This window comes from Pelodiscus sinensis, chromosome 17, assembly GCF_049634645.1.
Source record: "Pelodiscus sinensis isolate JC-2024 chromosome 17, ASM4963464v1, whole genome shotgun sequence".
Taxonomy (NCBI): domain Eukaryota; kingdom Metazoa; phylum Chordata; order Testudines; family Trionychidae; genus Pelodiscus; species Pelodiscus sinensis.
The window spans coordinates 3,294,217-3,366,136 of NC_134727.1; the positions used below are offsets into that span (position 1 = coordinate 3,294,217).

Consider the following 71,920-nt stretch of genomic DNA (forward strand, 5'->3'; position numbering starts at 1 on the left):
TACTCTTTACATTTCAGTCACTTATCTTCATTCATGAAAATCTAAAGGAGTTTGAATCTTAGCATTAATGCATATGTATTACCTTCAAAGAACAATAATAAATTCACAAGCAGAAGTGCTTAGAACCATTTCATTAAGCGGCCTTTTAATTTATTGTGTTGCAGTGTGCATGCATTAGGAAGGAAAGAATCATAATGAAATACTAAATCACACAAAACTTAAGCAGAATTAAAAACATTTGCTAAAAGTTATGAGCTAATTAGATACCAAGAGTACACTGGACACAACTGCTGTAAACATGTTGCTTAACATGCCAAACAAGAACAAGATTACTGTTTCCTAGGTTTGTTTATTGATAAATCACTTTAGTAACCTGAATCCACAAATAAGCAGTATATAATCAGAAAGACTACAGATAACACAGATTATACATGCAAATTCCTGATCACATGTCACATGTGCAGGTACATTAATAGCACAGTTCTAGGATTGACAAACCAGTTTTAAAATGCAAGTATGAAAAATTACATGTGAAGAATATAAAGATACTTTTTTACATTTCAGGACTCAAATGCTGCTTTTGCTTGTATCAGATGTACGAAAGCTACAGGATTCAAGTAGCAAGCAGTAAGAGCTCAAGAAAATAATACTGGTCAGAGAAGAATAGGATTTTACATTTCACTAAAAGTATGCTGAATAATAGAACAGGGAAAAATCTATCAAGAACCTAGAAAAGAATCACAAAATATTAAAGCTGACTACATACTAATTTTATCTAGAGAACAGCAAATGACATTAAAAGAAACTGCATCCAACATTTAAAAAAAATGCAACCTTTACATTTAAAGACTTTCCCAAATGAAATGCAACGACAGTCTCACACTCCAAATTAAATATATGCTAGGCTCAGACTGAAATACGGAATGTTCTAGATGAAAGTAATAAAAATACAATACCACGTTTTATTTTTTATTGAAGAATGAAATCAAAATTGCAGGATAACTTTTTGAAGCCTGAAAACTGATTTATATAAAGTTTGCTTTTTGTACATGAGCTTTCATAATGGTGCAATAGTTTCTATAGAAGTTTGAAATATCCATCTAAAGAAAACTTTCCTCTGTTGCCATTCCCATATTTTCCATCAACAAAAAATTTCTATTAGCTTCCTTTTTGTTATAACATTTAACACATGAACAGAGCTAGATGCCTACTATATTTCACTAAAACAAAAAAGTATAGTATTTGCCATCTACTATTTGTACTGCATTTAAAAAAGGTCAACATTAAAAACAAAAACCACTTTTCTTCAATTGAGTTTCTTACACTTAAGCTTCTTTCTTTTGCCTGTGATCTTCTGCCATTTTATCCAGAATTTTCTGTAGTAACAAAAAATAATTATTTACAATAAAGCCAATCTGGTTAGGGATGAATTACATAAACTAAATAAGTCCCTTCTAAGTATAAAATAAGCCTGCCCCTGGGCAAAATATGCTTGTTGCTTTTCCTACTGTATTAGGTACATGGCAATTTTTACCGCAGCGGATCAGTTAAAGCTCCTTCAAAAGTACTGCATTTTCCAGCAGCATATAGCTCCGAACAAGTACATTTACTTTCTACCTATGTCACAAGGGATGTGAATGACTAGTCGACCAGTCACTTCCCCCGACCCCTTGCTGCCTCTATCAGATCGAAGCAGCAAGGGGAGGAGGGTACAGAGGGAGTGCTTCAAAGCAGCAGTGCCATGTGGAGCCCAAATCCCCCGCTAACTCCAGGATCCATGAGGCACTGCTGCTTTGAAACTCCGTGGAGAGCATGGGGCCAGTGGGGGACTGCTTGAGTCCACCCGCTAACCCCATGCTCCCCGCAGCACCTCCGCCTTTGTAGCAAAGATGGAGGTGCCCTTGATGAATCGAATAGTCTGTAATTGACTGTTGCAAAGTGTATTGACTATTTGATTAGCCAATTAATTTAAATTTAACATCTCCATATGTCACCAATCAAATAAGAGTCTTCATGAACATTTACCCAGTTCATACACTAATATCTACCTGAATTAATCTAATCTGGGAATTGGGAGCAAGAAAAAAAAAAATGTTTCCATGCCCTGTTCTGACAGATTCACATGTGGCCCTGGGAGAATGACTTATCCTGGGTCTTATCCATCTGTAAAGTGGGGAGAGTACATACTTTACCTACCTCACAGGGTTGCTGTGGGAATTAGTGCTTTGTGGAGCACTCTGAACAGATAAAGCACCATACCATGGATAAGTTTTATCATCTTTATCCAGCTTCATCAATAGGAAAATAATGAAACTAGGTGTATGGTCCAAGGTAGAGAACAGGCATTACACTTACGCAAGCACTGCTTTCTTTTCAATACTTTATTACTAAGAAAAAATCAAGCTCAAATGAAGAGAAAGGTGACTAACGGTGTATGACAACAAAAAGCTAATTAAATGGTAAATTTAATTGGGATAAAAATCTGAGTATCAAAACCACTGGATTTGTTTTTCTCTTATACAAGTACCAATACTTCAGTCTCTCATTAGTAAGTACTCAAACTGTATAAAGCTATGGATGAGATGATTTTCTACCATAAGATACTACTGCATGCTTCATGGATTCTCTCCATTACTTCTCCTTTGCAGAGGCTTCATAATAGAGGCCAAGTCTACACTACAGACTTTGAGTGATGTAGTTATACCAATCTAACCCCCTGTGTAGACAGTGCTAGGTCAAGGCAGAGCACCTCCTGCCAACATTTTTTGGAGAGATCGTAACTATGCTGATGGGAGCAGTACAAGCGTCTTCATGTACAGCGCTGCAGGGACATCGGTGTGGCTGTGCAACTATAGCACGATACATGAAGACATACCCATAAGTTGCCTTTCTGTTCCCTCTACCACTTGCCCTCTTTCAGTTCCTGAACCAGTGTGAGGCATTCCCATTCCCACAGATGCAACCACTCCCATTGGTTACTCCCAGACATGTGCCTGCTTCCTTCCTATGGAAGGGAGGGAACGAATACCTAGCTTGGCAATGAACTGAAGTGAAATCAACTAAATACAGATGCATGGAATAATTAACATTAAGTTTTATTATGTTTTAATAATGGTGGTAATTGCTGCTTGTTATCAGAATGCCCCAGCCCACACACTGAAAATGCACAATATGATAGGGTACAGAAGCAGCACTGATGACAGAATAAACATATGTTGCACTACTGCCCATTCATTCCATCAAGAACTCCAATATAAACCCATAAAATCAAAAGTTGTATATAAAAAGTCAAAATATGCATCAGTCAAGGTTCTGGTGACTACATAAAAAAAAGCACTCAAATTTTGGTCATGCGCCATCTTCAAAAAACTGCAAGGACAAGATTAACTCATCTTTAATTCCTTCTTCAAAACTATTCTACAGCTTATGTCTAATATAATCAAAAGGATTCACAAAGAACCATAGGGTTCCATACATGATTTGGTCACTATGCATTCAAATTCCAACAGTCAACCTTGGGAGAGGAGGATTAATTTGAAACTAAAATTATTGTGATATGAAGCAACAACTCTTTAGCATGTTTGAATACTCCAGTGTTTCACTGGGTGAATTTGTTTTTTGCTTTTAAGTCTTAACAAGTCTATTCCCCGATCCTTCCCAAACAAGAATCGCTTCACTTAAAATGGACTGTTTTGCCTTACCTTCAACTTTTGATAATGTGGAAGGCTGCTGCAATGGGTCTTTTTTGCAACATCTTCATTTGTGTAAAACAAGGAACACAGTTTGCAATAAAACCCTGTTTTGGGTACCACATAATTCACACCTAGAGAAGTAAAGACCACAAAGTAACTAATAGAATGAATTAAGATTTTTTTTAAACCTTAAATATATTGCTAAGTGAACCTTAAAGTCACAATTCAATTTTAATTGAACAGCTACTTTATTTTAAAAATATCCTTGTTTTCATTTGTTCAAGCCAGAAACTAAGTGACTATGTACACACTTGCTTTTACCATGTTTTTGGAGTAAAACATGATTTTCTATTGGCTCCCTTATCAGAAAGGTATGCAAAGGTTTTAGTTATAATAGTATTATTTTCAATACTGGTAATGAGGACTTCTACACCCCACATCATTACTGAAATGAATATTTTGTGCTGTTACAATGTGTCTCCATCATAATTCCAGGCTGAAGAGGAGCCACTGTCAAAGACTACATGGGAAGAGTTAGAGACCCCAGAGACTGCCACAGAGAGAAAGTAAAGTCTTAATATCCAATGTCTAAGGGCAAGTTTATACTTAAAATGCAGCTGGCACTGCTGTAGCGCTTTAATAACACTTTACATTGAGAGGAGAGAATTCTCCCATTGATGCAATTAATTCACTTCCCCAACGAGGTGGTAGCTATGTTGGGCGAAGCATACCTGCAGATAGTGTACTGCCTACACTGGGAGTTACATTGGTATAACTACACCCCTTAGCAATATAGTTATGTAGAAGTAAGGTCTGATCTACACTATAGACCAAGAAATGAAAAATGAAGTTATGCAAAAATGAAAAATGAAAAAAAAATGAAGTTAATGAAATGAAAAATGTTAGCGTAATGCAAAAAATAGGTTTGGAGAGATGGGAAAATTCTTACCAACAGGAACATTTGGCTGATACGGTCCAATTCTATATTCATCTGGCACAACAGCTTTCTCCTGGATGCTTTTTGTTTCTTGTTCATCCTGTGTATCTGTATTTTCATTTGTATTTTTCTCCGTATCCTGGGTTGCCGTGTTATCAGAAGCTTCAACAGGTTCTGTCTTTATATTCTCCTCAGTTTTGGTACCATTTTCCAATGTCTCATTTTCTTGCTCTGGTTCCTCAATCTTGTCTACTTTAATTTCAGCCAAACTATCATCACCTTTTCCAGCTGATTTAACCACCATCCCTGATTTACGCAGTTTCTGATGATCTGAGTCTTCTTCATCACCAACCTCATCTAGAGTGACAAAACCTTCCATGCTCTGGGGGAAGCCACCCACGTATCGCTGTTGAGAGATGAAGAGGTTTTTCATGCTCGCAACTCTAATTTTACTTGTAAAAGAAAAACAGACCTTTTAACTGCATTCTTTTGAAGAATTCCACACTTCCTCCTTCTGAAGCTACCTATGCATTTTAAACCCTTGTCGAATTGCTTGTTTTTTGCTTGATTTGTAGAATTACTTAGTTTCAAAATGAAGTATTTTAGCCTCTATTCAGAAAGATTTATTTTGCCAGGTTTCCACCCGGTCTTTAAGTTTGCAGCTTTCTGCACCAGTTTCACTGGGATTACACTGACTCACGAATTGTAGTAATTTATAAACTATTATGGATTATAAATACAATTAAATATTTGAAATTTTAGAATGGCAATTATAAGGCTTATCTTACAATAAGTACTTACCTTTCTATTGAAGTTCCATTATATATACACTAAAGCGATGAGCAGTCCTGTGGCACCTTATAGACTAACAGATTTATTGGAACGTAAGCTTTCGTGGGCAAAGACCGACTTCGTCAGATGCATATTTATATATACATAGTTAGAGTTATATATACTATTTCTTTTGTTTTCATCTGATGTATTCTTCAGAGAATAGATTCTTTGTGCTTTAGGGCTATACATAACAGTGAATACACGCTAGAGACAAATATTTTCTGAAAATATGGTCACTAATATCCTTCTAGCCTCGTGAAGTAGCTGGGGAGAAAAATCACTCTTACGCTGGGGCAAACCTCCTAAAATGTACCACTGAGATGTTGACTGCAGTCACACAAATGGGGAGGGGGACAGGACCAAAAGTTACATCATATTCCTATTAAAGGATTAACTGTGTTCTTTAAATCAAGGTGGATGGATTTAAAATCTAACTTGCTTTAACAGTGATTTAACTGGCAAGCAAGAAATCTTGATATAAGAATTTTAATCTTGTTTTGAATTTTAGTTACAGTATTTTCCTGAAGAATTGATTCTCACTCTTTCGAGCCTTCTGTTAACCAGGAGGATGCACTATATTTATACACATTTACTTAAGCAATTATATAATTTAATACATTTATTCAGATTCTTTTTTGTTAGAAAATGGTTACAGAATCACTTCTTGTTTACTAGATGAATTTTATCAAGCTATATTTCAATTAAAATTGCACACAAACAATTTAAGTTTGGTTAAATTAAAAAAGTACCTTAAAATGAACTGTAAACATAAGAAAAAGATTTATCAAAGCATGTCTTGCATTCTACTAAACAAAAGTAGCATTATCTATACTTAGTGAAGTCAACTGATTGCTTCTGGTTAGGGATGTGAATGGTTAATTGGTGGGGTCCTGCTCCAGACCAGGACCTGCCCACAGCAGGGAGTGCTCCAGCCTGGCCACAGTGGACAGGGGCTGCTCTAGCATAGCAAGGCTGGAATAGTGTCTCCCCGCCCCCCCTTCTCCCTCCATTAAGCATTTAAAGGGTTAAACAATGTTTAACTAGTCACATTGTTTAACCCATTAAATGTTTAAACTAGTCAAATGATGGGATTTTACATCCTTATTTCTGATCACCATGTCTTGCAAGCTTTTAGGACCAGTATATCTCATCCTCAGATGTTTTCTCCATTTCCAATCCATGGAGAAAAAGAAACTTTCCTGCTTTTACAACCCTGTCTTGTTTTTCAACTCTGATTGAACTGGTGATTTAACCTTGCTAACTGAATAAACTGAAATGAAGAAAATATTTTCTCTGCCTCTACAGAAGGGGCTAATACTTTCAGTTCAATTATTTGACTTTGAAAGTTTGGTAGCAAACATGTCCTGCTTGGAATACTATTTAAATTATTATAGCCAAACAAACTGTTTCTTTCCAGAAAAGGTGCGTGTCTGTTTTCAAGACCAGCACAAAAGAACTGGAACTACATGGAGGAACACAAATCACATAAATAAGGCTGCTCCCTATCCATACACCATGCCACAAGATTACCTTTTTAAGTTTCTTCTTTGCTGCAGGGGTAGCTCCAACATTTCCTTCAGTTTTTGTGGTAGTGTCATCTGCTGCATCCTTTTTTTCTTCAGCAGCCACATCACCTAAATTAGCAACATCAGTGTCATCGCCTGCTGAGCTGCCACTTTCCAGCAATGCTGCTGCTTCTTCCTCATCTACTAGCAGCTCATCTTCAGATTCAAGGAGTAAATTAGGTTCGTCTTGGTCTGTCTGTTCACTACCCTTTGCAGCTGATTTCTCAGCATCATCTTCCTGTTTCTCCTCTTTATCTTTATCTTCAGCACTGCCACTTTCAGTTTTCTGAGTTCCATCTGTCTTAGATTTTTTATCACTTGGAGAGTCTTTACTATCTGGAGAATATGTCCTCTTTCTGTGAGGAAAAATATTTACCTTCATTATGTTTTGGTTTAATTATTTGAATTTAGGGTTTTTAAATAAATTATATTTGAAGATGACATTACCTAGCTTTATCTTTTTTCAGTAGTTCAACTCCTTTGTTGGGAATCTAAGAAATAAAAAAGCTTTTGTAAGTTATGGTGGATACATATTAAGTATTAACATAATTATGGGTTTCATTCAGAGCATGAATTACACCTCGGTTGCTCAATTCCATTCATTGTGTCCAATGTTTTCACCTTTCTTCCAGACATTACAGAGAAAACTCAAGTGGTTGCTTTTCTCTTGCACCAGATTAACACAGGGGTGGGGAACCTTTTTTGGGTTGGGGGCCACTGACCCCCAGAAAAATCAGTCCAGGGGCCACACACAAGTGAGGAAAAAAAAACACACACACGCCCCTTAATGACATGGCCCCGACTGAGAAGGAGAAAGACATTCCCCTTGCACACCACCCCAGAGCCATGGGGGGGCCCAGCCTAGTAGATTTAGTATGCTCCAGCCCCGCAGTGGGGCCGTTAGGAGCTGGAGTGCCAGTGCAGGCTCCTCAGTGCTGGGAGGAAGGGGGTTGTGTCTTAGGGGCCGAATCCACACAAGCTGGGGGGGCGGGAGGGGAGAGACCAAATCCAACCCCAAGAATTAATGTTCCCCACTCCTGTATTAACAGATGGCTTAAAATAGGGCTACCCAACACATGGGCCATGGGCCGCATGTAGCTCGCTTGTTTGTGGTTTGGGTTTACATGGGGCTCAACACATGGGATCCTTTGAACATGGCCTCCACTGGGAACACGTTCCACAACATCAGGCGTCTCTCAGGCAGGGGTGAGCATTGAAAGACACAAGTGGACAGGCTGGCTGGAACAAATGGGTACAGGGTGTCGGCATTTCTAACCTCCAGAGAGGTGGTGCAGGGGAGCACCAGGGCATTGTGGAAAGTACTTTGTATTCATGCAGGTCAGTGTGAAAGAAGTTATTTGCATATATATGCAACCACACTTAAGTTGCGGCTCTCAGCATGTGATGTGAAAGTTGAGGAGCCCTGGCTTAAAGGGTTAAGAATGTCTACATTATTTTCCTTTTGATAACAACCACCTTTCCACTCTTCACATCTTTGATCTACAGGCAGTCCCCGACTTACGCGGATCCAGTCGGATCCGCACTTACGAACGGGGCTTTTCTCGCGCTGGAGCTCACGTGTCCCTGGTCTGGTGTCCCTGGTCTGCTGGGGGGGTCCAGCGACTTTGCTGGACCCCCCCAGCAGACCAGGGGGACAGGAGCAAAGCCGCGGAGCACGCCCGCTGCGGGCGTGCTCCAAGGCTTTGCTCGCCGTCTCCCTGCAGACCACGGAGACGGAGAGCAAAGCCGCTGAGCACACAGTCATTTGAATGTTGCATTAACATTGGAAGTGTTATTATATTAGTTAACTATATGAATGTGGTGTTGTAATCCATTACACTGCAGGAAGTACACTGCAGTTCAGATGAACTTCTGATTATCATATGTTACACATTTGTTTTGAAGTTCTCTATTATGAACAGCTTGATCCTTGCCATCCAGAGCCCTCTGTATTAGCCCTTGCACATGTATCACTAGGAGCTGTTTATATTCCTCCACCCACCTACAAAATACAAACATGGAGTATAACAAAGAAAGAGCTGGCTCTTCATTATGCACCCTATCTGCAAAACAAAAAGATGCACAATATGCAATCACAGCAATTGAGCTGATTTTTACAGCTGAAACAAGGTGTTCAAGTCAAGGAATTCTATTTAATCCTATTATCTAGCCAGACCAGACTTTAAAGAACTATTAGTAATTCAAGATTTTCTTTCATCAATTACACTGAAACCTTAAATTACATTTACTGACAAGCACACTCTGCATACAAATGTGTTCCTGAATATGTATGCTTCTAAGATATTTAAACAAATATATATTAGTCATGTAAATGATCAGAGGTTTCAGTGCCTTCTGTACAAGTTTTGGAAAAAATAAGAAAAACCCAAAATTAACAAAATTGTTATTGAACACTTGACCCAATGGTCAGACTGACTTGATTATAAAGATGAAGTCTTATCACTATAATGATCTGTCCAGTAATATTGTCTATGACCTTTTAATTTTATATATGATTCATGTTTTGGTATTGGTGGGACAACTCAATTCAAATTTAAGTGAATTTGTTGCTAGGTGTTTTAAGGAATCATATACATTAGTTTCTAGTTACAGATAAACCATGAAAAGTTGACTTGAATCAAACCTATCTCCTCCCACTACTCACTGTAAAATTTTGCATTTCTGTTACTTTGTGTCAGGAACCCAATCTTTTATTCAAATTTTGCACTCTTTAGAGTTCCTTGGATCAGGTGTGCCCAGGACTTAAAGGAGGCTGTTACAATAGAGACTGAAAGATCTATTGAGTTGGTACTACAGAATTATAGCAAGGTGTCAGGAAGAAAGCTTGTTAACAGTATGCAAGTTAGTTGCTAAAAAATTTACTAGCGAGGGTGAGGAGAATGCATGTAATCCATAGCATTATCCTATACATTTTTGCTCATCGGTTACTTGACTACACTAGTACATCCTTAGAACATACTGTAAGTTTCAACACAAGTTTTAGCAAAAAGCCACACAAAATCTTCTCTATACTTAATATATGTAGAATGCAATATAATAAATCAAGACTGAAGGAGGAAGAACAGGTGGAAGTGCAGACAGATGGAAAGTCAGAAATTGGTGGATCATTTTGAGGAAAATGAATTTGAGAACATTCAGAACACAAGTCTAATATGAACAGGAGTAACAAGAGACCATATTCAACTAATCCAAAGTCATCTTCTACTGCTTTATTTTAATATAGCAATCACAAAATGTGGAACTCTTTGCCAAGAGATTTTGGTTATACTTTTGGATTTCACAAGAGAATTTAAATAAAGTTTGTGTTCATTCACAGTAGCATTGACCACTGTAGGTGTCTTGTCTTTCAAGGCACAGAGATCATTGGTCTAATCCAGTATAGCCACTCTCATACAGCAACAATCTACCAAAGAAATCACATTTCTTATTTTTGCCAGTGATGCAAGCACACCAGTTTCATGATGTGCGACCTCAGAACACTGAATGCTGACAGCTGTTACACTTAAAGGGTATGTCTAAACTACATGGCTCCACTGACGGAGTCATGTAGATTAGTTTACTAGACATAGGAAAATGAAGCGGTGATTAAAATAATCGCTGCTTCATTTACATCAAAATGGCCGCTGCACTGTGCCGATCAGCTGTTTGGCAGCACAGCGGGGCAGTCTGGATGCACCGCAGTCAACAAGGGAAGCCTTTGTCGACCGCTTCGGCAAACCTAATTTCACGAGGTATACCGGAGCGGTCGACAAAGGCTTCCCTTGTCAACTGCAGTGTGTCCAGACTGCCCTGCTGTGCCACCAAACAGCTGATCGGCACAGTGCAGCGGCCATTTTTATGTAAATGAAGCGGTGATTATTTAAGTCGTCGCTTCACTTTCCTATGTCTAGTAAACTCATCTACATGGCTCCGTCGATGGAGTCACGTAGTCTAGACATACCCAAAGGGAAAGGATTAACTGGAAACTGTTTACAAATGGCTACATTTTTATATAAACACTCTTGATAGCTGCCCTGTTATTACTGGGGCTACCTACCCAATAAAACACCTCAACATATATTGCATTTTTAAAACAGCACCTACCCTTAATACCAGCTTCTTGTATTTTTCAGACAAGTCCACCTTCACACATCTACCCTGGAACCAAAGTGCTTTGTTTGAACAATGCTCCACCATTGCCAAAGCATCTTCTCTGGTTTCCATCTCTATGAAAGCCTAAAAAGATTAGAATATATATAAAAACCAGAAGAAGTGCATATAACAATGCTATTACACAAAGTTATTTAAACTAGAACATGGCTAAAGCCTATATCTTTGATTTCACTCCTGGACTTCAAAATGAGTATCTCCAGTTTCTTAACACTACCAAGTTTTACGTTCTACTCGTAACACTAATAAGTTGCACTTATACTCAGTCTTTGAATTAAGCAGTATTTTCACTGCAAAAAGTTCTGAAATTACATAGCAGGAGCCCAGCTGATCTAAAACTGTCAACATAAAGACAGTGTCATTGTATTCCTTGTTTTAAATCTAATTAAACTCTCAAGTCAATAACTGTATTCTGTGCTAAAGCTAAAGGTGTGAAATCCTACTTAGAATAGTTCAATTCAAAATTTCTGGAGAGATTGCAGAATGGAGTGTGAAACATTTGCTCACCCAGAAGAACTCTGATGCAGGGACCTCTTCTGTTTAACACATAAATTTGCTGGGAAAAATCAGTGAGGCAGTTTTGACTCAAGTGTCATCAGTACACAACCAGTGTAACTTTTGCATCCAACACACAGTGGGTAGGAGCTATACATTTCTAGTACACTGGTTCTGGCTCAAACCAGATTCTGGCTAACCGGGGAAAGTAACTAGAAAATGAAGTAGGCTTGGTACCTGCTTCCCCATTAGTGAGCAGTAATTCAACTTTGCTCAAAACATTTGCAATGTTCCAAGAGACTTCTGAATCCCTGATTGCTTCTGGAATGGATCCCTAGAAGGGAACTAGAGGCCTATGAAGTTTTTTACTTCTCTTGGATGTGGCCCACCTGGCAGGCATCCATCATTCTTTCACCTCCTCTATGAATTAATATAATACTTGTTATACTGCTACACCATTGAGTCAATTTTATTTCCCCTCACTTAGCAGTATCAGCCAAAGGATCTTTATTCAAATTAGGGTATGTCTATGTTTCAGGAGGCATAAGGGAGTGTTCGACAAAGGCTTTCCTTGTCGACCGATCCGCGTCTTGACTTGCACGCTGTGCCAACGATCAGCTGAGCCTGCACAGCGCGGCACGTTTTTATTTTAATGAAGCTGGGGATATTTAAATCCCAGCTTCACTGACTATGTTTGGTAGTCTAATTTACATGCCTCTGGCCACAGAGGCATGTAATCTAGACATACCCTTAGTGTTCCCACAGAACTTTCTAGTTCTCCATCCACTCCAGGTGCAATTCAAGATACTACTGGAAACAACACACTCAGTAAGGGGACTATAACATCCTTTGCAATTTGGATACTCATCTCTCCCACATAATCCATCAGCTCAGGCATTCAACATAACTGTCAAATTTAGAAGCCTGTGGGGCTCTTGAGACGGTGTTTCAAAAGAAGGCTCTCAAATCTGGAATTTGATTTGTTTTTTACTCCAGAGCCAGTGTGGCGACTGTAGTCTAAGGCTGATATGTTTAAAGAGTCACTTGCTTGTTGGAGTATATTTTTATGTTATTGCTGAGTTACTCCTTTGTTTGTGGGTGGCGTTACCTAAACATTTTCAAGTATTTGTTTTTGTACTTGTGCATTGAGTAAATTAAACTCAGCATTAATACATTAAGCTACATGCCTAAACAGGGACAAACAAAAAGGATATTTGTAATAAGCAGCTAACATTGTTGTATCTTTATTCATTTTAACTGTGCAAATTTAATGTGCTAAATATATTTTGACATCTAACTGCCTAAAAAAAAATCCAGAGCTATTTAGCTGGTAAAGACAACAAAATTTATCAGAACTCAAATACTTTGAAGCTCACAATTAGCTGTACATGACCCCCCCCCCCCCCAACACACACGTATACAATGTGTTTAACCTTGCGCACAATAAAGTGTTCTAATCTATTGTGCATGCTCAGTAAACAATTTTCAAACAGATGTGACTTCAAACTCCAGCAAGATAACTGGCCTACCTTTGGATGGAGGTGGTAAAGTGAGGGGCTTTTTATTGGTGCTATGTAATTATTTTTGAAGATTTTTATGGGCAGTCTACACTTGGCTTTTGATACTATTTTTAATTGATGTAAAGATCCCAAGCTAATTAAGTATTGTGCCCAAAACTACATGGTTTCATACATCCAGAACGTTTATTAATTCTTCTCCTTTACTAGATACTTCACAGATATGGCTTAACAGTTTAAAGGGAGATACATGCTGGCATAATGTGAAACAGCCCCGATATTTTGCCATGTTCTTCAGTAGCTTCCATATTTATACTGAATAAGAAAAGGTGATAGAACGCAGGTATCAATCTTCAAGATCAAATGTAAATGTTTTATTCTGCTTTGCACATTTCTCCCTATTTAAAAAAACCCTGAACTTAGTTTTTTCAGATATTCAGATTGTGTCCACTTTGGAACTCACAATCCCCATTTAATAACATTCCCAATCTAAAAATCTTGAAAGAGCCTCTGGTTTCTTGCACACAGATTCAACCTTCCATTTAATTAAACACGAATCAACTGATTTATGAAAGCGTTTAGGGTGAATTACCTGGCTTTTCATTCTCATCAGTATGTAATTCTTTATTTTTCCATACGGCTCAGCTAGTTTGATTACAGCATTGTCGGAATATCCTGAATGAGGTAAATTACTGAGGTGAATCACACGACCAGGTTCTGGCTTTGGTGGCTCAGTTTTTTGGTCAGGCTTCCCTTCTGGTTTCTAAAATTAAGAATTTGTGAAATCTTAAAAATAAATACTACAAAAAAATCTGACAGTTACAGAACTTAAGTAAATAACATTTATATTAAAGATTAAGTTCCTGATTTTATTACCTATATTACAAGTGAAGCAAGTAAAAATTAATGCAAAAACTAAAAACATTAAGATGATGTAACACTGAATATATTACACAATAAAAATAAGATTTTAAAATGAAAAATTGAATTTACCTTTATTCTTTTATACTTATGGGATAAGTGCACTCTTACGGGTTTGCCAAATACTAGAGCTGGTGTTGTCATATAATATTCCACTGCAGCCTGGGCATCTTCAGTGGTGGACATTTCAATAAATGCCTGAAATTGTACAAGATTAATTTATTTCTGCATTTATTTCAGTTTTACTCTTTTAGGATTGAATAATTTGTCTTGTGTGCCTCATATATAATAAGATGCACTTTTAAAACTTTTTATAGTGGCATTAACTGTTCATGCAGTTAACACACTATATGCAATTACTAACTAGGTGTACAACAAAAAGTAGTAGAGGCTCAACACAAATTATTGTCACTATAAACTTTCATCAAAGTTATGAATTTAAAACAAATTAAATGTAATGTTATCTTGAGATAATACAAGAACAATAAGAATGACCGTACTGGGTCAGACCAAAGGTCCATCTAGCCCAGTAGCCTGTCTGCTGACAGTGGCCAGCACCAGGTGCCCCAGAGGGGGTGGACCCAAGACAATGATCAAGCGATTTGTTTCCTGCCATCCTTCTCCAGCCTCTGACAAACAGAGGCCAGGGACACTATTTCTATCCCCTGGCTAATAGCCTTTTATGGACCTAACCTCCATGAAATTATCTAGCTTCCCTTTAAACTCGGTTATAGTCCTAGCCCTCACAGCCTCCTCTGGCAAGGAGTTCCACAGGTTGACTATGCACTGCGTGAAGAACTTTCTTTTATTAGTTTTAAACCTGCTACCCATTAACTTCATTTGGTGTCCTCTAGTTCTTCTATTATGGGAACTAATAAATAACTTTTCTTTATTCACCCTCTCCACAACACTCATGATTTTATATACCTCTATCATATCCCCCCTCAGTCTCCTCTTTTCTAAACTGAAAAGTCTCAGTTGCTTTAACCTCTCTTCATCTGGGACCCATTCCAAACCCCTAATCATTTTCGTTGCCCTTTTCTGAACCCTTTCCAAGGCCAAAATATCTTTTTTGAGGTGAGGAGACCACATCTGTACACAGTGTTCAAGATGTGGGCGTACCATAGTTTTATACAGGGGCAGTAAGATATTCTGTGTCTTATTTTCTATCCCTTTCTTAATAATTCTTAACATCCTATTTGCCTTTTTGACCGCCGCATTTAATATGCTGCATTTAATTTCTGTTTTCTGTCGGGGGGAGGGGAAGGCAGGGAAGAAACAAACAAAAGCCATTAGCCCTCTTTCCTTTTCAGTGCTCCCATTCTAGGACTTTAAGAAACCAATTAATTCCAGGGAACATGGCAAATTCCCAAAACTCATTTTAATTTTTTTTTGTTCTCAGACAAATCTAAATAACCAACAATTTGAAACAAAAAAGCAGCTAACTAAAAAAGTGCTCACTTTCACAGATGTTGTAAAAGTTGTCTGTTCACTGATCCTTTATATTATCTGCTTATCAATTATGCCAACATATTTAAATAAACTTACCTCATTAATTTTGTTTAGAATCAGATGATTTGTAATTATTCCAAATGGCTCAACAAGCTGCAGCAATTGGTACCTCAGGTTTTTCCCCCTCTGAAAATCCATAATGTGAACAACTCTGCTTGTTTCCTGATAAAAGCAGAAAGAACTAGTAAAGTTTGAGTAGCATGAAATTAAATTTCAGCTGAACGAGTCATTATTAAAGGATATCAGTCCTCAAATGTGACCTGCAACTATCTGTGAAAATAACCATTTTATGAATATCCTCTCTCCATCCATAGCTGAATACATTAGGGCAAGGTTTCTCAAACTTTGTGATAATGCGACCCCCTTCTAAGTTGCTCGCAACCCACAGTTTGAGAAACGTGGCATTAGGGCAAAGCAGAAAATTCCAAGGGTATATGAGTAAGTTAAATATGCCAAAAGAGTTTGAGGATTTCTCAAAAATCAAAAGGGGGGCATGATGATGAAAAATTTGGGAACCACTGCTCTAAACAATAGAGTAATTTCATTTCCAGAAACCAACAAACAGCAGCAGAACTAGGGGCAGGAGGGATTTTGCTATGCCCCCGAGATTCTCATGAATAGTAAGGATTCAGACAGGGGACCATGCTCATTTTTTTGTTTTTGCCTAGATCTACTGTGCTAAAAAGTGTGTGCATGTTTAAAGAAGTGCCTTGCAAAGCCTGTATTCTTTGCTTTAACTATCACATGTTCCTTAACGGATTAAACTGTAAACTAGACACCACATCTGGGCTGGACTCTGGGACAACATGCAAAGCATTTGGAGATGCTTGGGAGGTGTCAATAATAGGTACTTCAAATCCTACAGTGTTTGGACAGTAGAGTTCCTTATCCCAAGGAAAGGAACCAGACAGTAATCAGTTTGTAACCAGACAGCAATCAGGGTTTAAGGGCAATTCAATTTTTTTTTTAAACTAGTGCATTTGTGTCAGCATTACACAATGCACAAACAGAAAGACCAAAAACCTCAAACAATGGAGAACATTCTAATGTATGTGCTCCCTGCTACAACCCAACCTAAAGCTTACTGATGTACTTGTCTACAAACACTCAAATGCAATGCTTGAAGCTTCAAGGAACTTGGAAAAAGGTCTTTTGAATGTTTTGGTCAGGTGTGCCTGACTTCTTCCTTTTCTATTTCTCAGATGTCTCTCACCAAGGGTACGTCTAGACTACAGGCTTTTGTTGACAGAAGTTTTGTTGACAGATGCTGTTGACAAAGCTTCTGTCGACAAAGAGCATCTAGACTATAGCCAGTTCTGTTGACAAAGCAAGCCGCTTTGTCGACATGACAGTGTAGACGCAAAGGACCGTGTAGATGCAATAACGCCTTCTGTCAACAGAACTCTGTCGACAAAAGGTGTTATTCCTTGTAGAATGAGGTTTACAGCCGTCAACAAAACTGCTGAGTTCTGTCGACGTTATGTTGACAGAACTTAGTGGCAGTGTAGACCCAGGGATAGTTTTGTCGACAAAAGTGGACTTTTGTCAACAAAACCCTGTAGTCTAGACACACCCCAAGGTACACAAGCACCAAAAGGGCCTGAAGAGCGATGGCCAACACACAAACTCTCTACTCTGTTAAAATTACAGAGCAGCCTAAGAAACCTCTTACAAAAGGAGTTATAAACCTGTTTTTTCAAGGTTTTATGGCTAGTTATGATCTGGCATAGTACGGCTCAGAGTAGGCTCTGTCTCTGAATACCAGTCTCGAGTACCTCAAAAGCAGTATGTGTCTCCAGATTTCAAAAATGCCATTTTGTACCAACAGTAACACGGTCTCTGACTACCTGGTACATGGACTGACTACCATTTTTACAACAGCCATGAAATCACACTCATAATGACTGTCACTACCAACTTATACTGTATTCAAGTAAGGCAGATATGAAAGATTCTATAAAGGCAGACTGGTCCAGTGGGCAAACTAAACTGGGAATCAGAGAACTGGGTTTTATTCCAGGCTACAGATGGGTTGCGTGATCTGAGGTAGGTAAGTCACTTTTCCATGCCTCTATTGAGTATAGTGATAGAAATGTAGCCATGTTAGTCTGGGGTAGCTGAAGCAAAATGCAGGACAATGTAGCACTTTAAAGACTAACAAGATGGTTTATTAGATGATGAGCTTTCGTGGGCCAGACCCACTTCCCCAGATCAAATAGTGGAAGAAAATAGTCACAACCATATATACCAAAGGATACAATTAAAAAAAATGAACACATATGAAAAGGACACTCTATTGAGTATGTGTGTGTGTGTGTCTCCAACTCAGCACAGTGGGACCATAACAGAAATAAAAATAATTCCACTGTCTCCCAAAGACATCTAATTTCCTCCTGTAGAATAGCTTATCGGTATTAGTATAGCTTTGTAAACCTGATAGTTAAAATATTTAATACTAACCATTCTGTCTTTCTGCATATGTCGCGGTCCTGGCATGTTTCCATTTCCAGCCCCTTAATATTAAGGTACAGAAGCAACACTTATAGTTATTGGTGACATTTTAAAAGATCACTTGTAATTCCATGACATGAAAATTTTAATTCAAATTACTGTAACTTTATAAGAAATCAAGTACACACTTAATACTTTAGGGTAAACCTTAAGAAGCAAAAGCCATGGATTGTGACCCAAAATTGGGTTTGCCAGAATGTGTCAAAATCCCACGGTGCTGGCTAGGTTCAGCTACCTGCTCTGGATATTGCAACCTGATGCATGGGGCCCACTATTATTCAGAGCTGGCCTAGCTGTCTATCACAAGCAGAGGTAAGCCAGACCTATTTTGAGCAAGTGGCACAGCAAATATCAGGTCACAATGCCGCCTGCACTAAACCTGACTGGCACAACCCTGCAAGCCACAATGCCCAGAGCAGGAAGATGAGCCCAGCGCACTCTGCAGGAGACACGTGAAGATAAAGCAGTTAGTTCCACATTCTCTAATAAATCCCATCCCAATGCACACCCCTCATACCTCCCTAGCAGCATGTGCACATCCCATCTTAAATACCCTATGTTTCACTTCCCTGCCCAGGTCCCTCAATGTATCACTCCCAAACAGCGTGGTGATCCCTTTTATCATCCCATCTGATCTTGCCCAGTGCACCCCACTTCCTTCCCCAAGCCTCTCCACTTGATCTCGAGCCCTCGCCCCCCCATCCTCTAACTTCTTCCTCCATGGCTTCCTGGGAGGCTGTCTCGGCTTGCGGTTTTCACATTTGGCTGGAGCATTTGGAATCTTAGCTTATACTGGGCCATATTGGGCATTTTCCGGATCACAAAAGGCCCATCAAGGTTTACAAATGGGTCCTGATCCCAAAGAGGTTGGGAACTACTGATTTCAGATATCTCAATACAGAAAACACTGCTGAAGTCACATAAGGTTTGCATTGAGTCCAATAGCCTAAGTCAGGCATGTCCAAAGTCTGGCCCGCGGGCCAATTGCGGCCCGTGTTCCGGTTTAATACGGCCCCACAGGTAATTTGGCAATATCTATCTTTTATGGCCCCCAACGAATCCATATGTATTGAGATCAATACATTGTAAAATCTCCGTTAATGTCAGTTGGTCTAAATCAGTTATAAATATATTTGGACACAACATGTATACTTGGTGTTATGTTCCTGTTCATATTTTTTGAACTTAAAAGTTGACAGACAACTTTTATTACCAATAATATGTAATGTACTTTACAATGTTCCTGACATATATTTCAGCTTCTTGGATTTTTTTTTCATCTGGCCTTCAGATATGAAAGGCAGAGTGATTTAACACCTGTTTAGATTTGTCATCCATGTGACAAAATGAAAAGTATGCCGTTTGCAATAAACTTTGCATAAAATAGTTAATCTGCATTTAATTTTAATGGTTCAAAGAATGTCAGGCAAAATGGTCGGCCCTCACGCATGTTCACTTCATCAAATCTGGCCCTCTTTGAAAAAAGTTTGGACACCCCTGGCCTAAGTGGAATTTAGCAGATCTGCTATGGTGAAAAGTCTCCCATATTTATTTATACCTAAGTGAGCTGAAACATTTTATTAACAGGCAAAAAAAGTTAATATTATGGTTGAGATTGTAGATACAAGCCTAAGAACTATTATCCTACAGCAACACTGATTATATTATACTGCATATATTAACAGGCTTGTTTTAATTTATTCATTAAGTAGCTAGGCAAGGCCCCAAATTCAGGCTTCATTAAAAAGCATTTTACAAATATTCACAAATTGTTATGAAATTTCAGAGAATGAAAAGAAACTAGTGAAAGCATTAGTTCCCTTTAAAACATTTTTTGCAGTGTTTGCAAGACAGGTATGCACTAACATGCTAGACTTTAGAGAATGACACTTTGAAATCTAGACTGTTTCATCTACTTTACTTTTCCATTTAAAGTAATTATATAGCAAATAAAATGATTTTATTTGTATTAATAATCCATGGATTAGTAACAAAAGAAAAGATCACTATTTTAAAGTTTCAAGTATCAGAGGGGTAGCCGTGTTAGTCTGAATCTACAAAAGCGACGAGGAGTCCTGTGGCACCTATAGACTAACTGAAGTGTAGGAGCATATGCTTTCGTGGGCAAAGACCCACTTCGTCAGATGCATGTAGTGTATTTTAAAGTTTGAGGTTTTTCATCTGACAGTAACAGCTTCAAACAGAAACCTAAAATAAAATGTGTGACTAAGTTAATGCTGTGAGATCCTTCAGTTTCCTGAGCTAAGTTCTGACTATTATGCTGCATAGAATTACATTTGTCATTTAGTAGAATCCAACATTTCAGATAATCATTTGGAGTCTTGAGAAGAGTGCATTGAAAAAAGATGTGTTTACTCATATTACCTCTCGGTCCAATTGGTGGTCCAAGATGAAAAGGAGGTGGGGGAGGCCCCAAAATTCCTGGTGCAGGATTTGTAGATTGCTGTAACATAGACCGATCACCCCTAGAAATGTAGATTCAAAACAAAGCACATTAATTTTTAAAGAGAAAAATCTTCTCCCAATCCCTAGAAGAGTTACGTCCATATCATCATTAGAGTTTATACCATCCCCTTGAGGGAATGGAAAATTACAATTAATTCTAGAAACCTGTCTCACTAAACTATTCTACAACTTCCAAATAGCCAGAGGACTAATCCTGCATTAAGAGGTAGGCCCAAAAGATGAAGGTGGCCAATTGCTAATGAGATCTAGCACATGGTAAGAAACTTCTGAGAAGATGGAAGTTAGTGGGCTTTCTAACCCTGCCTCGGAACGTCACCTGCAGGGCTCGACAATCTATTGAATATACTCGCCAAGGGTGAGTAGATTTCAGCCCGGCGCCCCGTTTACTGGCAGCGCGCGTATGCAGCTCTTACGCATGTGCAGTGCAGGACTGGCGAGCGGCTTTTGCCACGGTTCGTCAAGCCCTGGTCATCTGTATCATCCACCTCTTGTTAGTAGGAAAGAAAAAAGTCCTGTTTACATTTAGAATATTCTTTTTGCAACCGTAAGGGCTAGAAAATGTGTTTTAGAAAAAAAAATTCTAAATCTGTTGATGGTTTTTGGCCCTTCTGTGTATCTAGGAAAGCTTCCTCTACACAACTAGAGTGGATTGCAGAAACGTGTTTTTCTATATATAATTCTTCAAATAATAAAATTTTCCTGCAGGACAACAGTGACATAATCACATCACTCTGCGTCCCGCAGGTTCCACACTCCCATGGCCTCCCTGCATCAGACACTGTTTGGGATCCAGCAAAGCCGCCTGGCCTAAGCAGATTCCACCTCCCGAAAGGCCACAGCCACAGTTGAGCAGGCATGACCCTCTGGAGGCAGAACCTGCCCAGGCCAGGTTGTCAGGCCATTTTGCCGGTCCCTGAACAGTGTCTGGGACAGGGAACATTCCATCCAGAGCCTGGGTGCTGCTCCGGATCAGCCTGCTGCAGGGAATCGAGCTGCAACAGCACCATTGCCCCATTGCTCGTAGGGGAAGCCCCAGATAAAGGCTCCCAGGCGGCTCGACCTGGGAATGATAGGGGACTTCCCAACAGCCAGAAGGCCTGAGGCAGCACATGGGAAGCAGGCCCACCGGGGAAGCACTGCAGTGCCTGGTGGCTAAGGGGAGGCACTGGCTACAAGGCAGGCCTGCCCTGGCGGCCCCCTGCTCAGGGTAAGCAATCACTGAGCCATGCCCCCTTCTGGCGGCTACCTATGGTGAACGACCATGTGCATGGGGCGGCTGAGTTTTGGCTCGCTGCTCAGGGATGGGGGCCACAAAGCTATGCTCCCCACAAGCAGGGGCTCTCAGGCCCCCAACGCAGGGGGTTGCTGCATCTGGTGTGTGGCCCACTCATGCTGGGAACAGAAGTAGGCACAGCATCCCGTGTCCCCCCACGACTCCACCCTCCACTGTCCCCTGAGGGTTTGCACTAACACCAAGGCACCTCAGTGAAAACTGCTGCTGCAGTCCAGCAACTCCTATAGTATCACAGAGGGGTGGCCCAGCAGCGTTCGGAGTGGCTGTCAAGCCGGCCATGTAGGGCTAGAGGGAGGCACGGTGGTGCCCTGAGACCACCCCCACTGCATGGCTCCCAGGTCCTCTTTCCATGCTCCATGTCTGTCCTCAACCACTTTCCTGCTTCCTCTCAGACTCCCACCCCACCTTCTCAACTGGGCATCCCAAAGGAAACCCCACTCTGACCCTCTTTCCAGATTCTCTCTCTGCCTCCTTTCCATTTCCTCTGCCCACAGACATCCCCCTTTTCTGCTTCACAGCATCCCAGCAATGCCACCTTTGTTGCCCCATCTCTCCAGGCAGCTGCCCAAATCCTGCTGTCACAGCACTCCCCTCCACAGAAATTCCTGCATACAGGCCTGGTGCCATTTCTCTGTTGGTTAGGTTGCCTGTTTGTGGGAGGGGGGCAGGGTGTGCGTAGGGCACAAAGAAAGGGGATAAGGATTTATGTGGGGAGGAATGGTACGGGGAATATTGGAATGGAGGCAGGGGGACAGGCAGTGGGGGAAGGGATGGAAGGAGAGAGATGAGCAGAGGGAAGGATTAGGGAAGATAGTCAGTATAGGAACGGAGGCAGGAGATGGGGTGTAAGAATGGAGGAGAGAGGAAGGGATAGGTGGAAAGAGGGGGTGGACTGCAGGTTATGGACTATTTTATTGGTGGGTAGGGCGGGAGCAGGTACAGGCAAGGGGGACTGGCTGGAGATGGAAGAGCACAAGTGGACATGGGCTGAGAGCATTCATACAGTGGAGCCCATCCAGGGGTGTGCTGGGCAGGAGCGGAGAAGGGTGCAAGTGACTTGGGGCCGTGGAGAGTGCAGCTGGGCTCAGTGAAAGATTAACAGGCTCTGTGTCTGCGAAAGCTGCCAGCAGGGGGAGTGGGAGCTGGCAAAAAAAGCAAGCACAGCCCCCTAGTATTTAAATAAAAAGGTTTGTCCAGCTTCAACTCAATCATTTTTAGAGAGTGAAATTTCCAAGGCAGAGATTGATCACTTTTTCCCATGTTCCACAGCTTTGATCCTTTGCTGAAGTCCAAATCAGACACTGAAGTCCAAATCCAAAAATGTATTGACCATTCTTATGCCAAACAGCTTCTCCAAATCTGGCAACTTTATAGTTAACATTTAAGATTTAGTGTAATTTATTGTAATTTTTATTTACACGCTACTAGTTTATTTTCTTTCCATTTTATAGTCTTAAAATTACCGAAATGGACACTAACAGTCTAACTTCCTACTCACTAAAAAATTATGTAAAATCTGAAATACTAAAAAGTTTCAAAATTAAAATGCTCATATTTATATGCTTTATTAACAGCCTCACTGCAAACACCACAAAACTCAAATTTAGAGGCAAAGTGCCATGGCTGCACTTGCAATCTGCATCACCTTTCCATATACTGAACTGCCAAGGGCTGACCCTGGTTCCACTGAAATCAATAGCTAAATTTTGCACCACTCTAATAGGATAAAGTTTTGTCCTCAGTGCCTCTAAACCACTTAGGCTCTCAAGAGTGAGATTTAAAACAAGACCTTAATCAATCTTTCTATCCCTATATTTGAAAATCCTAGCCTATGTATGAAAGTTAATAACTTTGTGAATGGATCAAAAGGCAATATAACTGTGCATTGTTAACACTACAGCAATTTTATGCCTTTACTATAAAAATAAAAATACAATTTTAGCCCAAGATTCTAAATGCTATGCTTAATTTAAGCATGATTAGTTCTGTTGAAGTCAGGATAAGGGCTTTAATTTTCAATATTCTGGTAATGGCATTTAGCCCTCTCCTACTGCTACCACCAGGATTCAGAATACAGTTCATTAGAAGTTACCTAAGGTTGCAACAGAAAAAATTTCAGATTTTATGAATACTCAATTTGATTTAAATGATTCTACTCCAGAAAATTTCTCTATTTCCTAGATATAATTATACAGGGAGAGCCAATTCAGTGCTGATTTTCAGTTGGTATAATGTGTAGTCCACATAAGGAAATGTTGACAAGCATCCAATTGGATAAAACTTATGAGTTCTTTTGTTCTGAAGCACTGAATTATTGTATGGTTTCCCATACTTTACAAAGTTTTAATTAAAATCATTTCATTATACACGTCCAATATAGAAATAACTTATATTTTGCATAAGTTATTTCTCTATGCAATATAGAATAAAATATTTCATGTTTTACTTACATTCCATGTCCTGAATCACTATCAGGATTCCACTCTGGATATCTTTAAATAAATAAAAAAAAGGTCCTTTACAAATAAGTTAAACTTGGGATTGTAAAGGACAGGACCTACAAAACTATTTCAAACTCACTTTTTTTTTTTAGGGGAAACAGGAAAATGAACACATTGTACAGGAATAGCTTGGACAGAAGGACTGACAGCCACAAAACCAATACAATTTATAATAGCAGCCATAAGCACTTTAACATTTATTAGGAAAAAAAATAAAAGGGCATTTTCTGAGTAGGAAATGTATTTTTCTTAAATATTAAATATCTAGCGATGATCTATGGTATTACAAAAGGAGAGATTTGTGTCTACATTACATAAGAAGCAGTTCCTAGAAGTGTGTACTATAAGCATAAATAGGCAGTACTGCAAGAAGTTACTAACATTGAACACCTGGAACTTGGCATTGTCTAAAATATATATAAATCAGAAGGGTTTAGTAAAGTCTAAATTGCCTTTCTCCAGCAAATTGAATTACTTTTAGGTCTGAATAGGCTTAAGGGATAATGGCTAAAACAATGTAACATATTGGTCTTTTTGGTACACAGAAGGCAAATTCTTTAAACCTTCTCTGTCAATTATATTTAACTGCTGACTAAATCTACATGCCCTCATGCCATAAGAATGCTTAAGGTATTTCAAACTCATACATTTCAAGAAGCAGCTGACAACGTCGACTGTGGGTTGCTCCATTGATATGGTGGTTCCACTCCTGCAGCAAAGTAAACAGTTATAGTTAACACATGGTCTTTTTTTTTTTTTTTTTAAACAAACCATTCCCTCTGCATAGTTATATACCTACTCTTCTATGCAGAGACATTTAACAAATATTTGTGTGTAGATACTGAAATCTGTTTATAGTTTTAAAGATACAATTAATTTTGACCTACCTTAAAATTGTTTTAACCTGACAAAGTGTCCGATGGAAAATGTCCTCTTGAATGTAAGGGCTTGATTCTAGCTTCAGATATGCAAAGCTTATCATGAGAAAGTTATTGGAGTATACCTATATATCAGCCTTTTTAAGCCTGGGAGCCCACGGGTTTCTCTCATAGACTTGAAGGTTTTTTTCCTAATGCCTTTGCTTTACACCTGAGACTTTCAAAGTAGGGAATGCTAAAATGTGTTTATTTAAATAAACACGTAACCATTGAAATTTTCAGCAGCTAAGCATTTACACTTTTGAGTGAGGCAGCTCCCCAGGAGCTCCTGAGGAGCTGCCTCCCTTCCTCCCCACCCACCCACCCTCTGTTGCCTCTGATACAGGGGTAGCAGCACAGGGAGGGGAGAGGCTAGTGGGGGAGTGGGGAGCTGCATGTAACCATGAATGTTAACCAATGAGCCTGGGCTCACTGGTTATTGGTGTACACATTTACACTTTCTTATAACGTACTTACAAATACTTAATTTAATTGTGGTAGCTCAAAAACAAAAAGATGAAAAGTTGTAGGAATTGAGAAAAACAGCAACAAAAACTGTTAAAAGGTTAGAGGGAATTTCGTCAGTAAAGATTAAAAGAACTGAACGTGCATATCTAGGCCAGATAACTATGTTAGGGAAAGATAGAAGTGTACAGAAACCAAAGAGAAAAGAGTCAGTTTAGGGATGATACAAGAGATAAAACTAATAGGAGTGGAATTCAGTAAAATATTATTTAGGTTAAACATCAGAAAGTTTCATGAAAAGACCCCTTAAGAATGTGGAAAAGACTCCGAAGCCAAAGGCAGAATCTTCACTTGCTTGCGTCATTAACACAGAATTTAAATGATCAAGAAAAATACCACATTTTCCAAAGCTTTAGCACATCTACCAGACAACTACTAGCCAGAGGCGGATACAAAAGAGGAGTATTGGGGAAGGGCAGAAGGGTCTCCCATCTATCGGGTGCAGAGGCAACCACCTGATAAATCCAGTTCTTCAGTCTGTAGGAAGAGGGAGGTTGCTGGGATTTCTATGAAGAAGAAACTCCTAGATCCTGTCTTAAGGTTCAAATTTTCTATCATCAGCCTCTGGCTAGGAAATATCTGATAAATTTGGACTACTTTTGACTATGAGTACTGAAAGAAAGGAGTTCTCCCTCCTTCCCCACAGTTTTCCAGTCATTAAGGGGAACTCTGCTACTCTAGGTTTCTCTCAATGACCACTTTTGGTTTTTCTTCCTTCACAAAAATGTCCAGAGTCTGCTCTCGCTGTTGCTTTCAAAACAACTGGGGGGGGAGGGGGAGGGGGAGGCAGAGAGAGAGAGAGAGAGAGAAAGAAACCGGCATGATTTCTGAATCCCAGAGCATGGGATTCCAAGCAAGCAGCAGTGAAACTGACCAGAGCCTTATTAATTCCACTCGCTGCTACCAAAGAAAACCATGATTAGCAGCAGAAATACTGGAGCACTTACTTTTAAGTATAATTATATTTTCCTGATACTATATAAATGAGATGGTTCTCTTTGCAACCACAAGAAGTAAATTTGTTTTAAAAATATAAAGACTTAAATTCTGCAAAAATTGATGGGGGTCTCTGTTCTCCAGAAAAATCTTATTCAGTATGAGCAACTTTTCCATTTTAATGAGGTTATAACCATTCTCCAGGGTAAAGTAATCAAGAACCTGAGGGGCTCTTGCACATTGCAAAAGCAGGGAACATGTGGCCAGCAGGGCTCTTGCTACATTTCAACAGTATAGGCGCCCTGATCAACTATTTGATTAGTTGATTAATCTAAATTTAACATCCTTGGCTCGAGCTATCATAAGCTAATTCAGTTCAAACTGAATGGAAGGATAAACAAAAATAAATCTGAGACTAGGGTTTTTACATCAAAAGGGCTAACTTTAAAAAATTAAAGAAATTAGTTAGGGAAGTGGATTGGACTAGAGAATTTATGGATCTAAAGGCAGAGGAGGCCTGGGATTATTTTACGTTAAAGTTGCAGAAGCAATCAGAAGCCTGTATCTCAAGAAAGGGGGAAAAAATTATAGGCAGGTGTTTTAGACCAAGCATCTCAGAGAGGTGATTAAGAAAAAGCAGAAAGCATATAAGGAGTAGAAGATGAGAGGGACCAGCAAAGAAAGCTACCTTATTGAGGTTAGGGCATGTAGGGACAAAGTGAGAGGCTAAAAGTCATGTAGAATTGGACCTTGCAAAGGGAATTAAAACCAATAGTAAGAGGTTTTATAGCCATATAAATAGGAAAAACACAAAAAATGAAGAAGTGGGACCATTAATCACTGAGGATGGAGTGCAGGTTGGCCCAACATCTAGGCATGGCCCAATATCTAAACAAATACTTTGCTTCAGTCTTTAATAAGGCTAATGAAGAGCTTAGGGATAATGGCAACAGAACAAATGAGAATAAGGATATGAAGGTAGATATTACCGTATCCGAGGTAAAAGCCAAACTCGAACAGCTTAATGGGAGTAACTCGGGTGGCCCAGATAATCTTCATCCAAGAATATTAAAGGAACTGGCATATGAAATTGCAAGTCCATTAGCAAAAATGTGTAATGAATCTCTAAACTCAGGGGTTGTACCATTTGCCTTGAGAATAGCTAATATAGTTCCTATTTTTAAGAAAGGGGAAAAAAGTGACCCGAATAATTACAGGCCTGTTAGTTTGACATTTGTAGTATGCAAGGTCTTGGAAAAAATTTTGAAGTAGAAAGTAGCTAGGGACATTGAGGTTAATGGCAATTGGGACAAATTACAACATGATTTTACAAAAGGCAGATCTCGTGCCAAACCAACCTGATCTCCTTCTTTGAGAATGTAACACATTTTTTAGATAAAGGAAATGCAGTGGATCTAATCTACCGTGACTTCAGTAAGGCATTTGATACAGTACCACACGGGGAATTATTGGTTAAATTGGAAAAGATAGGGATTAATATGAAAGTTGAGAGGTGGATAAGCAACTGGTTAAAGGGGAGACTACAGCGGGTCATACTGAAAGGTGAACTGTCAGGTTGGAGGGAGGTTACTAGCGGAGTTCCTCGCGGATCAGTTTTGGGAACAATCTTATTTAATCTTTTTATTACTGACCTCGGCACCAAAAGTGGGAATGTGCTAATAAAGTTTGCGGATGACACAAAGTTGGGAGGTATTGCCAATTCAGTAAAGGATCAGGATATCCTACAGGAAGATCCGGATGATCTTGTAAATTGGAGTAATATCAATAGGATGAAATGTAATAGTGAGAAGTGTAAGGTTATGCATTTAGGGATTAATAAGAATTTTAGTTACAAGCTGGGGACACATCAGCTGGAAGTGATGGTAAAGGAGAAGGACCTAGGAGTCCTGGTTGATCACAGGGTGACTGAGCCGCAATTGTGATATGGCCGTGAAAAAGGCTAATATGGTCTTGGGACGCATTAGGAGAGGTATTTACAGCAGAGATAGGGAGGTGTTAGTGCCATTATACAAGGCATTGATGAGACCTCATTTAGAATACTGTGTGCAGTTCTGGTCTCCCATGTTACAGAAGGATGAATTCAAACAAACAAGTACAAAGAAGGGCCACTAGGATGATTCGAGGAATGGAAAACCTGTCTTATGAAAGGAGACTCAAGGAGCTTGGCTTGTTTACCTTAACCAAAAGAAGGCTGAGGGGAGACATGATTGCTCTCTTTAAATATATTAGAGGGATAAATACCAGGAAGGGAGAAGAATTATTTAAACTCAATAACAATGTGGACACAAGAACAAACGGATATAAACTGGCTGCCAGGAAGTTTACACGCAAAATTAGATGAAGGTTTCTAACCATTAGAGGAGTAAAGCTCTGGAACAGCCTTCCAAGGGAAGTAGTGGGGGCAAAGGACCTATCTGGCTTCAAGATTAAGTTAGATGGGTTTATGAAGGGGATGCTTTGATGGGATAACATGATCTTGGTAATTAATTGACCTTTCACTATCCGTGGTAAATAGACCAATGGTGGGATGATAGGAGTTACTATAGAGAACTTTTTCCTGAGTGTCTGGCTGGTGAGTCTTGCCCACATGCTCAGGGTTCAGCTGATCGCCACATTTGGGGTCAGGAAGGAATTTTCCTCCAGGGTAGATCGGCAGAGGCCCTGGAGGTTTTTCACCTTCCTCTGTAGCATGGGGCACGGATCACTTGCTGGAGGATTCTCTGTATCTTGGGGTCTTTAAACCATTGTTTGAGGACTTCAATATCTGAGATATAGGTGAGGGGATTATTCTGGGAGTGGATGGGTGAGATTCTGTGGCCTGCATTGTACAGGGAGTCAGACTAGATGATCATGGTGGTCCCTTCTGACCTTAGTCTATGAGTCTATAACAGCTGACTTTATTTATATAAACAGAAAAGGGTGAACATAAGAATGGCCATACTGCCAGAGGTCCATCCAGCCCAGGATCCTGTCTGCCAACAGTGGCCAATGCCAGGTTCCCCAGAGGGAGTGAACCCAACAGGCAATGATCAAGCAATTGCTCTCTTGCCATCCATCTCCACCATCTGACAAACAGAGGCTAGGGACACCATTCCTTACCCATACTGGCTATTAGCCATTAATGGACAACCTCCATGAATTTATCTAGTTCTCTTTTAAACCCTGTTATAATCCTAGCCCTCACAACCTCCTCAGGCAAGGAGTTCCACAGATTGACTATGCGCTGTGTGAAGAACTTCCTTTTATTTGTTTAAACCTGCCGTCCCTTAATTTCATTTGGTGGCCCCTACTTCTTATATTATGGGAAGAAGTAGATAACTTTTCCTTATTCACTTTCTCCAAACCACCGATGATTTTATAGGCCTCTATCATATCCCCCCTTAGTCTCCTCTTTTCCAACCTGAAAAGTCCTAGGCTGCGTCTACATTGGCGTGATCTTGCGCCAAAGCGGCTGCTTTTGCGCAAAAACATGCTGCCTGTCTACACTGGCAGGGAGTTCTTGCGCAAGAACACTGACATTCTTATGTGTGAAATCAGTGCTTCTTGCGCAAGAACTATGATGCTCCCGCTCAGGAATAAGCCCTCTTGCGCAAGAGGCCAGTGTAGACAGGAAACATGAATTTCTTGCACAAGAAAGCCCGATGGTTAAAATGGCCATCGGAGCTTTCTTGCACAAGAGCGCGTCTACACTGGCACAGATGCTGTTGCGCAAAAGCACACCTCTTGCGCAAAGGCACATGCCAGTGTAGACACTCTCTTGTGCAAATACTTTAATGCAAGAACTCTTCTGCAAAAGAGTATTTGCGCAAGATCATGCCAATGTAGATGTAGCTCTAGTCTCTTTAATCTCTCCTCATATGGGACCCATTCCCAAATCCCTAATCATTTTAGTTGCCCTTCTCTGAACCTTTTCTAATGCTGGTATATCTTTGAGATGAGACCACATCTGTATGCAGTCTTCAAGATGTGGGCATACCATGGATTTATATAAGGGCAATAAAGTATTCTCTGTCTTATTCTCTATCCCTAACATCCTGTTTGCTTTTTTGACTGCCGCTGCACACCTTCAGAGAACTATCACTGATGACTCCAAGATCTCTTTCCTGATTAGTTTTAGCTAAATTAGCCCCCCATTATATTGTATGTATAGTTGGGGTTATTTTTTCCAGTGTGCATTACTTTACATTTATCCACATTAAATTTTATTTGCCACCTGTTTACTCCTCCCCCTCTCCAGATCATTTATGATTAAGTTGAATAGAATTGGTCGCAGGATCAAACCCTGGGGGAAATCCACTAGTTACCCCTCTCCATTCTGAAAATTTACCATTTATTCCTGTCCCCTAACCAGTTCTCAATCCATGAAAGGATCCTCCCTCTTATCCCATGACAACTTAATTTATATAAGAGCCTTTGGTGAGTGACTTTTTCAAAGGCTTTCTGGAAATTTAAGTACACTATATCCACTGGATCTTCGCCGCCCCCCCCGCCACATGTCTGTTGACCCCTTCAAAGAACTCTAATAAACTAGTAAGATAGGATTTCCCTTTACAGAAACCATGTTGAATTTTGCCCAACAAATTATGTTCTTCCACGTGTCTGACCATTTTATTCTTTACTGTTGTTTCAACTAATTTGCCTGGTAGTGACATTAGACTTATTGGTCTGTAATTCCCAGGATCTCCTCTAGAGCCCTTTTTAAATATTGGTGTCACATTGGCTATCAGGTGAAACCCTGATTACTCTGTCAGAAGTTGGATTTGGTTTGTTTTTTTTAAAAGGACACTACTGTGTGCAGTATTTTCAAGATGTGAGCTCCCACAGTTTGCTCTGCAATTGCAAACTCATACATCAATAATTCTAATGTATAAACATGTAAGCAAGAGCCAATTTATTCCACTATATACCAAACATTCACTATTTATAAATAGTAGTCCAAATTTTGGAAAGGGAGATCATTTAAAGGTTTTTAAAAGGCAGTGAAAATAGATTTAAATAATTTAATATAACCCCCACACACACTTTAGAGTTTACAATGGACTTTTAATTTGCACAGTTTCCAAGGCTGGTAGACTTAGTAAATGTGTATTTGAAATTGGCTTATTTACAAGTTTATTCTTAAAGCTGATTTAGATAGCCAAACACAAGTAGAACACCCAACACTCCACTAAATTTCAAATTTCCTCTTGTTCTTTTGTAAATACATGTATAGGTTGGAGTCTCAATTTAATTCTTCAAGTGAAGTTTTTTTTTTTTTAAGCGGAGGTGAAGTTAGCTTATCTAATTAGTTTAATAGCTTTACGTCATTCTATTAAAAGGGTTCCATTACGCTAGATTCCTTAAAATATTTTTAAGAGTGATTAAGGATAAAAGCTTCCTCAATTCTGAATTTTCAGGGCATATTTACACCCTGACTTTTGTCTATGTGGGTGCCTGACATGAGAGCCAAATGAACTTATTTTTCTAAAGTTCTAAGTATCCTCAGCTCCCACTGAAGTCAATGGTAACTAAAGGTATTCATAACTTTAGAAAAAATACATCAAGCCTACTTATTTAGGAGCCTAACTTAAATAGCCACAGCTCTAATAAATGCACATGTACTTTTAGAAACCAATGTCTCAAACATTTTTCTTTTGAGTTAACCCAACGATACTGTTCCCTCTACTACAATGGGCCTGTTTTATTTTACGAGGAAAGGGAGAAGTAACATTTGTCTAAATCCCACTCTGTGATGCAAGGGGTCAAAACTGCTATAAGTGCTTAATCTGACAATATGGGCAGTATTTTTCACAAAGATGTTAGAAAAAGCTGCTAGTCTTCAGTAAGAGATTTATATACAAAGTTAAAGGAACATTAGTAATATGTGTAGAAAAGGAAGGCAACTACTTATATTTGTAAAATCAAGTTAAGTTTTTCCCTTTGGCAGACTTTGATAAAAGTCCCTTCTCAATCCTCAATGATACTACAGGCAGTCCCCGACTTACGTCGGATCCGCACTTACGAACGGGGCTCTCTCGCCCAGGAGCTCACAGGCAGCGATCCGCCACCTTGACCTCCAGGGCGAGAAAAGCTGCTCCCGGTGCCCCTGGTCTGCTGGAGACGGTCTCCAGCAGACCAGGGGCACCGGGAGCGAAGCCCCAGCCGCGGCGCGGTCCCGCGCCTCTGAGGCTTTGCCAGAGCAAAGCCTCAGAGGCGCGGCACCCCGCTGCCACTGCGGCTTCGCTCCCCGTGTCCCTGGTCTGCTGGGGGGGGGGGGGGCGCAGCTAGTGTGCCCCCCCCAGCAGACCAGGCTTTTGTTGCCGGACCCTGGGGCAGGGCAGCTGGGGCGCTGCCGGTTGGTCCCGCAGCGCCGCTCTGGGCACTACTGGACCAACCCGGCAGCACCCGAGCTGCTCTGCCCCAGGCGTCCTGGAATCAGCGCTGATCAGTTTCAGCAGCAGCTGACTTGGGGACGCTTGGGGTTCTTAAGCTGAATCTGTATGTAAGTCAGAACTGGCGGTCAGTTTCAGCAGCGGCTGAATCTGGACGCCAGTTCCGACTTACATACAGATTCAACTTAAGAACAAACCTACAGTCCCTATCTTGTACGTAACCCGGGGACTGCCTGTATTCTATTTTAGAGGAAAGAGAAGATATTGATACTGTAATAAGCTAGAGTTATCCCAGCTCAAAAAAGCATACTACAATCTGCTTCCCCAAGAATAGGATACAGATAACATGCTAAAATCTGGGACTCAGGAACAGAAATACCATAACATGAGGAATATCTAACAAACTGGAGAATATATGGTACCTATAGCATTGTATGAAAATACTTTCTTCTTGCAGTGGTGTTACTTCTGAGTAAGAAAGCAGAGCCAGAATTTGGATCCTGGCAAAACAGAGGTACTAACTTCCAAATATTTTGTTATGATGTATTGGAAGTTTTATGATGTATTGGAAGTTTAAGTCTATACATGTATTATGTTTACTAACAAACAGTTTAAAGGGAGCTGAAGAATGTTTGTAAATTTAAAGTCTTAAATACCCAGTCAAAAGGGGAACATTTTTCGTATTCCAGAAAAGCTTCCTTTCATAATTGGCTTCTTTTATTCAAGTTTATGCCAAAACAAAGTGAGCAGAATAGAGTAAGCCTAAGTGCTGAAAAGAACCTCTGTATCAGGATTAGTTGATACCATATAAAGTCAAGATGTTAACATTTAACTTCTATAACCAAATAAGATTTTTTTTATAGGACCGTGGGTTTATTTTGTTTATATCAGTTAAAAACTTCAAATGGAGGAAAAAACTAAATACTATTGGAGTTACTTGAAGTAATAATTAATAAATCTGTATTTGCTTTGTCAGGTTAGTAAATACAACTTAACAGCTTAATTCTCAAGTTATATGAACACTTGGTTTCATCATTTTAGTTGTTTTACAATATTTTCAAGATCAGGCAATACTTCCAGATGTTACTGTAAAGAAAAAGTTAACAACAATGACACCACATTAAAAACAATCGTAAGGCAAATATGTCTTCTTAACTTGAATAATTTTCTCCAAAGTCCAAATATAATGTAATTGATTTTGACCAAAGGGACACTTAAAAATTCAATTTCCTAGTATATTGAAAATCAGCAAGAATGAATAAAACCAAAAAGCTGAAAGTAAGAGGGCTCTGAATAATGTGAGCAAATAAGCTAGTCTGAGTAAATTGTTACCTTGTCAGAGGATTGACATAGTTATGAATAATTTAAGAGGGAAGTCTGATCAAAAATACACCAGAAGATCCACTCTATTTGCAAGTCAAGTAAAGAACACTACTAGGAACACAGAGCAGGATACTGCAGCAGCAGACTTTTTCCTGAGCTTCTAAAGGGACAGATGCAATATGTGACAATAAAAAGTGAGTCTGAAGTGTGCCTAAGAAAGTTGTGGAAAAAAAGTAGAAAAAATGACGACAAATTTCAGCCATAGTATGAGATAGAGTGTTAAAGTGAAATTAAAAAGGCAAGAATGAACTAATCTAAAATGTGAATTATACGCCTGCAAATAAGTTCCAGGGCTCTACATTAACTCTTTCCCTTTGGCCATGGACAAGGAAAAAAGCAGTGCTGTTCAAGAATGCATCTTAACTACATAAAATTCGCAATCAAGACAGATGTGAAGGAGAGCTGAATCTAGCTTCCTGAATAGCACAATAGATATAGTGCTAAAAAAATAACAAAAAACACACCAAAAAACCCAACCCTGCATAAATGCTAGATGTTTGTGGTTAAGAGAACATGTAGGATGTAAAATATAAATAAGATATCCCAGCAGATGTTAGCAAGTTTGGTCTGAAGTTAAGCAATCTGGGCAAACAGAATATTAATGTAAAGCCCTGGTTTAAAGTGTTCATTAACAATTACTTTGTTTATTTACAAAGTGCCTTTTTCACTCTCAAATTTTCAGATCATTTTAAAAGTAATTAGGCTATAGAAATAGTCAAAGAAATAGGTAAAAACAGAATAGATACTACAATGTAAAGGAAAACAGAAGCATCTGATGCATAACTCACCTTATTAGAATGAACTGGCATATCACATATAGAGCACAGATGGGGATAACCCTTCGGTAAGAATCCATGGAAGTCTTCAATATTGCTATTGGGAGGAGCACCTCTTTTTTTCTCAAAGAGAGATCTCTCAGGACCAGGACCACGACCCATTCTGTCATACTCACTTTCAAATTTATGATAGTTATGCGAAGTCTCACCATAAAAAGAGTCATCCCTACACCTTTCTCCATCTCTTAATCTGTCATCTTCATAATCCATTCTGTCATAATAACCAGATTCTTGAGAACGACTTCCATGGTCATAGTCAACCACCGGGTTGAGACTAGGACCACGATCATCAAAACTATCTCTTCTAAAGTGCCTTTTTTCTTCCCAATCATCCCTAGGTACTCTGTATGGTGGCTCCCGTGTAGATGATCTGCCATCTCTACCATAACTCAATGAAGGACCTTCTTCAGCTCTCCTCCTTTTAAGTTGTAGAAGGATTTGAGGCAAGTTTTCAGGAGTAATCTTGTCCTCAGGATAGCGACTCAGTTCATCTAAGTCTCTAGCGGACAGACCGAAGCTGGCCAAAATATTAGTGGCCTGGTCTGCATCTCCACGGTGTTGAGAAGACAAAGGGAGTGGACCTCTACTTCCAATGTTAAAAATAGACTGTAAATTATGGGAAGAGGTACTAGCAGAAGACAGTGCACTATGAGATCCTTGTTGGTTCAATGAAGAACTCATTCCAAGATTCATTAAGCTAGCAAGGCGTGCAGTACCCTGGTTCATCCTTCCAAGAGATGCTGGCATACTTAAAGACTGGGTAGCAGCAGCAAGAAGGCCTATTCCTGCAGACAGGTCACGCCCATGACCTTGTGAATCCCTACTTAGAGATGACTGCTGGAATGACTTGGACATTGTAGAACTATAGCTTGTCTATTTTATGGATCAAAATTTTAAAGATGGCTGAAAAGAAAGCTCACACTAGAAAGGTAAACTTCACTTCAAAATGGTAACGCCAAGAAAAAAGGATCAATAATGACTGTAGATCTTCTTCAAGCTGAGAAACACCAGACAATTCTGTAGAAAAACAAGCAGTTTTAGTCATAAATCCCTTTAAAACAGATGCAGTTTTAAACTTATGCATCATGTTGATCTAAAAACATTTAAGATCTCAATCTTACAAAGCTTATTACATAGCTCAAACAGATTTGAGATGTACTCAGAACCTACATACATTATTTCAGATAATACAGTAGTTTTTCCACCTATACAAACTAATCTCCTATAAAAAATGAGTCATGCTGAAGATAAGTGAATTTCAGAAGCTTTAGATGTTAGAAAGCATCTCAAGTTTACTACCACACAAGCCTTGATCTTTAGTGGTTTTGTATACACCCTACATTACTATGCTAAGTTCCAGAAGACCACAAAAAACACAAAGCCACGGAAACCAAGATGAATTTGGTATATACACATTTGAAAATGAAAACTATACCACTATAGAAAAGGGCGAAAGGGAAGTTATAAGTAACTGAAGTTTGGGTAACAAGTGTCTATAAGATCTAGTAAATGAGGCCAAACATAATATTCAACCTTTATGCAGTCAAATCAAATTACTGAAGTGAAGACAGATGTGAACAAGAAAAATAAGTTTTAATTTGGTAGAAAGCAAGTAAGACCTCTTGCTCATATTGCAATTATATGGTTAATACCACATATTAAATGAATCTATCCTTCTAATTACTATACCACAGCCATAACATCAGCCTGTGCTATCAGATCTTAAGCTGAGTAAGGCCAGGTTTGGTCAGTACTTGGATGGGAGATGTCAAAGGAAACCCTACGGTTGCAGGAAAAGGCATTGGTAAATCATAAGATGGTGCTATTTCCCCTCATCCCCATCAGTTCTGAACCAATACACTGTCAGGAAACACTGATAATGCTGCTGTCTTTCGGATGTGATTTAAAATTGAGATCATGACCTCTGTGGTTGTTAAAGGTCCCTTGGCATTTTTCACAAGAGATGAATATTATTTGGAATATACCTGGGATACTAGAACTGAGCAATATATTCTACCTAATTATATTTCTTCTGCTGTTTCAATTAGATATGGTATTCTTTACTTCCTACACTGTTGTGTAAAGTTTCTTTGCACTTCTTGACAGCTATTTTTAAAGCGATTTCATTTTTGTGGAGAGGTGAGCTAGTGCATTTCCCCCTCACATTTGAAACTCTACAGACTGATGGCACGTGCAAAGCAATACAATTCCCCACACAATAGATGCCCTTCTCTGGTAGCAGAGAATAACTGCATTTAGGTTCTGTAAAGAATACACCCTTTGAATTCCTGCAGGGCCAATCGCTCAAAACATAATGGCTTTGCAGCAGAGAAAGAAAAGCCCCAAATCATACACCCTTTTGTCAGGAGGGGGAACATTTTGGGTGAGACACATTTTGGGTGAGAGACAAGGAAATAAAAGTGGGCATCTTCCACTGAAGAGATGAATAGTGGAGAAGCTCTACAGTACACAGACTCTTACCCTTGCAGAGTTTCCCATTCCCTATATTTCAAGCATGTGATCCTCACAACTGCTTATTGAATTTAAAACTTGTTTTCAGTGGTAATTAACACAAAGTTTTTCCACCAATATATTTAAGTATAAAGCCCTTTGGTACCCTTTGGGTGAAAGATGCTATGTATGTCACAAGTATCAATGTCTTACCAAATATTTATGATTTATATCAAAGATGTAGAAGATCCTTCAATAAATGTGCATAACACACAAAGACAACACGAAGGACCACCTTCAATGCATCCAGTGTAATGAGTGTAATTTTTGTTTTACTTATGGTTAAACATCTGCAGCCTTTTATAATTATTTCACATAAGTTTCAGGTGCGATCTACAAGATTAAGCAGAATGGGAAAGAAACTTATTTCAAAAGAGCAAATGATGTGGAGAGATAGAAGGGTATTCCAGACATCAATAGTTACACAATAAATTATTCAGTGGCAAGAAAATAGGGTGGGACAGAAAAAGCAGGTGGCTAGGTGATATGGCAAGATCCAAGACACAAGCTGAAAGTGTTCCAGGAGTCTCAAACATTTTTGGACTTTACTGTAAAATGAAGAGCCAATTAAATAAGTTCATCATGAATATGAGCAAGTCTGAAGTCAGTAGCAGCATTCTCTAATAGTATAAACTATCTTCAAAATATTTTAAACTACTTTACAAAAAAATTACTTCATTTTATATACACTTGCGTTAACATATATCATTAAAATACAGTTCATTTATACATTTGTAACAACGGGACAGAATATGGCTTTTAATAGTGCTTTTCTTAAGGTATATTAAGGAGCTTTGCAAAACAATAAGTTAGAAACTGCTAACAAAGGCTGAGCATACAGCCATATGCCCAGCAACAGCTTGATGCATATAGCTTTAAACATCAGAACCTGTTTAAACTACAAGTTGGACAGAACACTAATGTTATCTACTCTTCAAAAAGCAGTATTTCCCGCAAATCCATTGGGCAGCTCTCTTATCATGCTTCTCGACTATTAATTCACTATTCATAGCTCTGGTTAGAATATCATGGAAATAAACAAGGAGCATCTGAGTAGTAGCACCTCAGAGTTCTGCTGCAGAGAGAAACTGAGTTTTATTCTATAGCCTGGTTCTACATATAAATTACTTCTGCAAAGTGTTACTGCAATGATGCTGCAGATCTGTAAAGAGGAAAAAGAAAACAAAAGCCAGAAAAAAAAAGTCTACAAACACAGAAGACACAGCAGGGAGAGAAACTCAGGAGAGGATGAATGAAGACAGTTATGCAGAAAGCATTGCTGACAGAATTGTGGGTCTTTTTAGTAGTTTGTGCACTATACATCTGTTTATCTGTGTTAACTTTCAAGTAGGATATAGAGGGGAATTAAGTTTCTGGGTGGATCTCTCTAAATATTTCCTTATCTCATTGGCACCTGATTGCCACTAGTCTTTTGTTTGTACATTAAAACCAAAAGTGGGAAGGGTTCATAAAAGAAAGGGAAAAAGGCCACTAATCTCATAACCAAAGGATGTTTAATTTCCACATGGTCAAGTTTAAGATCTCATTCAAAAGACAGCATTTCTAACAATGCAAGCCCTTGAAGGACTGCAATACAGTGTCCATACCAGATTTTGACAAGTCACTGATGAACCTGCACCCCAAGATTTTCTGACTTCAAAGTGAGTGTGTCATCAACTGAGCCACAGTAACAAGATGACCATGACTGATCGAAGCAGTGGAAGGAATTGAGTTTTGATTTAACTCAGTTCAAAGTTTCATAATGCTATGAAAGTGTTATTAAAATTTTAACTATACTGGGAACAGATGTGTTTTGGAAACTAAATTTTAAATATAAAGATTCAGTCAGAAAATGGATATTAAACTTTGAAAGTTTATAGAAAAAGCTGTTTCAACATACAATTTTAAAGGTACAAACAAGAACAATGTCCATCAATTTTTAGAAACAAGTTGCACAAGAAATTTCTCCAGAATAAATCTAATTACAAGTTGACAAAAATGCAAAAAAACTGGAACGATACTGAACGTGTAGCTGCCATATGCACAGGCAGATTAATGCTGATTTTCAAACAGTACTGGGTTTTTGTTCTATTTTAGTATTCATATTGTTTCCAAACATGAAAAAGTTGACAGCTATATTGTGCCATCCACTTTCAATGGAAATTCCCCCATGAAAATCAATAAGAGTTCCACTTTAGACTTATGTAATGCTATTTGCTAAGTTCTCAGGATACATTAATCTTCTTTGGCCACAAAAACCTCAACATCAGCATCTTTAAAGTACATTTAGTTTGAAAATACTTTAAATAATTTTCTTACCTGCATAAATACCACGGGTTATTAAAATAAAAAGTTTTAAAATTCTAAATGACAGTTTGTGGTGTTTTACAATTTTTATTTCTCAGTTTAGACAATGAAAAAAAAATCAAAACTTCCATTTTGTTTCTAGTCAGTTTCACTTTCTGGTTTTCTTCCACCAGTACAGTACTGTAAACACTTGTTAAATAGTATTACAAAAATAAAAATAGTGAGAACATGTTTAATAATATTGTAGGGACTTTCAATTTATAAGACTTTGAATTAGCATGTAAAATGTGTACATTTTCTCTTTAAAATCAGACCTACTAAGAACACACAACTTCCATTAAGAAAAATTAAGGATTGATATGTATACTGTGGTACAAATACTTATATAATATGTAGAAAATTAAAAAGCCTTCATAATTAGGAATGTTAAAATGATACAGAGACAGTGGAGGAGAGGTGTCCAAGAGGGATGACCGATGAGCTCACGTTCACTGGTTAACCGTGTACTTCAATACACATTCATATCCCTATTAATAATGGCTTCAATTTACAAAAAGATATAAGCCTCTGATGCTCATTTGCACATTCTTAAAAATAGTTCAATAAATTTAATAAAGAACTAGTTAAAACAGTGTAAAAAATTTCAGCTAGCAACATAACCGTAAAACAGATAATTGAAATGCTGACTAATTTAAGTGTAATGGTATTAATATGCAACACTAAAACACTAAATTATTTTGAAAAATAGACAAAAACTTCAATGTATCTTATTTTCGACATCCAGGTTGCCTCATCTTATGAAGTGAATGGACAGGAAATAAGGCACCTGTTTACTAATAATTTATTCTAGCAACAACTAACTTGATCCATTTCTAATATGAACAAAAGTAATAAACTGTCTATCTTCAATGCTATGTTTCTACTTACACACAGGTTTTATGCAAACTGTTTTACTGATCATAAGCTTTAGAGGGGTAGCCGAGTTAGTCTGTAACAAGAAAAACTTAATACACAACAAATAGTCTGGTAACACTTTAAAGACTAACGAAATATGCAAATGGTAACATGAGCTTTCGCGGGCACAGCCCCACTCAGGTCATCTGAGGAAGTGTGCTGTGCCCACGAAAGCTCATGATACCATCTATATATTTTGTTAGTCTTTAAAGAGCTACCAGACTATTGGTTGTTTTTTTAAGTTTTCACTTATCACAGCAATACCAAATGAACTACACAAATATGCACACTTCTTTCTACATTTGTTTCCAGCAACAGAATCCCACTGAGTTCTGTGCAAGGGAACAGCCTCTTCCTATATACTAATAGGCTGAAAGAACAGGCTATGGACAGAAAAGGACTGCACCTCCAACTTAATCATGCCTTTTTAAAAAACTTTTAGTAACAGTTAACACCTACAATTTCTGTAAAAAGGATTAAAGGAAATATAAGAAAATCCCTTCCAGACCCTGCCCCTCACCACTGCCAGCTTCCTGCACCCTTCCTCTCACCCAGACCCCTCACGGGGGCTGCTCCAGCTGGGTCAGGACATACCCATTGCAGACACGAGCTGCTCCAACAGAACTGCAGCACCTCCTGCCCTCGGTGAGTGAGGTGCTGCTCCAGACCCCAGAGTTAGCTGCAACTGGTAAGCATCGCCCATTAAAGGTGATGCTTACTAGTTAACCACAAACTGGTAATCAATTCCTCATTTTCGCCTATAATAATAATTCCTCATTTTCGCCTAATAAGCACTTGAATTTTTAGAAGAGAGTTCAGCATGTTTCCTTACAATGTGAGGCATTTGTAAGTTTTTCTTGTTTTCATGATTCAGATATTCCTGATAAAACTTGTAAACAGAAAAGTTGCAGGCAGGATCTGTTTAGTAAGTACAGGTTGGACCTCTCTGGTCCGGGACCTGAGTGGTCTCGAATCAGGGAGTTTTCTGGACAAGGGAGGTCAAGGCCCCTCTCCCAAGTGCCAGCCCCCACTGATGCCAACGGGTTGTTCTCGCCACTGCCAGCCTGGCCTGCGCTCCCAGCCTCCAGCTCCACTGACACTGGCCACGGCTACACTTCTGACCCTGGACAACATCGCTCCCAGCCCGGCTCTCTGGTCCAGGAATACCCATGGTCCTGCCAGACCACAGATGTTGCCAGACCAGGAGTATCAGATTTAGAGTATCAAGCAGTACTTACTCTATTGGTTTCTCTTTTGTCATGTAGTCTTGGAATGCCTGTAGCATCCCAGTTATTTCCACATCACAACTAACTGTAAAGTCTTCAAGTTCAGAATACTCCGCAGATAAACTCTTCAAAATACAAAGACCCTGGTATAACCAGAGTCTCTACTTGCTTAATATTTTTATTTGGATAGTTTCATAAAGGTAAGGTGCTCAGACTAGGGATGTTAAGGACTAGTCAAGAGAATAGTCGACTAGTCGCTTCCACACACACCCTTGCTGCCTCTATCAAATAGAGAAAGGGAAGGAGGGGGGGTACTTCAAAGCAGCAGTGCCACGCAGAGTCCAGAGCTCCATGTAACAGTGCTGCTTTGAAATGCCACCGCAGCGTTTCAAAGGGGCAGTGCGGCACATCTGATCCTGGATACTGTCCTGGCATTTCAAAGCAGCAGCGCCACACAGAACTTACTCTGGGGTCAGCTGGGAAGTTCTCAGCTGATCCCAGGCTCCAAGCCACTTTAAAATGCCACACAGAGCCTGGCGACAGCTAGGGAGTCCCCAGCTGCCCCCAGGCTCCAAGGCATGCTAGCTTTGAAATGCAAAGAGTCCCCAGAAGGGACTTCATGCGCCTTTCCTCTTTGACATGCATAGAGCTTGGGGCCAGCGCAGGACTCTGAGTCCCCCACTGACCCTGGGCTCCATGCGGCCTTCCAACTTTGAAAGGTACAAGAGCTCCCGCTAGGCAGAAGTGCCTATTGACTAATAGATGGAAATTCCATTGACTACTCTACTAATAAATTGCTAGTTCAGACACCTTAAGTACAGAGAAAGTAAGGGTTTTTTTAAAAACAAAGAATGCTGTCAGTCTCCTAGATGTGAGCGGCTTATCTCATTCTGTATGGAAAAAATAATACCCCTTATGTTCTCTGAGCATCATGACACTCTTTATACTAATTTTTTTAATGTAAATATAGCCAAAGACCAGTAAGCAGTTACGTTTTATTTTTTTGTATTTAGGGCACTATTAGGTCATTCTGCCCTAAACAGTATGCTTTATAAAGCAAAGACAGTTAAATGGGCCATTCAACTTTTTAAAAAAAGTCATTATCTCTGCCTGAAGATTTTTTAATCTAAAGTTGAAGAGCATTTTGTGGGTGACCATTTAGGCACTGTGCATGAAATTAAAACATGCATGTCTGCCTTAGCAGCTTATTTGTATGTCTCTCTCTAGTGGCAACAGAACAATCTTTTGTTCTAAAAAAGAAAATGCAACTGCAGAAACACAAGGGGGCAGGGAGAGAAAGACTGAGGGATATATGTAGCACTTGTTTCAATTCACTTTTTGAAGTTCACTACATTTCAAAAATGGGGGTAGCCAAGTTAGTCTGTTACAGGGAAAAAAAACAACAAATGGTCTTCATCTACATGTTTTGTTAGTCTATAAAGTGCTACCAGACCATCTGTTTTTTTTACTGCATTTCAAGTTAATGGTGTCCTTTTAATACAACATTATTCATAATTATCAAATTTTAAATACAAACTTTTCTTCTTCCTGAGCCCAGGAAGCAAAGATTTAAACAGGCCTATGCAGTACCATGCAGCACATATGTGGTTCAAGTTCCATGAAAGTGAAACAGGCTAGAAAGATGTGTTTTTAAAGTAGATATTTTCTCTGTGCCTTTGGCCAGGATGTCACCACCTCTGGAAGTCTTCAGGAGAAATAGCCTTCAGAAATGCTATTAACAGAAGGCACATGTATTTATTAATGTGCTGTTTAAGTCTTAGAATGTGTGTTTATGAAGTAAGCTGCTGACTCCACAGTTTATATGTGAAGAACAAAAACTTAACCTGGGGCATGGGCACATCCACTTAGGCACACAGTTTAAGCTTCAATGGCACCAGCAGCGTTCCAGGATAGTCACGTACCAGTCCACAGGATCCGAGTACATGCCAGGTGCCCACAGCAGCTGGAGGCTAGCTCACCACGTGGGCTGAGCGAGTCCCCCGAAGTGCAGCGGAAGGGGCCCAGCAGGACGCTGCGTGTCTCAGCAGCAGGGAGGGGGCGGGGCACGCAGCCACCGCAGGGGGTAGGAGCCAGGAGCGCGCGCCTCGCTCCTACGCGGTCATCCGAGCCGGGGAGCGCGCAGGGAGCGGGGCCCGGCGGGATGAGCCGGGGCGGTTCCGCGAGCGGCCCCGGGAAGCGCCCACCGGGCTCGCTCGGGGGCAGGGCGCAGTACTGCGAGCCGGAGTGAGGGGGCGCGCGCCGCAAGGCCCGGCAGGAAGCCAGGCCAGGCCCGGCCCGAGGCCGCACGCGGCGCCGCATTGTTCCCTCCCGCCGCAGCCTCCGCTTGCCGCACGGGCGGCGCTCTCCCGAGGGGCCGGCCGCGGCCCCCCGCCGCCCGCCCCCAGGCTCCGGCCACGCAGCGGGGCCTGATCACCGCCTCCCGCCGGGCCCGGCCTACCCGTTCCGGTTAGCAAAGTCCAGGCCCCGTCGCAGCCCTCTCACCCTGAGGGGACGCCGCCAAGGCCAGCTCCTAACATGGCGGCGAAAGCGGCGCCCAGCCCCGCGCCTACCTCAGGCCCGCGATAGCGCCTCCGTCCGCTGTCGCACCACCAACGGCTCCAGCGGCGGGGGGGAGAGGTGGCTGCCGCTCGTGCGCGAGCCTCACATCTCTCGCGAGACCGCCGCAAAACAAACGCTTCTTTGCTGCGCTCTCGCGAGACAACCACAACCCCTGCGCGCAGGGGGGGGGGAGGGGGATGCGCGCGCACACCCTCTCGGTCGCCTCCGAGTTGTCGAATTCCCACTGCCTTGATGGCTGCCTCTGAAATGTCGCGAGACTCTCGCTCGCACTCTGTGACCTGCTGGAGGCCTTTATTCTCCCGCGCATACCGCGGCCACGCCACAGCGCCTGGTTTCCCACAGAACTCTCGCGAGAGCGAGTCCGGTTGCCTCGGACCGTACGCGCGCCTTCCAGAACGAGGCGCGTTGCGCTAGGGCAGTGTGCCCAGTGTCCCACGGGCCTGTCCGCCACCAGCGCGCCCACGTGGCCGGGGGGGGGGGGCGCCCTGGCCGTCACAGCACACAGCCCCCCCCACGGGTCGCCATCAGTCTGGCTTGCCACAAGCTCCTGCCCCCTCCCCCCACATCACACCCCCTCATCAGCAAGGGCTGCAGCCCTGGTGTCCGACACACCAACCCCCAGCCACGGGGCTCCGTGGCCAGCGCAGCGTGGCTACTTGGTGTAGCAGTAGCCACTACCGTGGCCTCGAGCTGGTTAGCATGGACCTACGCCAAGCCCGCTCTCCTCTCCCCCCCACCGGGCCCCACACCAGCACTAGTGGCATTCCCATTCCAGTCAGTCTGCCCTTGCAGGCTCAGTCCCACTCATTGGGGTACAAGCCTGTCAGAGCAGCAGGGAGCTCAGTAACATGCCTAGATTTGCCTTGCCCTAGCATATCACAGCACACCTCTCTTCTAGCACCTAGTGCTGAATCCCAGTGACAGCCCTGCACTTTTGAAAACAGTGGGGTTGCATCTACACTTGCGGCTTCTTGTGCAAGAAATATGCAAATGAGGGTAAGCCAGGAATATTGCCAAGCCTCATTTGCATACTCAAGCCACCATTTTTGCAGAAGAGGCTCCTGCGCTAGGAGCTGTCTACACTTCCCCTTCTTATGCAAGAAAAACCTTCTTGTGCAATGACATTATGCAAAAATGGCAGCTCATTAGGTTTGCAAATGAGGCTCAGCAATATTCCATGCTTAGCCTCATTTGCATATTTATTGCACAAGAAGCTGAGAGTGTAGACATGGCTGTGCAACTAGATAGAAGCCTGAGGTGATAGAGGCCTGCTCATTCCCTTGCTAGGTGCTTGCTACCTGGCCTTGGATCAGATTGTGTGCAGACTACAAAATCAGATACCCTTCAGGCAATCTGGCCTTTGGTGTAGATCGAAAAAGACCAAAATGCTGACTTTTGTATGTAATCATTTCCACTTTTGTCTAGAGTGGTGACGCCCCCTTGCAGTCACCTAAAGGCAGAATTGCATTATACTTCCATTTCTCTGTGTGAAGCTGAAGGCTGAGACCAAAAACAAAAAAAAATTAATTGTAGATATTATACTGTCATTTTTCAAGTTGCCGAAGTTTCAGAATCAATACATTTTGCTCCAATTAAAATAGTCCGAGGAATCAATGTCTGCAAAGTTTATGAGTGATTTGTTTTGCAAAGGGGAGGGCTGAATGCATTCTTCAATGTGGAATAGTCATATCTGAATTTTGAGTTTTTGGGGGAGAAAATGCCTCCTGTTTAAATTCACCACTCACTTCATGTTAGATTGCCTATTTCCAAATCTATGGTGTGACCCCTTCCATCCGGGCACTAATGTAAGTCTGTGGGTTTTATTGATCACATTTGCACCATACAGCAATCTATACAGCGCTAATATCCTAATGTCTTGTCCCAGTCAGCACCAAGATTCCTTAATTTCTCTAGGGAATCTCTTCAATTGTTTGAAAGATTTTAGCCTACCATCTAATCATTAGATGATAGGCAGCATGGAGAACCTTTTTGGGTTGGGGGACCACATGTGAGAAGCAAAAAAAAAAAAAAAAAAAAAAAAAAAAAGCCCTCACTGAAATGGCTCCCAACTGAGAAGACACTCCCCTCATTACCCTCACATATCAGAACCTATGGGGACGATCTAGCCCCATGGTGGGAGAGTGGGGACAAGATGGTTGGAGCACCAGTACAGGCTCCCCAATGCTGAGAGGGAGGAGTTCCTGGGTCTTGGGGGCCAGATCCTAGCAAGCAGGGGGCCACATCTGGCCCACAAGCCTGAGGTTTCTCCACCCCTTATCTAATCCGGTATGAGGACTACATCTACAGAGGATGGTGTGTAATACTCCCTTTTCTCAGCCTTGTGGAGAAGCAGGAGCTAAAAATGTTGATATCTTCCAGGCCTGGAAGAAGATCTTCACTCCCCCATCTGAGACCTTGGTCAGCAATGGGAGCAAGTGGACTAGGAAAAGCATCATCCACCTTGACACTGAAAGGAACAGCGAGAATGACATCACCAATAACCCTCCCCAGTTTTTTCTTGCTGTGTCTCAGAGGTGGAACAGCCATGTGGTTGATTCTGTGAATTGTATTCAACTGACAGGATGGGAATATTTTAAAGTTGTATAATACCTACCAAAGTGTATTAATTGTCCATGTATCACATGCTTCCTTGTGCAATGTATCTTTTATGGAATAGTATAACTATTCTGTATTTTTCATGACTTGCAAACTATATTCATCTTTCAGAAGTCAGCATCTGAATAAGTAGACAACTTCTTTTCAATACTAACTGCTTTTGACAGTGAATATTTCTATGTATATAATTTGTAGAGTATTGAGTCAAATACGTTTCCAATGGATAAGAGAAAATTGACCTAACTGTGTGTTTGTAGGTGTAAAGTATTTGAATTGTGGATTTTTTACATCAAATGGCACACTATTTAGTGCTGTAACCCTGAAAAGCATGAAATATTGTAATTTAAAATTCTTGTCACTACCAGCACGTTTGCACAAATGATGTAAAAATGTAAACATGCAATTACACACAGCATCCCTTCGCCCACGTGTAATCATCTAACAACTTTAGTGGTTAACCATTACACATTTACCTAAATAAACACATTTTAACAACTCTAATTTGCACAAAGGTTATTTCTTCTACACTAAATGCTTTATCTCAGTGCCTCCCCTGGACTGGTAAATTTGTACACAAAGTAGTGTATAATGCAACATACATCTCTAGGGTGGGGGGAAATAATGTAGTGTAGAATCAAAACTAAACATACATATGAGAATGCAGGTGCCAGCCTTGACATTTCCCAAAATAATCCTTAACCAACAATGAATAGTCTAGTAGCAGCACCTTAAAGACTAACAAAACATGTAGATGGTATCATGAGCTTTGTGTTAGTTTTAAGGTGCTACTAGACTATTTGTTGTGTAAGTTTTTCCAGTTACAGACTAACTTGGTTATCCCTCTGAAGTTTTTGAATACTTAACCACTCAATGTTCATATAAGGGAAGGTATTTTTGAATGGAGAGTTCTAGTTCATAAAAAAAGAAAAAAAAGAAAAAACAAAGATCAATAGAAGCTTCAGCCTCTAGTGGCTTCTAAATCATGCTAGAGCAACTATCAACCCCATAAATAAGTTCAAATAGTGTATCAGTCAGCATAAGGACTACGGCTATTAAAGCTAGGGGCAGATTAAGGAACCCCTGTCATCTGGGAGGATCTGGGACTGACTTTCATCCCTTCATGGGGTACAGCCACCACAGAACATCCGCCTCCCTTCAGAAGGGCAGAAGTGGTCAGTGGGTCACGAAGCAGCCAAACTATGGATTTTCAAGATTAAAGGACTCATTTCAACAGGATAAGCAGGCAGTGTTAAACATAAGCATTTGAAATAAAGAAAAAATGGAAAAGCCTCGTATTCATTTTTAAATAATATTTTAATAAAAAGGGTAAGAGGAAACTAGCAATCCATGTCATCCTTCCCGCTTTTCATGTTTATCTTACTAGGCTCCTACTGTGCAAAAACTTCTTCACGGGAAGTCCCATTTGAGTTACGAGACTACTCACATGCTCACTCCCACCTCTCTAAACATCTTGACAGTCACTCTTTACGGCAACAGCAACAGGTTCCTCTTCTTTTCCAGAGACCTACTGCTGCTCCCATTTGGGCTCACTCTTGAATGCTCAACGTGGCTTTTATCTGTAACTAGAAAAAAACCCCACATAAGTCAGCAAGTGGAGCCCTAAAGATCCATCTTTAACAGGAAAAAAAGTAGTGAGGTGACAATTGTCTGCATTTCTATCAAAAAATTGCCAATTAACACCATCATATCTCATTTTCAGACAGGAGGTTGGGGGTGGGGAACATTCACAGACACATTTTATATTACAGTACTGCAGGAAAATGATTGTGTTTGCATCCAGACTAGGACTTAACTCTACAGAAAGTTATTCCACTCTCAAGGATGCAACGTGCTATCAAAACCTGGCACTGAGGGCACCAGAACAGTACCAGAAGCACCAGGTAACTATGATGGCACATTTCTCTCCCAGCAGTGTAACACTAGCACAGGCACAGAACTGCACTGGGCAGCTGACAACTGCTGGATGAAATAAACAGACCTTCCATGATTTGGAATGTGTATAAGAGAATTACCTCCAAATAGGCATCTCTTTAGTCCCCGCATTTGGGTCCTGCCTCACTGAAAAGCATTTTCTCTAGCTATCCGCTACAAACTAGGCTGAGCTAAAGGAGCCAGGGTTAGCACTCCCAGACTGGAAGTGCTATCCTAGCAGGCATGCATGCTGACCCCATTCAAATATAGCAGAGGCCGAGAATTCTGAATATGACAACTCAAATATTAAAATTGCCCATCCCTGTTTGTGGCTCAGAAGGATTTACACCAGGAAGTTTCAAAAGTTTATCCTTTCCCCGTGCCTTAACAGCATTAAATATTGTTTCACATCTACAGAGCTAAGCACTAGGGATGTCAGCTATTCATCAACTACCTGATAAGCATAAGCTTATTGGATAGTTGAGTAATCACTCAACTAAACACTTCCCCCCCACCTTGCTGCCTCTATCAGAGAGAAACAGTGGGAGGAGCTGGTACTGGGGAGAGGAGCTGGCTTAAAAGCCACTGCCCTCTACTCTCCCCCCCCACCCCCAGCACCTTTTCTGCAGGAAAGGCAGAGGCATCCCTACTGCTATACCTCTCCCTCTGAAATGTACAAGAGCCGTCCTTTGAAATGTACAAGAGCCATCCACAGCTCTTGTATATTTCAAAGGCAGAGGAACAGGGAGATAGGGAGCACCCCCCTTATTGAGGGAGCACCCCCCTTATCGACTAATTGAGTAGTCAATGGAACTTCCATCGATTACTCGATTAGTTGATTTAATCGAAATGTTAACATTCCCTACTCAGTAAATAGAAGACATTTCTCCTCAGGGTGAAATAAGAACAGTTTTCTTCTTAAGACACAGCTGCATGTGTGTAATTGGCTGCTCCCATATTTTGTAAGACTCATTAGATCTCCCCAGTGCCAAATAAGGAAGAGTTACCTGTCAAGTCTTCATTTTGTAGAGAAGCTCTTTGCTTCCCTGATGTGACTCTTGGTTTACATTGTTCCCCTTCTGAATGCATGAGCTGCAGACCAATTATGGTAGCCTAAACAGAGCAGAAGACATACAGCACAACAAACCTTGAGTTTTAAGATACTTTTTAAACCAATATTGAACAGCTGGTGTTTGAACTGTAGAAAAAGATAAGGCAGTTTCCCGATTACAAATTCCATCTTCTGTGAGCCCTCCACCACAATGTAATTATTAAATGGCGTTTACCCACACACAGAGATGCTACATGGAATAATTTACAGAAATGCAGTCTTGTGTAGTTCAGCCATTGATCTGAAACCAGCTGAAGAACAGAGTTACACAGAGAATTCCACCCTAACTTTACATGTAACTGGATATTTTGTTTTTTAAGATGGAATTTAATAACCCAGCTTTAGAAAGGACAAACCAACCCAGCTGGGCTAACAGTCTAGTGATAACACCACACACACACACTATAGTCACAATTCAGTTCAGAAGCCCAATTCACATAGAAAAGTTCATTGGCTCCAAAGAATTGATGTGGGGCCTTTGAAATAAAACAGGAACAAAGAACTTCCACACTCCCATGCTAAAAGGGCTAACGTGGGCAGCCAGGTCATAAAATCATAAGCGATCATGTCTGCTGGGCAAGTGTTGAGACTGATGTTGTATCTCCTTCTTGCCACCTAAGTAGGATCCATGTTATTATCAGTTGCATCCTGACATGTAGACTTTAAACTATCTGGTGCAAGATCAGTTTTCTTTATTACTTATCTGCATGGTGCTTAATACAATGGGGTTTTATCCTTGACTGAAATTCTTTGGCCCAACCATTATACAAATACATACGTCACAGTTCTAAGTTATGGCTCTAGCAGGTCCTTTGTACACTCAAACAAGCTCACTGTCATGGTATCTGTTAGCCAGGCCCAAATGTTTAAAAAATCAGGTTCCAGAGGATTAAGTGGGTTTTGGGGAAGTAAGGCAACTGTGGGCAACTGTTAATTCAAGAGAATTACTACTAGACTTAATACCACTGACTTGACAGCAGTTAAAGAATGCTACATGCCACAAAAACTGTTATAAGTCAAAATTAATACAACTTTTCTGACACACATTTTATGAGCAAATGTTCTGCCAGCAACGTAACATCATCGCAGGTATAAAGTGAATAGGTGACCGCCACCAAGTAGGGACAGGTGCCTGAGAGCCACATGGCACTACCTAAGCAGCATGGCTGCATCTAGACTGACATGATTTTGCGCAAAATCTTGCCGTCTGCCTACACTGGCTGCGAGTATTTGCGCAACAACACTGACTTTGTAATGTACAAAATCAGTGGCACTTGCGGAAATACTCCGATGCTCCCGCTCAGGGATAAGCCCTCTTGCGCAAGTATTCTTGAGCAAGAGGGCCAGTGTTAATTACTTGCGCTAGAAAGCCCTATGGCTAAAATGGCCATAGGAGCTTTCTTGCGCAAGAGAGCATCTACACTGGCACACATGCTTTGGCGCAAAAGCAAATCTTTTGCGCAAAGGCACATGCCAGCATAGATGTCCTCTTGCACAAAAACTTTTCCATTAAAAATATTTGCACAAAATCATGCCAGTCTAGACACAGCCCATGCATGTGTCTCTGGCAGCAAGCAGTGCTAAAACAGTTAGAGGTCAGTAAAAAGACATTACGATTCAGCCCAGGGACTGTTTTGTGCTTTTTACTCGCTGCCAAGCACCATAGGATTAACACTATTGTTCATAAGACCACATTCTACGAGCAACATTTTTGCTACACCAACCTGTCAGAAGAGACGCCTTCCTGCCTCTCCCTGCGCTGGCTTGCTTAGATGCCGGGGGGAGGGGGGGGGGGAGTTTTTTCTTGCACTTTTCAGATAGTCACGATCTTCCCTGAAAGAAAACACACACCAGCATCAACACCCAACGCGCGCTGGTTTCCCAGCAGCACGCACTGAGCCCCTGCAGGTCTCCAATCCACAGGCCCGCTGGCTGTCTCAGGCCTCGGGGGGGGGCGGATCCCCCGAGCAGCAGGCAGGCCCCCGGGCTGCAGCGGCCGGCGAGGTCTCCCCGGCGAGGTCACCCCAGCGGGAAGGCTCGGGACCGCGATCGCCGGGTCCGGCCCAGGAGGCGCGCGGGGGTCGGCGGGCCAGTCCCCCCCCCGCATGGGGGGCCTCGGGGAGCCCGGCGCGGAGCCCAGCCCCGCACGTGGCGCGGCCATGGCTGCAGCGGGGAGGGGGGGGGGCGCTGCACGGCCGGGCCCGGCGGCGGCGCGCGGGGAAAGGCGGGAGGCGCGGCCCGGCCGGGGAGAAGGGTGCGCAGGCCCCGCCCCCGGCCCCGCCTCCTCCTGACGTAGGGGGGGAGGGGCGGGGCGCCTGCTCTCCGCACGCTCTGCAGGGGCCGGGCGCTGGGGTCCCGCCCAGCATGGGCCGTGGGGTGCTCGGGGCCCCGGGGAGGGGGTGCCGAGACGGGGGGTGCTCGGGGCCCCGGGGAAGAGGGGTGCCGAGACGGGGGGTGCTCGGGGCCCCGGGGGGGGGGTGCCGAGACGGGGGGTGCTCGGGGCCCCGGGGGGGGGGTGCCGAGACGTGGGGTGCTCGGGGCCCCGGGGAGGGGGGGTGCCGAGACGGGGGGTGCTCGGGGCCCCGGGGGGGGGGGTGCCGAGACGGGGGGTGCTCGGGGCTCCGGGGGGGGGGGTGCCGAGACGGGGGGTGCTCGGGGCCCCGGGGAGGGGGGGTGCCGAGACGGGGGGTGCTCGGGGCCCCGGGGGGGGGGGGTGCCGAGACGTGGGGTGCTCGGGGCCCCGGGGGGGGGGGTGCCGAGACGTGGGGTGCTCGGGGCCCCGGGGAGGGGGGGTGCCGAGACGGGGGGTGCTCGGGGCCCCGGGGAGGGGGGGTGCCGAGACGTGGGGTGCTCGGGGCCCCGGGGGGGGTGCCGAGACGGGGGGTGCTCGGGGCCCCGGGGAGGGGGGTGCCGAGACGGGGGGTGCTCGGGGCCCCGGGGAGGGGGGGGTGCCGAGACGTGGGGTGCTCGGGGCCCCGGGGGGGGTGCCGAGACGGGGGGTGCTCGGGGCCCCGGGGAGGGGGGGTGCCGAGACGGGGGGTGCTCGGGGCCCCGGGGAGGGGGGGTGCCGAGACGGGGGGTGCTCAGGGCGCTGGGGCTCAGGTTGCGGAGGCCCTGGGCAGGGAGGCCTTGTAGCTTGGGGCCTGGGGCTCAGGTGATGAGGTTTGTGGCTGAAGGAAGGCTGTGGATTCATGCTGTGGGTGCCTTGTCTCAAGAATGGGATTGCACATAGTTCCTTCCCACCTTGTGCCAAAGCAACCCCCTGCCCCTCATTCCGCATCTCCTGTGGGGAGAGGAGACATACTTCATCCTTCACTCCATCTGGGACCAGCCCCACACTGGATCATCCCTCTGACAAGACCCCTTCACCATGAACTGCCCTGGCTACTTAGAGTCCCATGGTGTAGCCTGTCTAGCATGTGTGTGTAAGGGCTGGGACCAAGGGGGCGACAGAGACAGACTCCACACAGAGGGCCCTGATCTCAGAAACATGGGTCCGTGGACATGGAGGAGATGTCTGCCTTTTTAGCCCCCTTTCATGAGTTTTCCTACTGAGCAGGCAGCAGGGCCTATGATTTTATATTTTGCATATGTATGTAGACATGCCAGTAGGTGGATTTTTTAAAACTGAAAAATAAATACGTGTTGGATGTTCATAAATAAGGCCCAGCACCAATCCTCATTAGTCACTGCTCAGTTTGGAAACATCTAATGAGGTACTGTCCGTGAAGGCTGCCTTTATTGTTCGTGGAGTGACTGGTTTATCGGGGGAGCTAATCCGCTTTGCCTCCGGTGCCAGGATTTTCAGAGCAGTGTCTCCTGACATACAAAGAGTTGACTAAATCATTTTGTGGACAAGGATCCACACAGCGATTTCCCCGAAGGCCCCAGGAGAAATAGAAGCTTCTTGGACTATTTGAGGTCTCGCAAACCCCAGACATTGTTGATGTGCTGAATGCCCCACCCCCACCCAGGGCACTCTTGCTCTCAGATGGTGTGGTCAAGGCTGCACTAGCCACCAGTTTTCCCAGAGCTGTCAGCGTGTTAGTCTTTGGGGCACTCATTTTCTGAGGTGCTGAGCAGCCCCAGCTTCCACTCATTTTAGGAGCTGTGGCTGCTCCTCACTTTGTATTAGCTTTCTTTTTCTAGAGGTCTGTGAAATCCTCAGTCCCTGATCGGACTAGAGACTGACTCCTTTGTAATACCCAACCTAAAGGATTAGTGTCTCACAATCAGTGTGATAAATCAGGGAACTGAAATCATGCAGTTTCACTCCCTTCCTTCTTTGGCACCACATTTACTAACTTTTCACTGATGTCCAAAACTGTTTGTGCTCTTGCCTGCCAATATAGCAGCTGCTTGTTGCAAAATGTTCCCTATAAGCTATGTGCTTGTGTGGCCGTTCAGAAAGATTCATATGCCGCCCTGCTGATGAGCAGAGTGCCCACAACTAGGTTTTGAGTTTCTGTAAGTGGTGCATATTTGCAAATGCCTTGGTGCACATAAGATTTATTCAACACTTGGATGGAAAAAATCTGCCCATTAATAATGGAACAAATTAGAGGGAATATTGGTTGTTGCCTCTTATACAAAAAACAGGACTATGTAGCACTTTAAAGACTAACAAGATGGTTTATTAGATGATGAGCTTTCGTGGGCCAGACCCACTTCCTCAGATCAAATAGTGTCTTGAAAGTGCTACATAGTCCTGTATTTTGTTTCAGCTACACCAGACTAACACGGCTACATTTCTATCACTATCTTGCCTCTTATATTTCACTGAATACTGTTGGGGTGGGGGTTACTGACAATCTGGAAGTCTAAGCCAGAACAATATTAGTAGCATATCTGCAAATAAAAGAATGTTGAGATATTTAGTAGCTGAAAGCTCCCAAGGAACAAAAAGTAAAACTTCAATCACAGATGAAGAGACGGAGTAGTCAGGTGGTTAGAGCTCTAGGGAATCAGGACTGCTAGATCTTTCCTCAGCTTTGTAATTGAATTGTAGCATCATTGAGAGCAAGTCACTTAATCATTGTTTTAACCATCTGCAAAATGAATATATCTGCATGACAGGCATCTTGGGAGGCTTCACTTGTTTCAGGCATTCATTATTACTAATATACTGAATGCCCCTCTTACCTTGTTTGTTTTAGAGAATTATGCTCTTTTATGTTCACATTTCAGATTGGCAACAATACTTACATACACACCTACCTTATCCCAAAAAGGCCTTCCATTAGCAATTTTACTCCCCCACCTACCTAAACAGTTCTGTAAGTGTAAAAGAAAACCCTCTGATTGTGTGTCCCCTTAGGAATTTCCTATGAGGGTTTATCAGTTCCCTCCCACTGTCAGATCTCCACATTTTAAAATGTAGAACTGGATTTAGGCAATAAGAAATTTCTAATGCCATCTAGTGGTAGATGGAGGTTTATATATTTCAAGGAATCTGCAGAATGGCTGAATTCATTAGTTTTTAAGAACTGCTTTCAACAAGTTTCACTGTTTTCCCTCAAGTATCTATTAACAAGGTATGTGAAAAGAATGTTTACAGTAGTGACAGTGTGATGCTTTGGGTTTCTCCAAGGGCAGTGATGGGTTCTGTGATGCCCTGCCCCGGAATCCTGAATGCCTTTGTGCTGTGCAGCTTTGACTCCAGCCGCCTGCCCACAGCACAATAGCCTCTCCCTGGCTTCTGGCAGCCTGGTGACACCACTGCCAGCCCTCCCAACCCCAAATTTCCCCAGTCCCCTAAAGCTCTCAGCCATCTTCTCCACTGCAGTGCGCACACTCACATATCCAGTTCACTGCTTCCTTAAATAGACAATCCCTAGCACCAGCCTGTTGGCGTGGCTGATGATTTTACATTTTCAGTTTAGAGCACTGAATTGAAATAACACCAGATAAAGTTTGTGAGCAAAGAACAGAGACTTAAGTCATACCAAGTGAAGGAATCGAGATAGAAATGATTACAAACACAAGTTAAAATGTGCTTTTACTACAACCTCACTGAACAATCTAAAGTCTTGGATTCTCACCTAGATTCGGTATCTGGAAACGTATCTTCCAAAGCTCAGTGACATTGCTTTAGGGGGCAGGAAGGTTTCCTGGAGCTGCAGCTTCCATGACCCTTTGTCTACGAAGGTTGCCAGATGGTTTAACCAAAAATACCAAACACCCCAACCACCACCACCCCCAAAAAAAACCCACCAGGGGAAAAATTCTTATGAGAAAAAAAAGAGGGAGATCAAAGTTGTTGAGGAAAAAAAAACAGCATGGCCCCTTTAAGAAAAGCCATTGAGCCTTTTTTTGCTGGCAGCCATCTTGTTTTCCTGATCTGAGCCAGAAGACAGTTCTGCGGAACCAGATAAGCGGGCGATGTGAGGTGGGCCCAGTTGCTGAGTGTGTGTAGGGTTGCCAGGTGTCTGGTATTTTTGGTTCCTGGCAGGGAAAAAAAATCAGAAAAGACTGGACATTTTAGGTGTCTGGTGTTTTCTGAATTTTTTTACTGGACAGGAGGCAAAAATACCGGACTGTCTGGGTCAATACTGAACACCTGGCCACCCTATGTCTGCTATCTTTGTCTACTTTGCATGTAAATTGGTCTCTCCTTGATCAGTTTACATTGGAAACACATTCAAGCAGGTGAAGCCATGTTCCTTTGTCCTTTCACTTTAAGCCAGAATGACCAAACCTATTTTAAAAACATATTTCTATTTTTCATATATCACCCATCCGCAAATCATGAAAAAATATTGACCAGCGTGTTGTCAGTTTACATCTGATACCTTACATGACACCTTTTAAAGATAGGCTGTGTCAACCATCAGTTGGGATATGTTGAGAAGGCCAGGTCAGCTGAGGCTCACTGCTACATACCAGGCAGTCTCTTGCTTTCTGGCATTGGGGTGCTCTTACAGTCACAGACATATATTGTAAGATTCAACCCAATGTCTAGCAATGCTCGTAACAGGCAGTGTAGAATATATGGTATATTACCCAAGTCAAAAAACATCACCGAAGCAGAGCTAAGGTTCAAAGTGTGTTTCCGTGGCGTCCGGTGAATGCCCAAAAAGCAATTTTACATTCTTGTTCAGAATTATGGCTGACTGGATATGCAGTCATTACAAAGGGTAGTATTTACCAAAGGAATGTAAAACCAAATACACAGTAGAACCTTAGTTTTATGAACATCAGTCTTATGAAGCATTTTTTCCAGCTTTGGTGGAGGAAGGGAATCATATAACTGATGTGATGTTGATGAAGAACAAGTTGGGGTGTGTCTAAACTACACCCCTCTGTCGGGAGAGGGATGTAAATTAGACACAACGAAAGTGCAAAAGAAGCGGGGATTTAAATATCCCGTGCTTCATTTGCATAATGGCGGCCGCTGCTTTTTTTTTTAAATGGGGCTTTTTGAAACCCCACCAGCAGTTTAGATGGGGGCATTTTCGACAGAAATGCCCCATTTCCAGTGATCCTGTAATCCTCACTTGGAGGTGTTGATTTTTATGAACTCTTCTATCCCCATTTAGTTTTCTGTTGCTTGCAAATGTTTCACTAATTTATTGACCCTGCTCTTCAGTCTTACAACACTGTACATATACTGGATATATCTGGTTTCAGGAAAGCTTTTGATGCAGTGTTGCATGACATTCTCTTAAACTAGGGAAATGTAGTCTAGATTAAATTATTATAATGTGGGTGTACCACTGGTTGAAAGACTGTACTCAGGAATCACTGGAAAAACTTAAAAAGCAACAAATAGTCTTTCAGCGCCTTAAAGACTAATAAAACATTGTAGATGGTATCATGAGCTTTCGTAGGCACAACCCACTTCTTCAGATCAATGTAGTTATTAAAGGGAATGGGAGGGGGGGAAAGAAGGAAAAAACGGGGGGAAATAGTCAATTAGAGTCTCCATGGCTACATCTAGACTGCAAGCCTCTTTCGAAAAAGAGCGTCTAGACTGCAAGCAGTACTTTCGAAAAAGCAAGCCGCTTTTTCGAAAGAAAGCACCCAGGCAGTCTGGATGCTCTCTTTTGAAAAAGCCCTGTTTGCATTCAAGAACGCCTTTTTTCGAAAGAGCATTTTCGAAAAAAGGCGTTCTTCCTCGTGAAATGAGGTTTTCCACCATCGAAAGAAAAGCCGCGTTCTTTCAATTTAATTTCGAAAGAACGCAGCTGTAGTCTAGACGCAGGTGAAGTTTTTTAGAAAAAAGGCTACTTTTTTCGAAAAAACCCTTGAGTCTAGACACAGTCCATGAAGCTGATAGAGAAGTTGCAAATTGTTCTTAAGTACCCATTGTTTGGTTTTTATGTCATTAGGATGTGGAATGTAGTGGGCCATCCAGCCAATGTCTTTATTTATACCTTTATTCAGGAATCACTGTCAGTCTTGGAAAATGTGTCTAGTGGGAATCCTACTGGGGTCTGTCCTTGCTCTGGTACTGTTCAACATTTTAATTAATGTCTTGGGTGATAGAGTGGAGAGCATGCTTACAAAATCTGCAAATGAAATACCAAACTGGAAAGAGTTGCAAGCACTTTGGAGGACAGGACTGGAATTCAAAAGGACCTTGACAAATTGGAGAATTGGTCTGAGTTCAAGAATATGACAGTCAATAAAGGTAAGTGCAAAGTACTACAATTAGGAACAAAAAATCAAATGTTCAAATCCAAAATTGGAAACAATTGGCTTTGAAATAGTGCTTCTGAAAAGGATCTGGGAGTAATAGAGGATTAGAGATTGAATATGAGTCAACAATGTCATGCAATTGTGAAAAAGGCTATTCTGGTGTTTGTTAACAGGAGTGTCATATGTAACACATGGCAGTTAATTGTCCTACTCTGCTCAGCACTGGTGAAACCTCAGAGTGGCTCTACTGTGTCTAGTTCAGAGTGCCCCACTTCAGGAAAGATGTGGACAAACTGAAGATAGTCGAAGCGTAATAAGAATGAAGTACGGTTTGGAAAACCTGACTTAGGAGAAGAGGTTAAAAAACTGGGTGTGTTTAGCTTGGAGAAAAGAAGAACGAGGATAGCAATGGAGATCAATTGTTCTCTGTGCCCAGTGGAGGAAGAACAAAAAATACTCAGCCTTTGAAGAGAGACTGAGGGATCTGAGTTTGTTTAGTCTGCAGAAGAGAAGAGTGAGGGGGATTTGATAGCAGCCTTCAACTTCCTAAAGGGAGGGTCCAGAGAGGATGGAGAAAGGCTGTTCACAGTAGTGACGGGTGGCAGAACAAGGAGCAACGGTCTCAAGTTACAGGTTGGATTTTAGGATAAACTATTTCACTAGGAGTGTGGTGAAGTACTGGAATGGGTTACCTAGAGAGGGGGTGGCCCATGCACCCTGGGAGGGGCAGGCCCACACCCCACAGGCGGGCCCGCGCACGCACCATGCGCCCGGGGGTGGTACCACGTGCCCGGGCCCAGGGCGCCAAAAGGGCTTGGGCTGACCCTGGCCTTGGACAGGGGGCTGGACTTGATGACCTCGTGAGGTCTCTTCTCTATGACTCTATGATTCTAATCTGCAGCAATGGAAATCTAAGTCTGATATTAAGAAAAACTATCTTAATGTTCTAAGTAAAAGGCTAGTTTAGAGGAACAGGATCCTTAGGGAACAGGATCCTCCGTTCATTGGAGGTGTGACGGTAGAACAGACTGTGGGCTGGGCCCAGCTGGCTGAAAGAGCCCCTCCCCCACGGCACTACCGGGCATGCTCACAGGCGCGCCTGAGTATAAAAGGCAGCTCACTTGTGGTGGACAGCAGAAGGGGGAGGACCTGCTGAGAGAGCGCCAGAGTTAGATGCAGCCTGAGCCACTGTGGTGACAGCCACAGCCCAGGGGACATTCTGGAGGTACGGCGATGGGGAGATGTGGGGTAGTAGGTAGTGGCCCGGGGGGGGAATTGCCCCCCAAGTGCTCAGCGTGTTGTGGTGGGATTCCCTGCTGAGCAAGCAGCGGACTGAGCCTCTGGTGACAGGGCCCTGGGCTGGGACCCTGTGGAGTGGGGGGGCCTGGGGCCCCCTACCCCCACTGCAGCGCTCTGGGATGGGGGTAGTTTCCCTTGGGCCTGTAGACTAGGCCTCAGGGCTGTATTGCCCCAGTACAGAGGGATTGCTATCCAGGCCCTGAGCCGTATTAAAGCCCGGAGAGGGGAGTGCTACTCGGGACTCTGTGGTCAGGCCGTATATACCCTGGTGAGGGGGAACTGACTCTGGCCATTGGGCCGTGTGGACATTGATAAGTGGACGCTGGGGGGGCTTTGACTGTGGGATCCCACCCGAGGGGGGGTGTACCCCTGGCCAGGAGTTTTTTAAGAACAAGTGAGATAGAAATCTGTCAGGGATGGTCTGGCTTTACTTGGCCCTGCCTCAGTGTGGGGATATGGACTAGGGATGTACGTTTCGGTCAAAACAGTTAAATGGTTAAAGTTACAATTGTATTGTTTACGTGGTTAGCCATTAATGGGCTGACACGGCAGATGGGGTTGGTGTCCCACCAGGGCTATGGTGATCGGTGGGGAAGGCTCGGCAGGAGCTTCTCCAGGCCAGCCTGCCCACTGCGGACAGGGACGGGGCTGAGGTCTCACTTGCCTGCTCAGGCCATTCTGGCTGGGGTCCTGCCTGTCCAGTGGGACCACTCTAGCATGGATAGGACCAGGCTGCCTGCCTGCCAGGACCACTCTGGCCGTGCTAGGGTCTTGCCTGCCGGCCAAGGCGGATCCAGCGCAGCTGGGATCATGCCTGCCTGCCACATGGAGAGCTGCCTGACCACCAAGGCTGCTGCAGTGCATCTAGGACCAGGATCTCTCCTGCCCACCGTATAGCCCTGCCTGCTGCCCCGACATGGTGAGGCTCCCTCCAGATGGCCTGGTGTGGCTGGGTCCACTTTGGCCTGGTATGGCTGGTCATCCCTTGGGGGTTGGTTAACTAGTAATCATTCTGATACTGTGATTTCTAGAACTCTTTCCATCCAAGGACGCTGCTTAAAAACAGTAGTTAATTAAAGCTTCACAACATGGGCTATATGAGGATCACTTTATTTCTCCTGAAATACCTCCGCTGGGTAATGGCATGCTCCAGTTTAGGACCAAAAGTGAATGTATATCTAATTGCAACTCCCGGGGGAATTTGGGAAGAACAAACATAATTACCAGAGACTGAATTCAGTTAAGAAGATGCAGTTGGATGCCTGTACTTGTGTGACAAGTATTAGAAGAGCTTTAATGAGCACAGAGCTCAGCAGTTTGGTATTAAGATTACTATTTTGTCACCAAAGTCGCAGAATCTGTGATTACCAAAGACCTCAGTGGCTTCAGCCCACAGGCAGCTGGGAATGACTGGGCCTCTCCTGGCTATAGCTCCCAGGGTGTGATAGCAGACTCCTTCCCCAGTGGCCCTCTTCAACACTTGCCTTGCAGGCTCTGTACCAGCCCAGCCTACACCTGCTCAGCTGAGCTCTGTCTTCTATTAGCGTTGCCTGTCCAGCCCAGTTCTCCCCCAGGTGCAGCCCGTTAGGCTAACTGGCTCCTTTCTAGCGGCCTTAGTTCTTTCAGGTGAGATGTGAACAGCCCCACGTGCTCAGAGCACAAAATGGCTGCCCCACTCTGGGCAGCTGAATCCTTAGCTATTGAACCACACAGACCAGGGCAACTGAGAGCTGTGACCTGGGGCCTCTTGCTGTGGACATGCACAGGCCATCAGTGTCTAGAGCTGTTAAATCTGGCATTTCCTCCTCTCATGCTTTCCCAACAGGTAGAAATGGTGCGTGTGGCTTGATTGGCTGGGAGACAGGCTGTCTTGTGAATAGTCTCTTCACAGTAAGTAAGGGCGTATCCTCCTCTCGGTCTTTCCTGGAGTCTGTCTCTGGGGCACCCTACCGGGCTCTCCCTCGGTCCTACGTCAGCCTCTTCTTCTAAGAAGAGAGCGTACTGGGTCTTGTTCCTCTGGCTGCATCGCACAGACACCTAACCCGCTTCCGGAGCAGTGCAAACCGGTCCAAACAAACAGCCCTTCTGCTGCTCTCAGACTTCACCGTGGTTCCCTGGCTGGCTCTACCTGAGGGCTCTCCGCTCATGAGCCTAACCTGCTTTGGCCGTGTGTGTCCTACTGGTTCCTAGCTCTGACTCTCTCCCCACCACAGCGACCTGTCTTCTCAGCAGGCTCCCACAGCCGAGCTCTCTCTGCCTACTTATAAGGCCGAACTCCGCTTCCTCCAGCATGGAGGCAATTAGCTAATCACCCCCCCCCCAGCGTGGAGCATGGCTCTTGGGGCTCTTTCCCTTGCCTTGCAGTGATGGGCAGAGGGCAGTAAGCTGCTCCACACCAAGGCCACTGAGATTGAGTTTTGGAGCCTCTTCCAAGACATCAGCCCTAGAAATAGCACTTTGTGTTACACAGGCAGGCAGGTCCTGCCTGGACAAGCTCAAAGCTTTAGCCAAAGGTCTTCCCTCGGCTCTGCCACCGCCGTCCATTGCCTGGTCTAGAGCTGTCAGTGATCTCGCTGGGCTCTCCAGTACTAAATGGGGAGGAGAAATAGTTTGGCGGTGTGATTGTGGGGGCATCAAAGCAGAGGTTCCTTTCACCCTGCATCTCGTAATTCAGATGTCATTGGACTCTGCCATATTGGAGAGTCAGTTCATCCTGCCTCTTTGCAAGCCTGCCAGAGCAAATCAGATCCCTCAACTCTGCAGAAATTGATTCCTCGGACAGAAAATGAAACGAGTGAAATTACAAAAAGCATTATTTCCACATCCTGAAAGCGACAAGGGGGCAAAGCACCTTCCAATGACACCACTCTCTTGACCCCTAACTTGTTATGTTGTTTGACTTGCTCTTGGTAACTTTATCCATCTGCTTCCCACTCATTCCAGCGAGAACTGTGCATTGCAAGCTTGGCGTGACTCTTTGAAGAGACAGATTAATCCAAGCAGCTTTTAGCTAAGTTGTGTGCTAAAATTCCTACTTCCTGGATCCGATCACAAGATGGCATTACAGCCTCAGAAGCCGAGCTCACTGTGATTACAGTTAGAGATCCTTCCCAAACCCCTAGGTGTCCTCGGCTTTTCAAGAAGCTGTGCGTTTAACCCTACCTGCTGAGCGCTTTCACTTCATCAATAGATTCAAGCATGTGGTGTTTTGTTTCAATTGCACCATGCTAACGTCAAGGCTGTGGCTTGAGCATCCAGCAATGCCATATGGGCAATGGATACCTGCCGCGATTGTGCCGGTAATTTTGTGAGCAATCTGATTGCATGGGCTCAAGCTAGCTATTGTGCTGATAGCTAATGGCACCCAGCACGCCTTTAATACTGGCCGACAACAGCTCTGCCCTTCCAGTGTTGTGCTCACCCCAAGCAGGGATGGCCACTCAGACCCAGCAGTGGAGTAGCGTGGGGTGAAGCTGCATCAACATGAGGGCGAGTCATTGACAGTGCGTATGTGGGTCCAGGTTTTTTTTAAAAGCACATTTAGAACAGGTCTTTGTGCATCCTGGAACCGATTTGGGACAGTAATGACCAAGCGCTGAAGAATTTATGGAGCAAAGAAAACAAGACGGCCCGTTTCTCACTTGGCTCATTGCAAAAACCGAAACTAATTCTGAGTTCTGGGGCACTAAATGCCTGTATTTGCAATGAACAAGCTCTGGTGTGCCCATGTGCAACGTTACCCTCCACTGGACGGCATCAGAATTGTTCAGCTAGCAACACAGCCCCTGGCACTTGTCTTCAGCCAGGGGGCAGATGCATGGTGTAGGTTTAGCCGAGTTAACCCTAGAAAAACAGCTTTTATAAGGGGAACACTAACACACTAATAGCAGCCCAGGCAAAGAGCATTAAGGATGCTATTCAGACATGCAATGCTGAGAATCAACTGCCCCTTACTGTGGTTTAAATAGATAGGTCCCCAGAAGGATCATCGTGATGCTCTGGTCTGACCTCCGGCATGCTGCCTGACAATTACACACAGCACAACTCAGCACATGGCCACGTTGTGACATAATGAGTGTCAAAAGTTCTGCTAATTGCTGCTCTGATTCCACTAACCTGTTACCCTGGCTTGTTTGCAGGGGAGACTGGTGCCTGCCAGGGGCGGGGGTGCAGGAAGGGCCACCCAGAGGGACTGGAGAGGGCACGAGAAAGCACCCATCTGGTAATTTAAGATTTTTGGTAGGTGCATGGGAGCAGAGTGCCCCCCCCCCCCCCAATGCTACCACAAGCCACCTGTGGGACCTGGAATGAGGAAACTGTCCTGCCATGGCATTCAGCCCTGCAGTCAGTAGAGGTGCATCTACACAGCACCATAACTTGAAATAAGATATGCAGCTTGAGTGATGCAAATTGCTTATCTTATTGAAATGCTATTTCCAAATAGCTTATTTCATCATTTGGTGCTGTCTACACAGGGCCAAATATCGAAATAAAGTGCTATTCCAAAACGCCCCTTACTCCTTTTAGGCTTACAGGGATGGCAGACTAGCGAGCCCGAAATAATGGGCTTGCTGTGAAGACGCAGGATAGTTATTTCGGGATACTCAGGTATCCCGAAATAGTCTTGCCGTGTGGACGTATCCTCAGAGACAAACTGGGCTGAGCAAACCTAGCACTGCTCTGAATTGTACTTTCAGGCAAAGGGCTCCAGGCATACCTTGCATAATCAGCTTCTCTGAAGGAACAAGGAGCAGTGCAGGCCTCCTACCTGTCTGCCAAGGATGTGGGTGGATGGAGACAATTTAGTCCCTGTTCTGCAGCTTCTCTGAATGGCATCAAGGCCTTTCTTTTTTAGAGGCGCTAGAGACATTGCTGCCCTCCAAGGTTAGCTCTCTCTGGAAACTGACAAGGAGGGAGCGATGGGAGCTAAAGCTGCATTGAAGGGAGATATTTCTCCTGCACTGGCTCAGAGGGCTGCAGGAAAGGCAAAGATACAGCTGTAAGTAGCGATTTTACTAGGCAGATGAGCTCCATGTGTGTCAGTCCAGAAGAAATTCTGTATGGACTGCAGCATCTAGAGCAGCTTTGAAGGGCAGAAAAAAGCAGAACAGACAGCTGCAATACGCACACAGCAGTAGCCCAGGGAGAATACAGGCTCACTCCAAGCTGGGGCTTTAGGAAAGCCTGAGCCCTGTCTGGCATGTGACTCAGATGCATAGGAAGAACACTAATTATTCTTCTTTGCTGAGCCCAAGCGCTGTGCGGCGACATACAAGGCACAGAGACGTAGGCTGGGATCACAGTCAAAAGCTGACGTGTATGCAGGGTCACTCAAAAGTGGCTGACTAATAGGAAGGAAATGATGGTAAGTAGAGGGGGAAAGTATCAAAACTCTGGTACCGAAGACCTGTCTGCGCTCATGTTTAGCAGCAATGCAGATGGTGCTCGAGAGAGAAATGTGCAGCAGCAGTCAAATAAGCTAACAGAAAGAGCCGGTCTTTTTCTGGAATCAGCATGTCTACACGGGTGGTCATACCGGTGTAATGAGCGCCAGGACTGTCCCTAGGGGGGGTGCAGGCCCAGGACAAGTCACCAGTTTGGGGGCCCTCCTTAACATTTTTGTATACAAGTGAAATCTGCTTACAGTGAACGTCAAGGACAGATACTGGCTTCGCGTTACCTATTGATAATGCCCAGCTGTGTAATTATAATTATATTGTAGCTCTTTTTTATTATTCTAATGGAGTTCAAATAATTAAAGACCCACTGATCATGCCACACCGCTTACATTCTGACTTCCTGGCAGCAAACTCTGCTCTCAGATCATGGTGAGCCAGGTTTGATGCTCCTTCCTTCTCAATGGGCAGCGTGGCACGTCCACCTGGCCTCTCTTGAGACGCCGCTGATTGTAGCTAATTCTTAATCACTTTCCATTTGGAAAAACGTTGCTCCTCTGAAGCCACAGTTGCCAGCAAAACTCTGTCTGCTATGGCTGTGTTTGGGAAGTCACCATCCCGGCTAATTTCTCTCCCACTAGTCCCCTCGCCCCACACCACTCTCCCTCGAATTACACCCTTCCTCTGACTCCTAATGTTCCCTGCCCAGGGAACATTCACATGCCTATTTCCTCCTTCCCCCACAGATTACAGTCTCCTCAAAATCAAATTGCCAGCACCCCAAGTCACAAAGTGTAACATCTGTAGGCATCCGTCGCAAAACTCCTTTTGTCTCATGGGGCTGTGATTGACTGATCCTGGTGATGCTAATGTATGGTGGGGTGAGTTCACACCCTCTGTCTCCCTGAGCGCTGTCTGTGGTTCATCCAGACATAGTCTCTCACTCTCTGTTTAACAGATTCGGGGAGCAGAGGGCGATCGGGTAGTAACTCAGGTCTCTTGCCGGACCCCACCTTCTGCACTCATCGTGCCAGAGGAACAGCCTTGAAAGACTTTTTACCCAGGGAGGGGAAAACTACAGTGATCTGACCACAGGATCAAGCCAGGAAGAGGGAGCATCCCGAGTTACAAAGAGGGAGCCATTGCGCCCAGGGCAGAGGGATGGAGCGAAGGAGCGGCATCACTCTGGTTGAGTTAGCTCTCAGATGAGCCACCAGGAGGCGCTGCAGCTGAGAGTGGGGAGCACTGTTTCAGAACCACTTACTTTCTCCTCTTTTGTTTTTAAAAGTCAAACAAAGTAAATTCAAAACAAAATGTGGCTGAAACGTGCGTAGAAAGAAAAACGTGAAACTCCTTGTTCCAAAAATGTCAAAATGGGGTCTTCTACCATAAGACTTCTTTCCAGTTCCTTTAAAAAATATTTCATAAAATTTCACATGTTAACTAAAATGGCATTTTCTAATGGAAAGCTGTATTAACCAAAACCTTCCCCAGCAGCTCTAATTAAAAGATGAGTGAACAGGAGCGGCCAGTTTCTGGCTTTATCCTCCCAACACTGCTGTGATACGGCTGCATTGAAGCTCTTCCTCAGCCCTCCTGATCCTGGGATACTGTCAGGCCCCAGTGGTGAAAGAGCCCAAATGTCTTTGCTTTCCACTGACGAATTAGTTTTTACAAGTGTTGCCTGTGTAATGCGAAGCTATGGAGCTTAAGAGTCAGCTGAGAGGCACATTGATTTCTGAAGGATCTTGCTGCCTACTAATGTGTTCCTCTTTCCTTCTCTGAAGGAAAATAGGAAACAACTGTAGGAAGGCAGCTTGATCTGGATTTGTCTTTAAATGCCACTTTCCCCCAGCAGATGATGGGAAGGTGCAAGGGTTGTAGAGCTAGAGGGCAGGAGGGTGAGCAGAAACTGAGAGTGCCAACCCCTCGCGGTCTGGAGCGTGTTCTGAAGCGGAAGGTTAGTCCTTAGGCTGTGACACTGGAGCGGGGTCCTAGTCACAGACTATGCTGAGCTGGCGTAGCGTTTCTTGGCCATCTGGGCTGGACAAGAGGTGAGTCCACTGAGCGAAGTGGACTTGGGAGCTATGCGCGAGTGGATGAGACAGAGATCAAGCAGCAGTGCACGGCAGGCCAACGTACAGCCAAAATCCCCGCCCCCCCCCCCCCCCCCAAGATCCCTGAAGAACCTGCTACGAGTAGCACAAAACTAGGGATGTAAAATCCCATTGAATCAGTTAACTGGTTAAACATTACGTTTAACTGCTTAACCGATTAAGTGGGATCCCATGGGCGGGGCTGGCAGCTGGCTCCCAGCCCTGCAGGGCTGCCGGCTCCCAGTCCCATGAGGCTCTGGCTGCCGTCCCCACAGGACTGCCGGTTAACCACTTACCAGAAAGCATCACCCAGTAAGGCGATCATCCGGTAAGGGTGCTGCTTATCGGGTAACCGGTTACCTGTTCAGTACCCTACACGGAGTTTGACACTGGTTCATGGCTTGGGCTCCAGGAACTTCTGGGGAGTAGTCAAGGAATGGTTGGTTCTGAGTCCTTGAGCCCCAGTCAGATGGCCACGCATGCCAATGTGGCTGCAGCACAAACCCCAGGCAACCAGAACAAATATTTTAAAATACTTGATAGGGGCATGCTCAGGGCCAAATCCTCAACTGGTGAAAACTGGTGCTGTTCCGTGGGACCTGGCTCATTGACACAGGCCCTCAGTCTGTGCCTAACTGGAGTGTCTTCACCAGCAATGACGGCAGGACAGGGAGGGCTGCATCCCCTTCCTGTGGGGAAAAAGAAGGCTCTGTTGCAAGGCTCATCAATGTATCTCCCTCCTGTTTGCCGGGCCCTTCCGGATGGCCCAGGGCAGAGAGGAGACCACTGTGTGTCACATGCACTTGCCTTCCCCCCCACGTCTTGGAGAATGGAAGCTTAAATGTGGCAAAATGCAGGGAACTGAGGCCATCCTGAAGAGGAAGGGGGGGATTTGAGCCATGGCGTCTCATTCCCCTGCCCTGGCATCTCTTTTGATTTATATTTACTGTAAATTCCGTTAATAGCACATAAAGGGGAAGAGTAAATTAATCTCTGTCGGGAGCGAATATCCCGTGAGGTTCATAGTGCCTAATCTCGCGTGCTGAGAAGGGCTGGTTAGTGTATGGGCTGCACGTCTCCTTGGGGAGTTTGAAAGTCAAAAACACCAGCCAATGAGCGCTCTCAGAGGAACACGCTTGCTCACTCCAGGTGCCTCAGGGCGCTGAGGGGTGGGGTACAGTGTCTGACTTGTGTGGAGGATAAAGAGAGCTTCATTTTTTTTTGCAAGCTTTCCCACTAGAGAAACGTCATGTCTCAACAAAACAGAACTGTCTGTTTTCATAGCAAAATGGCTCCAGCACCGTTCATGGGACTGAAACGAAAGCAACCTACATCTTATCGGCAAGAGCCAGGGCACACTGTTCACACATGTATTACTGTCGAGTAATACCAGGCCCCATGATAGCCTCTGCTGTCTGAGTATTTCTACATGCTTTACACAGGGAGGCTCCAGCCCTATTTTAATGAAAGGGAAACTGAGGCTCAGAGCACATAAGAGACTTGACCAAGATCAGAAGGGGGTCAGTGGCAGAGTGAAGAACACAGGACAACTCCCTTGACTTCCAATCCCCACTTCTAACTACTAGACCACACTTCACCCGGACAGGACTTATAAGTAATTTACAGGGTTGTCTAATGACACCTCTGCATACAGAGGTGAAAAATGCCAGAGAACAAGTCCCAGGTGTGGAATGGCCTCTCTAGCATGTGCCCAGAACTGGGTCTAATTGCATGATTTAGAAAAGAAGTTCTCAGCCAGGCGTTCCTGGGGGGGCCTCAGTCCAGTTTCAGAGATCTGCAGGGCCTTGCGGCTGAAGCCCAGAGCCTGCAGCCCCTGTTCCCTCCTGCAGAGCTGAAAGCTGGAGGCCCCGCTCCCTCCCTACCCCCGGCAGAGCTGAAACCCGGAGCCCCTGCCCCTACAGAGCTGAAGCCAGGAGTGGAACAGCAGGGCTGCTGAAGCCCAGAAGTTGGAGCCCTACACTCCCCCTCCTCCCCGGGCTGAATCCCAGAGCCCAGTGCCCATACGGTGCTAAAACCCAGAGCCTGGAGCCATGGCAGCCCTTTGGGGTTGAAGGCTGGAGTCCCGAGCAACCGGCCCTGGAGCGGCTCTGGGGCAAAAGTTCTGAGTCCCCCATCCCAGGGGCCTAAAACTAGAAGCCCTGAGTCCCAAGCCCCACACGGCAGAAAGCGCTGATCCTTGGTTGCTAAAACCCAGAGGCCCAAGTACCCTGCCCTGCGACGGCATCCCCAATCCCACAGAGCTAATGCCCCGAGCAGGTGCTCCCCACACCCCACCCTGGCTGGTGAGTGAAGTCCAGAGCCCTGCGCCCCCCTTCCATGGCTGAAGCCCTGAGCTCCAGTCTCACAGGGCTAAAACACCCCTCCCCCAACTGCGCCACCCCCCCAGTGATCCCTGGAATTTTTACAGCAGGTTGGGGAAGGGCCTGATGGGGGTGTGTGTCAGCTGCAGGCCATGGGGGATTGCAGCTGGGCAGGTCCATGCGCTGGCTTTGCTCTCTCCTAGGCAGAGCCGGGTAGCTGTGGAGAGCTCACCGGTCACTCCCGCCTGCAGAGGAGGGCGGAGGCTGGGACACTGTTTAGATGCCCTGGGGGTGAGGGACGAGTTTTATCTCAAGGGGACTGTCAGTGTGTTAATTGATGGCTCCCCGACCCCCCCTCCCCCACAACGTGTGGGGTGTTTTAAATCCCCAGTGCAAGGCTGGCCAATGGGGAAATGTTGCCCATCCAGGGCGCAGGGGGGTATTTAGCAGGGGTGGCCAAACTGCAGCTTATGAGCCACCTGCAGCTCTTGTCCAGTTAAAGTGTGGCTCACAGAGCCCCCCCGCCTCCCTCATTCTCCACCTGCCACGTGGGCGGGGCTTCAGGCTTCGGCCCAGTGGGGAGGGGCCTAGGGGCTTCAGTTGCCCTAAGCAGGAGGCACCTGGCTCTCAAACCTCTCTAGCTCATTGCATGTGGCTCGGTGGATCAGTTCGTTTGGTACCCTGGGTATATCATCCCCCCGCCCCGTCTGGGCTGGGGCTCGAGCCAGCATTCAGCCGGTAGAAAGAAGGCCTGGAGTACTGAACTGAGGCCCTTTGGGCTGCTGACCTCAGCTGGCAGAAGCTGCCGCCGCGCCCCAGAACTAAGGCATGGGGGGGAGGGTGCTGGCGGCACCACAGTTAGCAATGTAATCTATCGGACTAGCCTCCGGATTCCCTCCGACAGGCATGCTCTTCACCCCCTGCCGTTGGCCAGGCAGACGGGCCCTGCATTCAGGGCCCCCTGCTGACTGTACTGGGGTCAGAATGGTACCACAGATTGGTTGCCTTACTTTGCCACTGCAGTATTCAAGGACAAATAAAAGTACCATTTGGACTAGTGGCATCTGTGCGGTGGCCCTGCTGGACCGGAGGCCACCCGAGGAATAATTCCCCAACCCGTGCGTTAAGACACGTGCTTTTCATTAATGGGTAGCAGGACTCAGCACGTAGACCCTTTCCAGTGTAAATACAGCGAGGGTGGCTTTTTTGTCAGACGAGGCCATGATTACACTTTTACGACATCTATAAAAAGTAACTATTCCCTTTATGGCTGGGAGATCTCAGACAATAGGACCATTAGCTACAGCGACATTGCAGAAAACGTAACTGTATATCACTGACTATATTGCATCTATAAATATCTGCGTGCTAGGGGATGCTGTACTTGTTTTGTGCATCCTTTCACTGCAACCTGACTGGAGAAGGATTGGCACAGAGGCATGGCATTATGGTAATGATTCAACGTCCTATAAGCTTCCCTTGCCGAGGGAGAGTATAGCCACAAGG

General features: G+C 43.4%; 1 protein-coding gene, 2 long non-coding RNA genes and 1 other non-coding gene across 7 annotated transcripts; 1 reads left to right on the forward strand and 3 right to left on the reverse strand.

The window, feature by feature from the left end:
• Nucleotides 1–329: 329 nt before the first annotated feature.
• On the reverse strand, nucleotides 330–45,132 carry MATR3 (matrin 3). 4 transcript variants are annotated; one of them, XM_075900122.1, is made up of 15 exons: nucleotides 44,994–45,132; nucleotides 35,378–36,442; nucleotides 25,084–25,145; nucleotides 24,386–24,427; nucleotides 20,540–20,640; nucleotides 18,104–18,156; nucleotides 15,680–15,805; nucleotides 14,204–14,329; nucleotides 13,803–13,973; nucleotides 11,133–11,264; nucleotides 7,476–7,519; nucleotides 6,994–7,384; nucleotides 4,642–5,035; nucleotides 3,702–3,823; nucleotides 330–1,376 (listed from the first exon to the last, which is right to left on the reverse strand). In XM_075900122.1, exons 2-15 carry the CDS (start codon nucleotides 36,278–36,280, stop codon nucleotides 1,326–1,328), a joined length of 2,718 nt encoding a protein of 905 aa, XP_075756237.1. In that variant the 5' UTR covers nucleotides 36,281–36,442; nucleotides 44,994–45,132; the 3' UTR covers nucleotides 330–1,325. The 4 variants fall into 4 exon arrangements, with proteins under 4 accessions (XP_075756237.1, XP_075756238.1, XP_075756239.1 ...); XM_075900123.1 differs by having other exon boundaries at nucleotides 44,926–45,043; XM_075900124.1 differs by lacking the exon at nucleotides 3,702–3,823.
• Nucleotides 45,133–48,914: 3,782 nt separating this feature from the next.
• LOC102461701 (uncharacterized) lies at nucleotides 48,915–52,890 on the reverse strand. Its single transcript, XR_331525.4, has 3 exons — nucleotides 52,387–52,890; nucleotides 50,559–50,664; nucleotides 48,915–49,202 (listed from the first exon to the last, which is right to left on the reverse strand). It is a non-coding gene; the product is annotated as an uncharacterized LOC102461701 (long non-coding RNA).
• On the reverse strand, nucleotides 49,406–49,604 carry LOC112544599 (small nucleolar RNA SNORA74). The gene has a single exon (XR_003087942.1). It is a non-coding gene; the product is annotated as a small nucleolar RNA SNORA74 (small nucleolar RNA).
• Nucleotides 52,891–60,428: 7,538 nt separating the features above from the next.
• Nucleotides 60,429–68,130, forward strand: LOC112544597 (uncharacterized). The gene is made up of 3 exons (XR_003087941.2): nucleotides 60,429–60,527; nucleotides 62,427–62,491; nucleotides 66,956–68,130. It is a non-coding gene; the product is annotated as an uncharacterized LOC112544597 (long non-coding RNA).
• Nucleotides 68,131–71,920: the final 3,790 nt, after the last annotated feature.

Bases quoted from the DNA above. Each gene is read 5' to 3' on its own strand.
- MATR3 (XM_075900122.1), bottom strand. From the start codon at position 36,280: ATGTCCAAGTCATTCCAGCAGTCATCTCTAAGTAGGGATTCACAAGGT. The intron at 7,520-11,132 runs GTAGGTGCTGTT...TTTATTTCTTAG, and splicing joins ACAAGAAGCTGGTATTAAGG to ATTCCCAACAAAGGAGTTGA. The intron at 3,824-4,641 runs GTAAGAATTTTC...TTACTTCTCTAG, and splicing joins TCAGCCAAATGTTCCTGTTG to GTGTGAATTATGTGGTACCC.